This window comes from Lottia gigantea (assembly GCF_000327385.1).
Source record: "Lottia gigantea unplaced genomic scaffold LOTGIsca_1, whole genome shotgun sequence".
In the NCBI taxonomy this organism is placed as follows: Eukaryota; Metazoa; Mollusca; class Gastropoda; family Lottiidae; genus Lottia; species Lottia gigantea.
In genome coordinates this window covers 2,133,659-2,205,747 of record NW_008706746.1, presented here as the reverse complement: position 1 = coordinate 2,205,747, position 72,089 = coordinate 2,133,659, and the positions used below count along the sequence as shown (strand labels likewise).

At 33.7% G+C, this 72,089-nt stretch overlaps 3 protein-coding genes across 3 annotated transcripts; 2 read left to right on the top strand and 1 right to left on the bottom strand.

The window, feature by feature from the left end:
• Window positions 1-1,103: 1,103 nt before the first annotated feature.
• Window positions 1,104-5,299, top strand: LOTGIDRAFT_102290 (hypothetical protein; the record flags this gene model as incomplete). The annotated part of the gene is made up of 8 exons (XM_009045492.1): window positions 1,104-1,233; window positions 1,467-2,016; window positions 2,515-2,586; window positions 2,835-2,894; window positions 3,358-3,434; window positions 4,102-4,250; window positions 4,347-4,514; window positions 4,970-5,299. The coding sequence occupies 8 exons, from the start codon at window positions 1,104-1,106 to the stop codon at window positions 5,297-5,299; spliced, it is 1,536 nt and encodes a 511-aa protein (XP_009043740.1).
• Window positions 5,300-16,854: 11,555 nt separating this feature from the next.
• LOTGIDRAFT_91997 (hypothetical protein) lies at window positions 16,855-52,637 on the bottom strand (the record flags this gene model as incomplete). Its single annotated transcript, XM_009045491.1, has 6 exons — window positions 16,855-17,070; window positions 17,528-17,534; window positions 23,004-23,206; window positions 23,810-23,933; window positions 27,242-27,363; window positions 52,368-52,637. Coding segments are annotated over 6 exons (942 nt in total), but the record flags the coding sequence as incomplete, so codon positions are not given.
• Window positions 52,638-64,590: 11,953 nt separating this feature from the next.
• LOTGIDRAFT_152003 (hypothetical protein) lies at window positions 64,591-66,246 on the top strand (the record flags this gene model as incomplete). The annotated part of the gene is made up of 2 exons (XM_009045490.1): window positions 64,591-65,284; window positions 65,663-66,246. 2 exons carry the CDS (start codon window positions 64,591-64,593, stop codon window positions 66,244-66,246), a joined length of 1,278 nt encoding a protein of 425 aa, XP_009043738.1.
• Between the last annotated feature and the right edge of the window lie 5,843 nt (window positions 66,247-72,089).

The window sequence follows — 72,089 nt, the reverse complement described above, 5'->3', positions numbered from 1 at the left end:
TATTAGCACCTTTTACTCTGTAATTTCAATGCGGAAACGGATGTTTTATAAATATAAATAAATTTCATTATCGGTACCAGGGTTATATTATCAATAATTTTTACAATTGTAGGTGTTGTATATAAGACATTTTCCACGGATATCTCATTTAAAGTACGTGTAATAGACTGGTTAATTGTAAAAGTACCTTCAACTTCATTTTTGGACATCTTAAAGAAGCTCTCTATTATTTTTGTATTAGAATTGAAATAATTATTATTCTTGACTTTAAGAAATTTGAGTCAAAGTGATCCTATCATTTTGTAGGCATATATATGTACTTGAATTGGAAATGTGGTATAGTCCTAATTGCAATTAATTCCTGCAAACAAATAACAAAATAAATAATTTACATCTTAAAGATGGGTTCCCTTATTTCCATTTATGAAAATGAAAATGCTAATACTTATATGAATAGAAAGTAGATGTGTTCTAATGACTTGGAAAAATATCAGTTTGTCTCACATGTCCATAATTAATTTATAATTACCTAAATTAGAAAAAAAATTCCAAACAGAATTCCAATGAGTGACCGATCAAGAAAGGTCAAAAAGTCTTTTTTGGTTTACCCAGACTGTACATACATGGACATTTATGATTGGTTAAAACTCTTAATTATATGCAATACGAACTTAGTATGATTAAGAATACATAATAATTGATTAAAAACACCAATTAATCAAATAGTTCGCTTAATTTGACACTAAAATACAAAGAAATCCATCTTTAAATGATTGAAGACTTTATGGTGACTTATTTGTTGATCTTAGTCCTCCTTCCCTTTTTCCATTTCTTAGTACAATTTTATTACCTAAAATACAGCATTACAGATATAGAACATTGATTCAATGCAAATCCTTACCCACTATACAGAAAACCAAGCTTAAACTGGACCGAACTACTACACAAAGTACGAGTATGACAAGCATTTCTTCCCATTCTATGTCCTGTCGTTGGTAGTTTATGATTTATAGTTTTTTTTAATTTGAATAAGTAATAATATTCTATTGTTATTAATCCTTCCAGATCCAGTGCTGCCAATGCCGAAGTTTGATGAAAACGTTATGGAGGTCAGCAATAATAGTTCACTATCCTATGAACAGACTGGTGGGCTGGGACCATCCGGTCCTATTACATGGGATGATGCTACCTGGATTTTAACTAGTTCATTTATAATTTTTACTATGCAATCAGGTAGGTCAAAGAAATGTTTGTTTGATATGATACCGGTTAAAGGTTTAAACTTCTATTGAAGAATTGTTCCCTTCCATTATCTGTTGAAACATGAATTTTGAAGGTGTTAGATTTTCGTTTCAGTCAAGCTACTATTGACTTATCAAAAGGGTAATCTGATAAATGACGAAGGCTATTTTTAGAAGTCAACCACAAAAGCATAAAATATGATAATTTTATCGTAACCATTGCAGGCTTTGGATTGTTAGAAGCTGGTTCTGTTTCTGGTAAAAATGAAGTTAATATCATGATGAAGAATGTTGTTGACGTGGTGTTCGGTGGTGTTACATACTGGGCTTTTGGATATGGATTTAGTTTCGGACAAGATGAAGGTTCCAATCCATTCTGTGGATTTGGGAGTTTTTTTGTTGATACTCATGGTGACGACATGGGTCTTGTGTACTCAACGTTTGTATTTCAGTTATCATTTGCGACGACCGCAACAACAGTAGTGTCCGGTGCAATGGCTGAACGAACCAAACTTATGGCCTACATGATATTCTCGGTTTTTAACACTGTCGTTTATTGTTTTCCGGCTCATTGGGTTTGGGGTCACAATGGTTTTCTACGTGACCTCGGTGTCGTTGATTTTGCTGGTGCTGGAGTTGTCCATCTTGTCGGTGGAGCATCATCTCTCGTAGCAGCTGCGTTTCTCAAGCCTCGTATTGGAAGGTTTGACGAAGGCAAGACAGCACCACCTATGAACAATCCTGCCGGGGCTATCGTTGGAATGTTCATGTTGTGGTAGGTTTGTAATTATTTTTATCTCCAGCTTAAGACGTAAAACATAATACGTTATTTGGACCTGTGGGATCAAACCAGAAGGATAAAACACCTCTTGATGAATCTGTTTGTTTCAAAACTCATGTCATTACGTTTTAGTTGTCGTTCAGTTAATTCCTTGGAAGTTAAAATGACACTTGGGACTCACTACTAATGGATATATATTACCATGATAGAAAAGCCATAAAATGGAAATTATGAACCATTGTCACTCGAGATAGCTGGAGTTTAATCAGTAAAATTATTTTATTCAATTTATTGTTATTTACTAACGTGAGACATTTCTACACAACTGTACAAACAGAAATAAATAAATTTAAAGCAGAACCTAACAAAACACAAGAGTTAATATCCTATTTCCATCATCATCTAGTACTATCAGAGATTTAACACACATTAACTCATAAGTACATGTAACCAAAAACACTTAAAATATCTTATTAAATATCACTCTTGCAGGTGGGGATGGTTAGCTTTCAACTGTGGTAGTACATTTGGTATATCTGGTGGCAAATGGAAATTAGCAGCCAAGTAAGCCTTGAATTTGATACCTTGGTCTCAAATCGATAAAAAAATTGACTTTGCACAAGTATATAATCCAAAATAGTGTGTTGTTTACTGGATTGAATTGATTGCCTCTCTGATCGCTAGCAATTGTGTCTGATCAAAAGGGGCAACATCAAGTTACATTCAATCATATATAGTGTGCATTGTTATTTATATAGCTAGTGTAATTAAGAATTACGAAGTATTAGAATATGAAATATGTTTCTTTTCAGATCCGCAGTGACAACTCTGATATCGTCATTTTCTGGTGGAATAGTTGGCATAGGGTTAAGGTAGTTTATTTAGTTGCCTAAAACATCTAAAGTTTGGCGTAAGTCTACAAGCATTGGGAGCATCTCAACGCACACGAGTCGCGATAAACTGTTTTGAACATGTCCAAAATAAACGCCGTGACTCGGCGAATAGTGGCGCCCATTGCACGATATGTGATGTTAGACGACCTTTAAGTCAATTTTCCATTGCAGTAGCAACGCAGTAAGAACGCCTTTCTGGTGAGAACGGGTTGCCTCATTCGTGTATCCAAAATATTTATTAATGGTTGATAATGTTGTCATGGACATTGGCAGATATAATCTTTATGACTATGTTTCTATGTTATATTTTGAAGGAAAGTAATAGTCTGTATGTTTCTCCCATAAGACAATCAGACCATTACCACAATGTCATAATGCACACGATCTTCATGGTATTTGTAAAGACAACACTTCTTACATGATTGTTAATTTTTTTTTTAAGTTTTGTTGTATACAAAAAGAAATATGATGTTGCATACATGATAAATTCTGTCCTTGGGGCCTTGGTTAGCATCACAGGTAAAATATAATAGTTACATAAGCTCTTGGCTTTAATCTTTGATCATTATCATAATTCCCATGATGCGATGTTTTGAAGTAAATACATGATATTTATAGACATCAAGCTGAACTGTATGGCTTTTTGTGTCCATATACCATCGTAGAATGTGAACTGTTTCTTAAGGCAAATGTTCGATTTATACATAATTGATACAAGTTTCACTGTCAACTAATTCAAGCAAAACATGTCACTGTTCAATACATAGTTGAAAGAATAAGGTATTAAGTGTAACCTCAATGGCGGCGCAAGTGGGAGGGGCGAGGGAACCACCTTAGAAAAATGGTTTGTACCTCCTATAGTAACCCTACTTCATTAAAAATTTAAAAATGTGATTTTTTATACGTTTTTCCCAAAAAATATTTGCCAGAATGCACAAAATAAATTTTATTTTTCGAAATTGTTCTTGGAGGAGAACCCCCTCAGATGCTCGATGGGAAGGTTGCGACTATGCGACACCTAAGAGAATCAGCATTATTAACTTAACCTCCTAGTCTGCCACTGTTTAGCCTCGAGGTCCATTTGAGCTTCGTCCACCCACAATTATAATATCAGATCTTGATAAAATAAAATTGCAAAATGTTTATATATTCATGGTGTTGAACATTGATTATGCTTACGTTGTAGCTTGCTGTGCATTAGTCCGGCCATGGGAAGCCCTGGTAATCGGCATGGTTGGTGGTTTCTGTACAATATTTGTTATCAAAATAACAGAGATTGCTAAGATAGATGATCCAGTAGGCGCCATTGGTGTTCATGGCGGTGGTGGTTTGTGGGTAAGAAATTTTTTTTTCCATTGTACTTTTATTGTGTTGCGTTTGTTTTTGACGTGTGTCTCCGTCTGATTTAATATTGAGAGCTTTAATTTTCAGGGTCTCATAGCTGTAGGTATATTTGCCGCTGAAGATTCTCTGGAGCAGCTGACTTACGGAAGAGCAGGTTTAACCCATGGTGGAGGGTTTTATCTATTAGGTGTACAAACTTTATGTATCGTATGTGAAGTATTTTGGAGCGGCCTCGTCACGTTTATTATTTTATTTGTAAGTATCAAATCTCTACGAAATTAAACTACAAAAGTGGGATGTGGTATTAAAATACACCAAATGCACAAACATTTACATGGACTAAAATGTACAAAACGTACCAAATAACCCGCAAAAAGAATGATAAACAAATAATGATTTGAATAAAATAATAAATAGCTAAATGTGTGTACTCTCTGAAGAACGTTTTAGTGCATTGTCGGAAGAAAAAAGGCAATGCATGAGCTCTTTGCTTATAGCCAAAAATTCCCAAATGAACATTTGCTGGAAGCTAATAATGGCCAAAAGGCAAAGCAAGACTTTGCCACACAATTGAATGATCTTAATCTGTATTTGAAGCAACTATCTGTAATCTTAAAGTTTGAAAATAACGCCACAAAGGTAAAAAAGAAAATAACATTCTACATATCAACAAATTACTCTATTAATGTTACAATTTTTTCTGAATTCAGGCTATCGACAAAATAATAGGATTGCGAATGTCGGCTGAGGATGAACTACTTGGATCAGATCTTGTGGAACATAATGTTGGTGAATGGCCTAATACGAATAGTGATTCTAAGGAAGAAAATGAGCCAAAAGAAAAAATTGAAGATAGTGACAAACTTGAAAACCGTCGCCATTCGTTGTTAATTGGAGACTCCGGTTGGTCAAAGGCTACTAGATTGTATCGAGATAAGCGAAATAAAGTTCGAATATCATCAATTAAAGAACAACTTCAATCGAGTAGCACTTCGGAAACCTCTACTAACAGAACTTTACAAGTATCATTGCATTTGTAAACACGGCAACTAGCCAAAATGTTCAATCGGAATATGTTCAGGGAAAGGATATATGGATTTGTTCAATTTGTAACGTTTGAACGGTGTTGTAACTGTGTATATTTATTTTGTCTTCTGTGTAATTTTATAGGTCTATGTTCCTTCACACTCGTCTTGTGGCAAGGTTAGGCGTTACTAGAGTGAGCTGACAAATCAATGATCTTTTTGGGATGCACTTGATTTCGAAGGCGAGATGAACTCTTCGCCGTATGGAGACGAACATCACGGTCTATGTTATATAAGTTATTTGCGACCATTTAGAGATATTCCTTTCATATTTTAATGCCATGGAATTTGGAGCGCATTATGCATTCACAAATATCCGCCTATCGATCGATCTGTCTGTCTTCAATTAAATTTTTTATCTTCAATTTTTGTCTGGTCAACAAGGAACAATATTTGAGACAAATGAAACTTAGTAAAATTGTTCATTATCACCCAAGGATAAACTCTATTGAAATTTTATTTTAATTTTTTTTTTTTTTTGTTCAAATGAGTTATTTCCGTTGTTCTTTGAAAGTCCAAGTCCAAGTTTGAACATCGTAGAAGGTACAATATTATTGATGTAAAAATCGGCAATATTTCATATGAGTTATTGCCCTTGTTCTTTGAGGCTGTTCCATCTTAGCACTTTAAGCAACAGGCTGTGAGAGATTTAGACGAAACTAAGGATTTAGACATAAGGATTAGCCCAAAATATCAGAAAAAACAAGTTTTTAAGGAAATACATGACTTATTTCTGACAATTGTTGTAAATTCAACAAATGTTCCAGTGGGAGTATATTACTTTAGCTGGCAAGCTAATTTCCATGATGTTGTTTATATTGTGGCGCGTGACAATTTTCAATTAGTTAGAAATTGTTTTCAGCTTATTTCCTCTGTTATTGATTAAGGACTATTTCTCTGAGTACTGATTAACTGAGGTTGTTTTGCGGAATCATGAAAAAAAAAATTATAATGTGATCGTATATTGTCGTTCGTCCGTCGGTCCGTCCGCCCGTCCGTCCATCTGTCAACAATTGTTGAGGTCACTATAGAGGGCTGGTTTCTTGATGGAGCTTGGTCTGAGAGTTTGTAATCATTCTTGAAAACGCATTCAATTTTTTAATTGAAAAATTAAAATGGTTTGTGAGAGATTTTGATAAAATTTTTGTATCGATGATTTTTATTACATAAGGATGAACCCTATTGAAAATATATAATGTGAGTTTTTGCCCTTGTTCAATTTTTTTTTTAAAATGTGTTGTGGATACGATAGAGAGCTGGTTTTTTGATGGATTTCGATAAAATTTAGTGTCAATGCTCGTTATGACCTAAGGATGAACCCTATGGAAAATCGGACAAATCGAAAAATTTTGCCCTTGTCTCGAAAACTCGTTTAATTTTTAATTGAAAAAGTGTTGTGGTTTCTTGAGGAATTTTGATAAAATTTGTTGTCAGTGTTAGTTATCATATAGGGATGAATCCTATTGAAAATCAGTTATGAGTTATTCCCATTTTTCTTGAAAACTCATTCAATTTTAACTTGTGAAAGGTCTAGAAGGCACAGATTTAGACAAAATGTGGTGGAATTGTTAATTATTTCCAAGTGATGTACCCTTTACATATAAAAAAACAAGGTAAAAAGTATTATATACAATATATACTTTATCAGTTATTGCCCTTTTAAAGACACTTGCATCACCCGAAACTTATTGAAAAGCAGAAAATCGAAAAATACTTAATATGGGTTATTGCCCTTGCTCTTTTAACTCATAAAACTCGAGAAGACAAAATTCTGGACGGATTTAAAGGAAACTTGTTGAAAATCAAAACAAAAGTCTTTGTATAAAGCTTGTGCATACAAAAATGTCAGTCTCGAAATGTTTCATTTATTGATGGCTGGGCGTATTAAAATGGTGGGCGTATTACAATGGGCCATAGCGATTTTATTTAATGGCATGAAATAGCCAAGCTTTGCTTTTGATACGCGCATTCCTGTTAAATATGTATTATTGTGGGACTTTGCGGGTTATCATATTGCCAATTCTTTTTTTTTCGATTTGTCCACAGGGCATACTGCCGAGGCTTTATCTACTGCAGCAATATTTCTACATTTGTGGACCTTCTGCAGTAGCAACGTTGTTAATGAATATAAATTGGAACATTTTTGCACATTACCAAATTTGCAAAAAGTAGAAAATCGGCTTCAGAGGTTGCATTTTTGGGTCGATTTTCTTCAATTTTGGAATCTGCATGAAATTTCTGATATGTCGCAGACTTTTTTCTGCCGAATTCTGCAATTTTCGACCTAAAAAGTTTTCACTTTCTATTCGATTAATTTGAAATTTTAGGTGCAAAGATTGATTACTAAAGTAAACTAAATGGTACAGTCAAAATTTTTGCTTTACTTCCGGTTTAAACGTAAAATTGATTTTCACTTTCGGTGAAATTTATGTAGGTCAACAAAATTTTAAAATAAAATTCAGACCGGATGTGATTCTTTGGCCGCCATATTGATATGACACTTTTGTAAAACTCAAAATGGGGTCTGAAGGAAGAATTGAACGTGTATGATTTTGATGTGTATGTAATCTGTAAAAGCTTGCCAACAAAAATAAGGAAGCCGATTTTAGAATTTCGGCATAACTCGCCTAGGATACGTTTGTTCAAAAAGGGACTATGCACACAATTTCCTCGTCTATTTAGCCAGTTAGTGTCATAAGTTCATTTGTTTCAACTTTAGACGTTCTGGCACGTGACCTAATTAACCTAGAAGAACTTTAGACGTTCTGGCACGTGACCTAATTAACCTAGAAGGTTGATTTTTTCAGTGTCTCTTGCAATTTGCCACATTAGCAAAGTCCCACTATGTGCCACGTGTAGCTCTAATTTAGTCTTTGTCTCCAAATAACCTTGTGTTTTAATCTTGTAGCGACATCAATCAAATCCAAATCCAAATACACAGCTGATTATAGAAAACGAAAAAAAAAAACAAAAAACGTTTAACAAAAGAACAAAAAATATATTCAAACTTGTGTCCATTAAATCCGTTGATCGCATTTTTTCTATGCGGCGATAAGTATCTGATCTTGTAAGATATACGATAAACTTATTTATGATGATTATGGCTTTTTTTTTTTACACAAAATGCAAATTGAGCGGTCGTGAAAATTCTCTTAATGATGTAGCACAACCGCTCGATATATATTTTTGGGGAAGTAACACCTATCCTTTAACGTAATACATGTAAAAAATAAAAACCATTCTTTCGCATGTCCCATCAGAATGTTTTCAACGAGGTATTGAAGGTTGAAATGATGGTGTCGGTCGAAAGAAATTCTACTTACAACGATATATTGTGTTCTCTCCCCTCATGTATTAATGTCATACAGCCTTCCACTACATAATATTCCTAATGGACACTGGGTCTTGGATAGGCGCAAGACACGTTCTAGTGGGAGAAATATTTTCTCAAAAAAATCAAGACAGCTTCGCTTGAATGTGTAACCCTGACTGCAAAGAAACCATGGGTTGATCCCTGTTTTCAGTTAACAAATAAAAAGACCGATATGCAATAAAATGCACGTCCAATTTTGTAGAACATTATATATATGTCATTCCCTCTGACCTGTAGGACTGAAAATAATTATCAACAGGGTTTCGACATTATCTCTTACTACTGTAACTTAATGCAATGTGGACATGTTCCTTTTATGACTGGTAACTTGCGTCTTTCAGAGAGAAACGGAGAGAGATTGATAATCAATATTACTCTTATTTCACTTGATCGAGTGCATAATATTTGATCTTGAGTTTCGTTCAAATAAAAGAATAAAATTACACAGTAGTACATGTATCAGTGGATAAGCTTTAATTGAAGTAAATTGTATTTCAATTGAGAACAAAATACGACTTTAGGTTCTCCTTAAATTATGTGAATGGAAGATTACTTAATACCAAGTAAAGACGTGATTATAAAAAAGATAGCTTGTGGAGTAAGGTAACATACGCCCACTGGCAGCTGTCAGAAATTATAAAACAGTCTTTAGTGACTAAAGTACAAATTTTCTCATATTGAAGAAATTTTATTAGTTGAATTCAATTGCATATACTTCAAGGGCAATAACTCAAAAAACGTTCATCAAAAATACGTCCGACCTCATATTCACTTGGGCGTATAAAAAACGACCTGCTAGACTCTTTAAAGTCACATGGAATTTTAATGGGCGTCTGACAACTACAATAGTAATAGCTAACCTTTATAATTATCAGTTAGCTAAATTGTCGCCACAAATGTCTGTCAGTCAATATTAGGAAGCCTTGCTTTCAGTTCAATATCATTTCTACTGTCTTGGTTGGATGGCTGGTGATAATATTTAGCTATTGTTATATGTTGGCAGTTACCATATTGCGTTATCTTAACGAGTGTATTTGCTCATCATCTGTATGTCTGCAACTAACAGACAGTTTTAATTAGAGCAGATGAAAACAATACGATGTCTATAATAATTTAAAGAAATTTGGTCAAAATGCGTAAATGATCACGTACATATCCAAGATTCCAAAATAAGACACTTGCCTTATCAGAAAGAAAATTATTTGGTAAATATTAGAAATTGTGTAAGCTTTTCTAGGGTATCAGTTATATAATGCTTCAAACGTGTTATGACATAATGTTTGGCGGATGATACAAATGATAAAGCAGCTAAAACATTTATTTTTAGTTATATTTTATATCACATCTGACTTGTTAATTTTACTGCATGCCTGCATTCTTTTACCATAATTTAAAAATTGCCTTTTCCTTTTAGAAATTTAATAGCTTCAACACGTAAGAGTATTTACGATACTTTGAGACCATTACCAGAATTAATAATGCACTATGGCAACTATATGTATATAAAAAAAATTGGTACTACACTATCTGAAATTTTGTTCAATTATCAATTATTTTGTTTACTATTTAATTGCCGCCATATACCATTGTGATAGAAAGTGCTTGATGTCAACTCTGCAATTTCTTTAGACACTGCCATATAAAGAAAAGATATCTATAGAAATAGAAAAAGAAATTCCTACTTTGAGATAGTTTCGAACGAATTATACAATTTTCGCACATTTCTAGTACTTCTATAGACTAATTACATCTATTCTATGCTCAAACAATACAAAAAATGGCGAACTTGTCCCTTTAAATTTAAAATTGCCTCCTTAAATGACTCCACTGTAACAGTATGGAATATATCCCAATTAGATACTAACATTCAATTCTACTACACGATTCAAGACGGTTATGCCTGATGTTTTAGTTTATTTCAATATTATACCCGTAAGTGACGTCATCATATTGCTCTGTCGGGATTTCATATCTCATAATAATTCATGTCATATGAAATAAGGGATGCAAACTGTGGCTACAATGAACGTCAGTTCATCCATGATGATCAGTGAGCTTTCTGTCCCTTCATTAACCGAGTAAATCTTTCCCCTGTCAAGACTTCGTGGAGAAGCGCAATTATGTAGGTCTACGGACAGCAAATAAACTTTCCGATAACATCAGTGTCATATTTTTAACAACTTGATTTCTTCTGTTCAACCACTTGTCGTAAAAACATCTGCTAAAATTGGTATAGATTTAGAAAGCCCAGTCTCGAGGCACATTTATGCCATATGCCGGTTTTTCCATGGCTTTTCGTATGGCTGTAGTGGTGCAATTGTCTGAGCTAACCCTTGTTGGACTAGTAGGAACTTGTTCCATAATGCCTGCAAAGCATCAAAAGTAACAAAGATTTTTAATATTATCTATTCTTTCCTTAAATTGAAACATCACACACATAATATATATCGACAATTAATATGATTAAAACATTGTTAGAGGCTTAATAATGAAGAATGGTTCATCTAAAGTCTAATTAGGCATAATTCTATGTTTGATGCACAAATACATTGGGCCATTCGCGAATGCATCGACTATGATTCCATCTACATTTGTCATATCTGTGATTCCAATGACATCTTCTATGAAACGTTCTGTTTTTCATTGTGCTAGTAGCACGTTTAACATATTTCTTTATAGCTCCGATTTTGTTAGTATTTAATATGGTCTAAACCTTATAAGTTAGGGTTGAACGACAGACCTCTTAAACTTTCTTCAAATTAACCATATGACTGGGTTATTTCTGTTCAAAGGACTGATGATAACAGGATGCGACGAAACAATAAAACTGTAAAATACAACGACACCTGGCCCACTGTTCTTAAAGGTAATTAACAGGAAACGACAAAATCACACTTTTCACTTATTTCAGCAAATAACTCTTTGATTTTGAGTTATGCGCCATTTTAAACCTTTTTGTTAACGGCGAAAGCACATATATTTGCATGAACAAAAAAAATCTTATGCTTTGTATTATATCTAAAACATAACTTTATACATAAATCATTAAAATACCTCTGAAAAAAGTTTTTTGAAACAGTTCTTTGGGCGATGAATTTGTGAAATTTAATTTTTTCATCAAAAGACAATTTCTTTTCATACCCAAAACATATTGATGATTCCGGAACGTTTTTATGCGATTTCTGCATCTGTCAATTCTGAAAAACATTGCAACTAAATCTGGTCCAAATAATTGCTAGTCTTATCACAATTATGGCCAACAATTTGAAGATCTATCGATTTACTCGTCATATTTTATACAATTATCTTGGCAAAACATAGCAAAACACTTCTTTAAATGTTTAAAAGTGTTTACAAAGCTGGTTACAAAAGTAACATTTTATGTGTTTAAGAACGACGCGGCCTTTAAATTATGTTTGAGAAAGGTATGAACTTGATACTTAAATATATAATGTTGTGTATTATTAAAGACCAAATAAAAACTATTTTAATAATTGGTGTTTCTTATGAATTATCATGTATTCTTAATCATATCATTGTGTTCTTATTGCATATAATCAAGAGTTTTAAACAATCATAAATGTCCATGTTTCTACAGTCTAGATAAGTAAATAAAAGACTTTTTGACCTTTCTTGATCGGTCACTCATTGGAATTCTGTTGGTAATTCTCTTTTAATTTAGCTAATTAAGAATTAATGTGAGACAAACTGATATTTTTCCAAGTCATTAGAACACCTCTTTTCATATAAGTATTAGCATTTTCATAAATGAAAATAAGCAACCCATCTTTAAGTTATGAAGCAAATTCTTTTCAAATAGGGTCAACATGTATATTTGTTTTGAGATCATGGTGTTTTTGATAGCTCTTGTCTCACAATATTTGAGATTGTATTCAAGCAGACATGAGTAGTTTTAGTATTTTCGTCTGCATTTATAAAAGAAAATATTATCTCGGATATACTTGCCAAAATGATTAATTTCTTTAATTAGGAATGAAGGAATAATAAGAAATATAATAGAAATTGATAGATTACACCCAATTAATAGATTAAGATGTAATTTGTCTTCTTGGTTTTAATTGAACGAAATGAGATCAAAGAACTATTGAATTTATTTGTATGGCCAGATGCAGAATAGATTTGTCTATGTGACATGAAATACAAGTTTAACATGTAATTGTACATTTTTACGAAGATAAATTGATAAACTCCGTTGTCCCGTTATTCGTGAAGAACAAAATATTTAGGATGCAGTGATATCATGAGATTCTATAATATGGAAATCATATTTTTGAACATGTTTCACTTCTGAAGAAAAGTTATCTGTGCTAGGTAATTTGTAGCAAAATAATATTGTAAAACAATTTACTTTTATTTACTTCATACAAAATCCTCGTTTAAAGTTTTGACAATCCATAAAATATTCCTAGAGAATCCCTCACAACTCAATATGTTATCTCGCAAAATTTGCGATTTGTGCCCCTTTGTACTCCTATAAACCATCAAATTTGTTTATGGCAACGTAAGCTATCTTGATTTTGAACGTGTTAATGACAAACATAAAATAAATGTCTTAAGTCAACTTGTACATTAAAGATAGTTTGCGAGGCAAGGTAATATACGCCCACTGGCAGCTTTGATTTTGAATAAAAATGTTTAGCAGTACAATTACCAGTATGAAATATTCAACCTTCAGTCATACACTTCTTCTGAACTCTTTTTCTGAATAATATTAAGTATGAGTTATTGCCCTTGTTCTTGAAAACGTGTTCAATTTTTAGCTGGTGAAAACTCTAGAGGGCAAATATCAAACTTCAGCGCTGGACTGAATATAAAACCAAGTTTTGTCTAAATCCAGCAAGAATCATGCCTTCTAGAGTGTTTACGAGCTAAGAATTGAACGTGTTTAAGGGCAATAACTCATAATAAATATTTTTCAATTTTTCTGATATTCAATAGGGTTTATCCTTGGGTGATAACAAACACTCATGCCAAGTTTCGTACAAATCCGTCAAGAACTGTCACTTCTAGAGTGTTTACGAGCTAAAAATTGAACGCGTTTTCAAGAACAAGGGCAATAACTCATACTAAATATTTTTCGATTCCTCTGATTTTCAATGGGGTTCATCCTTGGGTGATTACGAACACTCATACCAAGTTTTGTCAAAATCTGTCAAGAATTGTGTCTTGTAAAGTGCTTACGAGCAATTGTGGACGGACGGGCGGTCGGACGGACATGGGTGACGGCAATATACGCCCCACCCCCATTTCATGTGGGCGTATAAAAAGTTGATTTCTTGATGAGAATTAAGTGCACAATAAATGAGATTATAAAGTCAAAGAGATTATAGTGTAATGGAATAGTTTTAAAAAAAATTAGAGAAGTAATTCTTTCGATTTAGTCCGAAGCTCTAACATTAACCTGAAATGATAAAATAATATCTTTTGTGACGGAATGGAATTGAAGTGATTAGTGAAGTTCTTACAACAAAAACATTTTCAGTGAATGATATTAATTTTAGCTATGTAATGATATATAAACAGTCATATTCATACCCCATACATATGAATTTCTTTTCATCTTGAAAACGTAATAAATATCAACATTATTTTTATACTATTAAATTGGGGTCGCATTTGCTATAGCCAGACAACGTTAAAAATAAAGGTGCCTTTCAGAATATATTCTGTAGATTCTCGGACAATAGTTTGTATAAAGGCGTGTTTCAATCTTAGATAATGATCGCAGATGCAATTACTTCAGCTTTTAGATTATGTATTTTTTGAGTAAAATTTGAATGAAAAATCTGTAATTCAGGAAATCGATAAAATGTCATCAAGTTACATCAAAGATCAAGTGTAGTTAAATAAAGATGGTTTATAAAATTCATGGTCGTAAATCAAAACTTTTTTGTCCTCTCGTACCTTTTGTAATGAGATTGCCACTGATGAATTGCTTTAACTTATATGCTTCATTCACTGTGCTAGACATATTCATAATGTTTAATAATAACGACAAGTTTAAAGTCACTATATTACGTAAGCCTTAAAGGTTATGCATGGTTCACCATTTTCATTTGGGATTGTAAATAGATTTCAGAAGTACTAGAATTCTACGAAAATAAGTACCACCAGATGTTTCGAAAAGAGTAAGCATCGCGCGACATCCGACATTATATAAGTCCACTTCAGATTTGTAATATTTGTCTCGAAGTTCGGTTAAACGACTATAAAATTTCCTTAATAAAGTTCAAAGTCTATGTGTCAAATAACCATGCGTAAGCAATTTCAAAGTCAAAACTCAACCTCTGACTAGGAAGTTTTCATAAATCGAAAGATCTAATACGAAACACGGTGTACCTCGTCAATGCAATTTTTCAGACACGGATAATTATGGATATGCATAGATAATAAATTGAGATGTAAACGCAATTACTGATTTCCTGAACTAAGGTACGATTTACCTTCGAAAATAAAATATAGAGTTTTTTTTTATTTTTGTGTCGGACCGCAGCTACAGACCTACCATTATTCCTGAAATACATTTCGTTTGTCACTTACAACCATTCACAGACATGTAGTTTATTGTCTTAGTACGTGTTCGAGTCTACTGAAATATTATTATAAGCTTCGTTAACATTTGAAATAACCACACGTCAATCCTTGAATTTGTCTTTTAAAAAAATCCACATAGTTTACATCAGCCAAAAGACAATCAAAGCCTCCTAATACTATTTTAAATTGATTTTGAAACTCTGTAAAAGTGACTGAACCAATAGTGTACAGAAACCAGATACACCTTTGACATAGTTATTTCGTGACGATTCTTCTAATGCTTGATCCAGCGACCTGGTAATGGCATAGAACAATTTGAATTGTGAACATTTACGAACTGGATCCTTATAAGAATGTGTGGGCAAAAAAATGATTAAAACAGGCCAACTTCAAACAACAACAAAGATTTGATACATTTATTTTCAGCCTTTCGAAGCAGGCCTTACAAAATATCACGCACTTACAGTGTAAACTCTATCCTCTTAACATACAGAATACAATAAGAATAAACTTTGTACAAAGTATGCATAACCTACACTTATGTAAGCATGTCATAAGCAAATTCAGTCTGATAAAAATACGGCTTTCTTTTCATATATATGTCATTTACACGGCAGTAATGATTGCTGCAATGAATCATCACCTACATGACAACAAGAACAACACGCAGCCAAAGTTTAAGACACTCTGGTCATTGAAACTTTAACCCCATTGTCCTCAAATCAATGAGCACAATATTTTGATAGCAGGATAGCTTTATTAAATCTCCATTTCACCCCACTCTTATGGACAGAGATCGCTCACTATGTGGTTTGTATATTCCTGCTGGATTAAATCACACACCACACCATATATTTTGGAAATATGTATATCAACGATAATTATTCTGTCAAGCTTAAAATTCTAAATTGGTTTACTTTGCTTTCAAGAAAGTTAAACAACAAATTTGATACCAAAGAAAGCACGCTTAACAAATAATAATAATAAAATAACATTCATGTGATTATGATTGCGCAACATCTTGTGTTGCTACACACAATTAGCCAATTTTTACGTATAACGTCTTAAATAACACAAATGTTTTAGTGCATCCACCATCACAAGGTTTACTTTCAATACGGAATGAATGTACTCTGTGACCACACTAACCATTGCACATAAAAATAACTTTCACATTACCGCAGATGAAGTCCATCATAACAATATGATAAGAGATAATTATTATACATAAACTGGGAACAAAATGATTTTGTGCAAACAAAAAGCGTTTAAAGCCAATCATGCACATGCACAACATCTTGTTGTCGTTTCAAGCAGATTTTCTTTCAAGTAGTCAGAGGTGTTCCTGTAAAGAGATATTCCATGTTTTCATAGCACAAGGTTAAATTTTTCCCAATTCCATATCATCTGGAGATGACTGCATTGTTGTCTCCGACATCATAGCTATATTAGTGTCTTTATCGCTGCTATGAATAGGTCGACCGTTTGTATGTATCATGGATGTTCGGGTCACAATGGATCTACTGAAAGTGTAAGCACGAACAAATGCACGACCTTTAACACAAGCACTGATGGCGAAAATGAAACTCTGACGGAAGTTGCGCGAAAGGAATGCGTATACAATTGGGTTAACACAACTGTTGAAATACGAAAGAAGATAGAAGGCCATACGCATTGGCCTGTGGTACCCAATATGTAGTTCAGGGAGGATACCAAAAGCCACCAATAGGTTGTTAAAGAGAATTGGTCCCCAACACACTGTAAATAGCAGAACAACGACCATCAGCATGATAACAACCTGAAATGAGAGGGATGTAGTTTCAGTTTGTTTTCTTAATAACATAGAGATACTTTGGCGAATCACATCAAATTTTATTGTTTCCACAACTGTTCTTATCGAACTATCGCGCAAATATATTTTTTCGTATTTGTTGTATCATCATGACAGTAACAATATAAAAGGTTCAGCCACAATTGAATCACATGTATTGAACCGAATCACAATGAGTACTATTATTGACGCTCACATTTAATATGGTTTCGAATTTGTTTGAGGATTTTATAAGCTTACCAAGCAAGGTAACATACGCCCACCTCAAACCTCAAACACAAACAAGGTCTAGTTGAGGTCTAAAACCGTTCACCCGATTATTACCAAATTCGAACTGACCGATATCGCACCAATATAAACATGCATACTAAATTTAACCAAGGTTGGATAGAAACTGTAGTCTCTATCGTGCCTACAATTTGACTCTTTTACTAAATAAAAGGCAATAAATCCAAAACCATTCATCCGATTATTACCAATTTTGAACTTGACTGACATCTCATATACCAAATGTCATCAAGATCAGATAAAAACTGTATCCTGTATCGTGCCTACAAGCCAATTTGTTACTAAGTCAAGGGCAATAACTGTAAAACCCTTCATCTGATTCCCCTTTTTGAACTTGACCGAGATCTTATCAATACACACATGCACACCAAGTTTCACGAAGATCGGATAAAAACAGTAGTGTATATCTTGCCTACAAATCACATTTGATGCGTATTTACTAAGTCAAGAGCAATAACACTGGAACCGTTCATCCGATTGTTATTCATTTCGAACTTGATCGAGATATCAATATATACATGCACACTAAGTTTCATCAAGATAAAAACTGCAGTCTCTCTACAAGCCAAATTTGACGCGTTTTTAATAAGTCAATGGCAATAACTCTGAAACTGTGCATCTGATTATTACGAACTTCGAACTTGACGAAATCTCATCAATATACATGCATACCAAGTTTCATTAAGATCGGTTATTAATTAGTCCGACGGCCAAGGGCGGTGGTAATATACAGAAGTTATAATTTCACTTAATATTCCGTTGTTTGAAGAGTGGTGTACACCGATCAACCTCTGTGGTTTTGGTATTTAAAGAAGACTAAGATGATATCCTGATAGGAGCAATATATAGCATTCTATATGCATGCACGCATTAAATTATCTTCACAGCAAGAAAGTGATGCGCTTAACTAGAATTTGGTTATGGTTTATCAACAATCGTAAAATTTCACTTTGTTAAAAAAAGGATTGTCATTATTGAGTTACTGCTAGCCTTCATAAATTCTTTTAATTGCATGTGACGCCCATCAATTACCAGCGATACATTTGATTTTTCTCTATATCAAGGGCTTGGTTTTGTCTTCAGTTTAATTGGCATTCTTAGCTCTTCAGATTTTCTAATCGACGACGATTATTTGACTCACAACTATTCGTATTACTAACGACAATGAATGTTTTTTTTTAATCTTATTAGTGGTATGAAATTCAATAGTGGGTTTCATAATTATATTTGTTTAAGTAGATCATTTTAAATGACATTATTCTGGTTCACTTTCAGATATAGATTTAATTTCGTCAATAATTTTATCTGAAACTTAATCTGTCGCAAAAACTTTATTTGTGCTTTATTAATAATATTATCAAGATAACTGTGAGCCTCGCATATGTCCTTTTACGTTGATTGACGTTCTAAATAACCTTCTGCCTTCACTTTTAAAATTAAATTATGAGGCTCTCGTCATGTTAAATTACGGGATAAGTGTCGAACGCCTACACGATCCGTTTGTTATTACTGTGATTTGGATGTTGAGAGTTTAAAGGAGAAACTTCTTACAGACATCAGCACATTGAAAGATGTCGTCCAGAGAAAAGTATAATAAATCTATATTGTTTTATAATTGGATCAGAAAGCAATCTTGAATATTCGTCACAACAACCTTTTGACCTATCCTGATGACCCCTGCTTTTACCAATCAAATTTGTGCTCTCACCACGGCTGATTGTGAAATATGAACTAGCCAATTCGATATGTAATTCTTTGATAAGCATAGTAATATTATTTACAAGGTAATTACACGGCGATAATTATGTGACATTGCTGTGTAACAGGCGTTATCAAAATGAAAAATTCAGCTTCCTGACTGAAACACTGAAAAGAAAATTTTCTTAGTAATGGCTAGCTGGAATTTGGGTAAAATCTGGAATTTCTCTCTTTAATTATAAGTCAAAGATCATGGCCGTTATGGCAACTGAAAAGAAGTCTGTTAAATTCAGAAGACCGTCCGTATATCGTTCTAATATTCTGATTTGAAACTGAACTGAAATGGGTTGATGAAGCAATTGGAGAGAAAATTTCCAGGATTTCGGAGTAAGGTAACTGCTGTTTTTTTTTTATTAAATGTTGTCATACCATTCTTGCTGGTTTACAAGTCTGTTAAAATCAATTATAACTAACCATTCATATCATCTCTGTTTTATTACACATTTATAATAATATGTACTATTTGTTAATAGTGGCCTAAAAATATATTTACATGTAAATAGAGGGTGTTCATTAAGTAATAATGATTCTTGAAAACTAAGAAATTAGGTGCCAAGGTATACATAAACGAAATAATTTTAATGTCTTATGTGGTAAGGATAATTTGATCCCCAAACTATTTCTATCGAGAGAAAGTCTTTACCATCCATGTCTTCATGTCTGACCGGGTTTGATCACTGAGTGTTCTTTTCCTGACAACCACATTTGTGAAGTCGGGCAGGACTGCACTACACGTGAAGGGTTCGGCTTTTTTTGCGTATTTGAGGTGGCTGTACAGACTTTCGGGATTCAGCACTTTGTCTTCTATGGGTTTACTATCGTTGTTTTCGGGATCAGCTTTTGACTCCTGTTTGATACGTTGTTTCAGGATTAAGGCCGCCTTCGTTATAGTGTCGAAAGAGTTCTTCACGTCGTCTAGTTGTCTTTCCAAATCAGAAACCTCTTGTGATAATGTTAATGCTGATGGGACCGTGTTGCGTCTGTTGAGCTTATTTTCTTTGATTTTATTATCCACATGTATTACTGTAAAGTGATAATTACCATTTCCATCCATATAATTATTGTCGTCGTTCATTTGCCATCGTTTGACTTGGGAAATCACTTTAAGGGACTCTGATAAATATGAGTCTGCGTGCGCCATTTGCCTTGTCAAATCATCCATATTATATTCTGCAACAGCTTTAGAATCTTTTTTCACAGGCTTCATACTTATCTTCGAATCTTTTGGTGAAGACATTATTGTAGTATCTTGTGTTGAAACGATACAGTGACACTGCTAAAAGAAAAAGAACAAACCTTTACAGAGGTATGATATATTTTATAAAAGACTATGAATGATCTTACAGACAGTGGCAATTGAACAGGGGCCTTATTCTCGTAAACCTCAAATGATTGGTCAATCACTAAAATTGATTTTAAAATTAACTTTTTAATTCAATCACATTACTGTATTTAAAAATTAAGGCCCCAGGTCTATATGAACTATACGAACTGGACGGTGGAAGTGACTAAAACACTGATTCCAAAGATATATTTAGTAGAACCTAAGATTCTGGCTTTATAGATAATAGAAGTATTATTCATATCGAATAACAAATAATAATTGTTCGGTTTTGAAAATTCAATGATTCCCAAGTTGGAGAAATAAGTTAAGCGTAGCCTTACCTTGCAAGATGCCAATAGTAAAAGAAATGTGCAAAATTTTCATTTCGCTCAGACCTATATTGCTATTTCGACTAGCAACCCATCCGTTGCTTCACAGTTTGTCAGCAAAGTTCACTAACTAATTGTTTCCACCATTTTTTAACACTTAGATTTACATTCATCCCATTTTTTTTATCACCGGAGAAGAAGCTTTTGTTTTAGAAAAAAATGCCTCTTTGGCTTGCAATGAAAACAATTTAAATATTCCTCTTTTCTGAATTCTGACAATTTTGGGATTTAAATCAATGGGCATTCTATGTAATTGTATTTTGAGGCATTTAACAACAGTAAGTTGTTGTCACACAATTTCAGCCATCATTCTTATTTGAATCTGAATATCAGAGTCAAAATAGTTAATCTTTGCATGTTTATGCTCTAATAACGATATAAACTGAAAACACATTGATCTTTCCAAATACAAACACAATCTTTAGCCACAGTCGGGACTAAAATTTCCGGGAGAAAAAAGTGTTTATATTTGATGTTTAAATTAAATACAGTTATATTTTTATCACACAAAGTCAAAATCAAATGAATGTGTTAAGACAAAAGTACTAAATTTAAGGTAAATTTTATAAGAAGAATATAATCAATACATTCTCAAATTTGCTTTTGGAACATAGATGTTCAACTGATACAGACACTAATACCTGGTTTATTCGCAAGTATGTAATATTGTAATACAGTTGGACGTATTGTCACCAATTTCATTTGCACACTTCTCAAGAACACGTTTCGTCGGAACGACCATTGAAGAGCACTGAAATGTTCCTTCGAACTTCCTTTGTACGTATAGCTGCTGGGAAGTCGTAAGTCAAATGCATACTGATTTGTTTTATGAATGTGCCATTTTCACATATTTGTTTCGAGTAATAAGGTATATATACCTGTTTACGAGTATTATCTGGGGGTTGTTTTGACTGCTGGCGTCTGGGCTTGCGACCGTTTAAAGGAACAGTTAAATCTGCACTCTCTTGTCTTGAAACTGACTGTGGTTGGGAACCAGGCGAGATAACTCTATAAAGGTAAATTAAAACAGAATATCGAAAACAGATATTGGTTTTATTTTAGATACACATTAGCTGGGTACAACTGTTTAATATTGCAGTTAATCAACAGTTGTGGTAACGATTGTCAAGGAATACCCAGCATCATCATAGGCCACAATAAAATAAGCTAATCGAACTTTCTTCCAAAATAATATTTGCATTGGATGTAACGTGAGAATCACCAGTGTCATTAGCGGAAGCTGGTTTAAATAAGATTTTAAATTTGATTTTAACATCTATGACTGAACATATATCAGCGAATGATGCTAGCTTATATCTGACACATGTTCTGTGTGGCATATATTATTTTCAAATGTGAAATACAGTTAACTTCCTTATAGAATGCTTCAGCACCGGAGAAGGACCTGGTAAAGGTAATTAAAAAAAATAGCACGTTCTGTAAATATAGATATATCAAATAAACAATATTACTGAGTGGGCATTCGGAAAGGGACACCGAGTAACATTCACATTTGAAATTAGAAATAAATGAAAAACGTTGAAGTTTGGAAATTTAAATTTGTACGTCAAGATTTTTGAATTATGTTATGAATTGTTACCTGCTATACGCTTAAGAGATTTTAGACCAATCATTAAGACTAAAGATAACACTTATCTTATCCACATCGATATATTAAAGATAATGCGAAATATGTCCTACCCCTCGGGCCAAAATTAATGCTTTTTGTATCCTTACCCTCAGACTAAAGACAATGCTTATTGTATCCTCCACCTCAGAATAAAGACAATGCTTATTGTATCCTCCGCCTCAGAATAAAGATAATGCTTATTGTATCCTCCACCTCAGACTAAAGATATTACTTATTGTATTCTTCCCCATATATGTCAAAGACGATGCTTATTGTATCCTCCCCCTCAGATTAAAGATAATGCTTATTGTATCCTCCCACGTATGTCAAAGACAATGTTTATAGTTTCCTACACTCTAATGTTTATGGTTATGCTTGTCGTATTTTACCCCGCTGATAAAGGGTGATGTTATGCGTATCCTACACCGCACGTTAAAACCAGGTCGTATAATACCCAATCCTCCCTTCCCCGAAACCTAATACCACTGCACATCCATGATAACCCACTTACCTTCCAGTTCTCATGCTAGCTCTAACTGCAGATAGTCTCCATATTTCTACACAAATAAACATATAAGTGACCGTCATTACACCAACAGGCAATAGAAATAAGATGAAAAACATATAAAATTCATAGGATATGGCATATACGTGACTGGACCATTCTAATAAGCACCAATATCCTTTTCTTACAACGCCAACCTCCTTGTGAATCTGAAATAAATTGTTATTATTTTTCAATTTTGTTTATATGTCTGTTAAATATATATATATATGTATTTATGTAATATTATAATATCTGCTTGTAGTAAATCACGACCATCAAGAAATTCTGACTAGAGTAATATTCATTCTAGTATTATAAGTATTCAACTCAGAATAGATGCATACATATATCTTGATTATATTAAATCCATAAGCCGTTGGGACCTAAAAGGAATACGTGCGCTCGTGTCGAAATTTAAACACAACATTGTATATACTGGCATTTACTCTTTAAATTACAAGACTAAGATGAAGAACTGTAATTTTAGGCCATTGTATTATGGTCATTGACATTAACGGAAATTATAGAAGAGCTATTTTACATTCTAAAAATTAAATGGATACCATATTCATTATTCAGAGCTGTGCTTTACATTAAAAAAGTACCAACCTGTATCTATCTGACATTCTCAGTCTTAAGCAATATGATCAATACACTCAGCCTTATGCAAACAAAAGTTAAGGGGAAAATGGAATAATTAATTTATAAAAGAAATAACCATAAATCAAATACTAAACCAGTTCGAGAGGTCAAGTATGGAGAACACTTACCCGTCCAAAAATAATTGGAATCGCCATCAGAAAGGACAGTGCCCACAAAATACACACGACAATTTGCGTGTTTCGCATCGTACACACTGATTTGGCTTGTAATGGATACTTGATGGCAATAAATCTGAAAGAAGGTTATGAATATGAAACATTGAGAAAAACTTGGAAAATTGATCACACAGGGTAATTTTACATGCACGGATTGTTTGCACCGCCATGACCCGAATTGTCTTTTTCTGCTAATAACGGTACAGATAGGATGGAAAACAGTGGGCGCTAGTTTTTTTATATGCCCACATGAAAATGTGGATGTATATTGACGTCGCCCCTGTCCGTCCGTCCGCCCGTCCACCTTTCTTGTATGCACGATAGAGGCTACAGTTTTTATTCGATCTTGATGAAACTTTATATGCAAATCTCGGTCAAGTTCGAAAACGGTAATAATCGGATGAACGGTGTCTGAATCATTGCCTTTAATTTAAAAAAAACGATATGCACGATAAAGACAACAGTTTTTATTTGATCTTGATGAAACTTGGTTTGCATGTATAAATTGATGAGATCTCGGCCTAGTTCGAAGATAGCTTGCGTTGCAAGGTAACATACGCCCACTGGCAGCTGGCAGAAATAATAAAACAGTCTTTAGTGACTAAAGTACGAATTTTCTCATATTGAAGAAATTATTCATGCTGAATAATTCCACAAAATTTTTTAAAATCAATATCAATAACCCAAATACAACAAACAATTAAATCACACAGCTCTAATCAAGGGCAAAAAACAACTTTTGACGCATGTTTACAAAGTCAAGGGCAATAACTCAAAAAAAGTTCATCAAACATATCTCGTGTTAGAACTTGTCCGAGATCTTATCAATTCCAATGATCACACCAAGTTTCATCAGAATCGGTTGAAAACTGTAGCTTCTATTGTGCTCACAAACAAATTTCAACGCGTTTTTCGTAAGTGAATGGCATTAACTCAAAAACATTTCATCAAAATTGCATCAAGTTAGAACTTGTCCGAGATCTCATCAATTCCAATGATCACACCAAGTTTCATCAGAATCGGTTGAAAACTGTAGCTTCAATCCTGCTCACGAACTATTTTTAACAAATTTCTACGCGTTTTAACAAAGTCAAGGGCAATAACTCAAAAGCCGTTCATCGAAAATGCGTCAAGTTCGAACTTGTCCGAGATCTTATCAATTCCAATGATCACACCAAGTTTCATCAGAATCGGTTGAAAACTGTAGCTTCAATCCTGCTCACGAACTATTTTTAACAAATTTCAAGGCGTTCTAAGTCAAGTGCAATATCTCCAAAACCGTTTATCGAAAATATGTCAAATTCGTACTTGACCGAGATCTTATCAATCTTAAGCATCACACCAAGTTTTATCAAAATCAGATAAAAACTGTTGTCTCTATAGTGCTCACAAGAAATGTTGACGGACGGACCGACGGACCGACGGACAGGGGCGACGACAATATACGACCACATATTCATGTGGGCGTATAAAAATAGTAATAATTGGATGAACGGTTTCGGAGTTGTTGCCCTTGACTTAGCAAAACGCGTCAAATTTGGCTTGTAGGCACAATAAAGGCTACAAGTTTTAACCGATCTTAATGAAACTCGGTATGTATGTATATTGATGTTCGAAATTGGTATTAATCTGAACGGTTTCAGAGTAAATGCCCTTGTGTGTACGTCGATGAGACCTTGTTCATGTTTGAATTTCGATGATAATTTGATGTAACTGATTTTGAGGTTTTGCCTTGAGTTTACATAATTTTAAGATTATTTCAATCTTTAGAAGATCATTATCAAGTCTCCAAAGACTTTGCTATCATTTCTGACAGCTGGTAGTGGGCGTATGTTACCTTGTCTGGCAAGCTATCTTTGTTTTTGATTGTTAAGAGTGTTAAACTATATCTTGTTTAATGCATGACCAATTATAAATGTAACTATATTTATCATTTTAATATTTCAATAATAAATGACGAATCGGTCGGCGAAAGATCAGAGAGACAGACAAGACACGTTCCATTTAACATACGAGCCAGACATTTTCTGATAACACAAGCAAAATACATGTTGGCTTTTACCAACTGTAATTGGATTAATTCCAATCAGAATTTCACATCGCCTCTTTCATTACTGTGACTAGACTTAGACTGGCCGAATTATCATCTCCCTCAGTAATGAACAGATCTGACTTTGACTGGAGGGTCTTTTATTGATGAATTAGTCCTGTGTTGTGTAGCCTCATAATAAGACGGGATGCCTATAAACAACGTCAACATCAAGCGAAATTTACTCTATACGATTGAAAGAAGATAGCTTGCCAGGCAAGGTAATATACGCCCACTGGCAGCTTTGATTTTGAACATAAATATTTAGCAGTACAGTAACAATCACCAGTATGAAATATTCAACCTTCAGTCATACACTTCTTATGAACTCTTTAGGGTGATACTGAATAATATTGAGTATGAGTTTTTGCCCCAGTTCTTGAAAACGTGTTGAATCTTTAGCTCGTGAAAACTCTAGAAGACAAATATTCAATCTTCAGCGCGGTAATGAATAATAAAACCAAGTTTTGTCAAAATGCAGCAAGAATCATGCCTTCTGGAGTTTTTATGAGCTACAAATTGAACGAGTTTTCAAGATCAAGGGCAATAACTTATACTAAATATTTTTTCGATTTTTCTGATTTTCAATAGGCTTCATCCATGGGTGATAACAAACACTCAAGCCAAATTTCGTTAAAATCTGTCAAGAATTGTGCCTTCTAGAGGGTTTACAAGCTAAAAATTGAACGCGTTTTCAAGAATAAGGGCAATAACTCATACTTAATATTTTTTAGATTCTTCTGATTTTCAATAGGGTTCATCCTTGGGTGATAACCAACACTCAAGCCAAATTTCGTTAAAATCCGTCAAGAATTGTTCCTCCTAGAGTGTTTACAAGCTAAAATTTGAATGCGTTTTGAAGAACAAGGGCAATAACTCATACTAAATATTTTTCAATTTTTCTGATTTTCAATAGGGTTTATACTTGGGCGATTACGAACACTGATACCAAGTTTCATCAAAATCCGTCATGAATTGCACCTTCTAGATTGTTTACCGACGGACCGACGGAAAGAGGTGACGGCAATATACGCCCCCCATTTCATGTGGGCGTATAAAATTCCGGTATTGAATGAATTCGATTTGGACGAGAAACAATAGAGATTTTACTACGGTAATTGGGGTGTCCTATATTGGGTATGAAACTTTGTGAAATCTCAGACCAGATCCAAGGTCCACTAGAGCTTTTCTCCTAGATCTGTCACTCCATCGTCCCTCATGTGACATATAGTACCAATTTGATACCCTTTTTATTGAAAGATTACGAAAATATTTTAGAAGAATTTGATACTTACTTTTCAATACTCATTGCTGTGAGAGTAGTCACTGAACATATCATAGAAATATTCTGCATGTAGTGGACAAATTTACATAGAAATGCACCAAAGTTCCAGGTAAAACTGAAAAATGCAGCAAACTGAAAAGACAAAAAATAGAAATGTATTATTATTCATACTTTACCTAACAGTTGGCTAAAATATCATCCAATCATGATGACGATTCAATTTTTTACATTATCATAATAGAAAAGTCATGATTTGGACCACGATCTTGACAATGAAAATAAACCATATTTGCTGATATTTATCGGTGTGAGACACATATCATGTCTGTAACCTATAGCGTGGTATGAGGATGACGTTGAGCATGATGACGAATTATCGAATGACATTAAGCAGTATGTCATCACGAATGCACATAATTCCAAAAGCATATGTTTATCTATATGTATATTGTAATATTTGTAATTCTTGAATAAATATTGTTTAAAAAAAAAAAAAAAATGCACATAATTACAGAACCAAAAATCTCTTCAAATCTTGCTCTAATGAACTTGTATATTTGTAAGATCATAAACTTCCGAAATGCACAATTTTAAATGAGTAAAGGAAATGAAACATGGCCTATCTGACAGATGTAATAACCTGTTTTAAACTGATCAAAGAAATTCATTATCATATTATTGCACATTATCTTAATATAATAGTAGACTCTGGTTCCTATCCAACATGATATAATGACGTTTTAAAACTGCAATGAATTCTACCTGCTCTTTATCTCATTTTATCAACTAATAATTTACTTAGTACAAGTGAAATATCAGGTACAAGTTACACCATGCCTCATTCCAAGCCGACGAAAATATAATGCACTAATGAAATGAATGGAGTTTTACGTCCTACTTTTCTGCACCGTGTGTGCTAATGAAGACTGGCAACGCCATGCAGAGCGAACTATCCCATTTACATTTGTGAAGGTCTTTCATGTGTATGTTTGAGTTACTGAGTTGGAAGATGACATATTGAACACAAATAGTTGCTCTTTTCGAAATGAGAGGTTTCCTTATGTTTTTAGTGTCAAATTAAGCAAATATTTTAATAATTGGTGTTTATAATGAATTATCTTGTAAATTTCCATGTATGTACAGTCTGGATAAACAAAAAAAGACTTTTTGATCTTTCTTGATCGGTCATTCATTGCAATGCTGCTGGTAATTCTCTTCTAGTTTAGCCTATTACAAATTAATTATGGACATGTGAGACAAACTGGTATTTTTCCAAGTCATTAGAACACCTTTACTTTCTATTCATATAAATATTAGCATTTTCATTTTCATAAATGATGAAAATAAGGGAACCATCTTTAAATTGCTACATCTCATTTGTTTCTGTAAGAGGTTGAAGTTATAATCTGAAAATTGAGTTTCTATTAAGGCTAAGTTTGGGTTACAGTAAATTACTATATCGGCTTTCTATCAATCAGCAATGGTTTTACTCTATGGTAAATTCTATCTATCTTGTTTTCAAATGTCAAGTCTTGAATGCCTTGTCATCTATATTCACGAATTCTAGAAGATTTTTGCATCAATGAAACACAATTTTTCTGATAAATTTCCATTCTTTTTTACTTTTCAGTGGCTCACAAAAAAATCTCAATCTTTTTTTTTAAAAATGTACTTTTATTTACGAACGCAAATACAGTGAGTTTAGGTATAATGTCGTCGCCTGCTTAATGCTGGCTTTACACTGTCCCAATGTAGACACCAGATGGTCATGCGAATAAGGAAAGTTGAATTTCGGGCGAAGATAGTCCAGAACTGGGACTGCAGCAAATCTAAACGATACCACAAGAAACGCACACGAAGATGGCTACGGACTACATAATGAGAAATTACATGAATTAGGTGGAGCTTTACGCCTTACCTGACTACGCCAGATGATGGCTTATGAAGGAGATGGATCCACGATGGATCCACGACAGTATTGCGAAGGCTTTTCGTAGTCGTGTAGTCTTCCGAAATCAATCGGGTAGCTTCTTGTTTTCTTCGTGAGTCGAAAAATGCCCGATGGCACATATGATGATACAAAGTAAAGCCGAAGATGACAAGATGATCACACTATGGCATTACGAAGAGCAAAATGGACATACGAATTCAACACGAACATGAACCTTCGCAACGCCCTTTGGCATGCCATATATTTGCCATCCAGTGGCGGCGCAACACTTTCGAGACTGGGGGTACAAATAGGGGGACAACAGCTGAGTCTGAATTCAAATTTTGACTACTCTGTGGTGGTGTCATAGTCGCAAACCTCTCAAGAAAACTGATTTTTCGCATTCTGACACATATTTTGAAAAAAAAAGATAGACATTTAGATTTCTTGAAAATTTTCTATGGGGGCAAATGCACCTCTGTACCCCCACTGTTGCCATCACTCACGAAATAGCTGACGAAGCCTGAAAAACTCAACCCGCAGTCATACGATGGATTAATATGTCCTTACGAATGACCTGATTTATATACGACAGGCCCGAATTTGAACATTTCTTTCATCGTGTGTGCATCTGGTGTCAACTTCGGAACAGTGCGACTCGGCCATATGTAACACATATAGTATCACTTTCATGGTGATCTTTTCGGAAATTGAAAGAATATGTTATCTATGGCCGCTTTTATTGGGATTATAATGCGATTTCTATTTACATCTACCTAAGCATCTTTAAAATGCACAATCTGAAGCAAACCGATTCTCACTCGTCGATTTGAACGCCAAGACAACAGTATCACTGACAGGGAACACTGGATTGAAATATCGGAAAGTATGTCGATCTATGACAGGACCAAGCTTTCCAAGGTTATAAAGCAAGCGTCTTTTTCGTCCGGCCACCGGACAAGGCAATATTATCTTTAATTTTCTGTCACCATCATGTATCGATATTTTCGAGAATTAGGCCTAAATTAGATTACAACATTAGTAAAATTCAGTGTGGTGATGCCATAAGCAGTACTGGTGTTTGCTTTTGAATAATTCATTGAAAACCAATATCAAAAGAACTTCGATACTTCAGAGATGATTCTGTAGATGGACTGCCAGGAGGGGATCATGAAAACTTATTAGGAACGCTAAATATTGATCTTGGCTTTATTCATTCCCTTTAAGTGAAAATTGAACAGCAGGCAGACAGAGGTAGAATCAGTTTGTTAAGCCTTTGTATCCAATAAATTTCAGTCATACGTGGTGATGATGAAATTAACCGACATAATGCTAAATCGTGTAACTAAATTAAATGTTTATCCAAGTCGGTTGTTAGTAGATTTCTGCCAGACAAAATCAAATATTCCTCGTTGTCGGTGTTTGTTTTATGTTGTTTTAAACACTTTAATGCCGAAACATTATCCTTTAAATCCTCTCAGATTGTCTACGTCAACTTTATTCAATCGAGTGAAAAATGACCAATAGTTGAAGTAAAACTAGGTGTCTGCTACTGCACGCTAATAGAAAATCAATATTGGACTATTGGAATATTAAATGTCACTTGGTTCAATTGGTTAAATTATTGATACCTTTTATGATGTTACTATATGTTGTCTTTAGACCAAAAGGACATTATGTCTTACATCACTAACTAGAACCTTTCAAACTACAAGTTTAGTAGTAGCTATATCCTGCACGAGGTAGAATAATGTTGAAATCATGATTTATCATATCCTGCAAGTTGAAAAATCCTGAAATCACAATTGATCTTTCATTTTCAAGTATTTCAAGTTAAATTACAGGAAGCGAAGATATTAAACGGAATGAGACCGGTTTCTCTTTTTGATCGAATCGCTTATATGGAAGGATATGTTCAACTTATTGTTTTTTCTTGTTCTTTTATTTCCATCGTACAAAAGGGACATATGCGCCATTTTGGTCATTGGTTTGGATTTGAGTCTTGAATATATGTAAATGTCTTCCTAAGTACTAGAAATGTACGAAAATTGCATAATTCGTTCAAAAATATCTCAAACTTGAAATTTGTTTCCCTACTGCTATAGATTTCTTTCTTATATATGGCAGTGTCTCAAGAAATGACGACAAGATAATTATGTAACACAAATCCCATGGCAGAGGATAACAGAATACTTCAATAGTCATTTACTTTTCTTTCTTTCAAAGACTTTACCGCATATATAGGTCTATTATTTTCTTCTTATTTACGATTTGAAAAATCACGAGCATATTACACTATTTCGATTTGGTGTCAAATTGCTATCTGAAGACGTAGAATTTGAGTACGTTAAGTAAACCTATAACCATATAGTAAACTTTCAAAATCGTAGTCATAACCTAAACGCGAACACCTGACGCTGATATATAATTTTCAGATTGCTACTTGAGATAATCATAATTAAAGTATTGCTTCCTTAAACTCTCATTAGTGAGTCGTTTGCCTATTCTACATTAGTTAGTTTTTCTCAATAAATGATGCTCTTTGTGTACACAAATGTACAATGTAATATTTATTTGTAATGATCAAGCAATAACCAATGCTCTTAAGTCTTTTCCCATCCATTAAAATGTATATTTGTGATATCAAATTGCAATGTGTTCGCTCACTTTTGAGGTATGCATTGCAACGCGGGCAATATTGACTTGCTCTTATATACATGAACATTTCGACAAATAATTCTTCATTAACAACAATGTCTAATGAATATTACCTTAAGATTCAATCATTGTATCTAAGCTTGATTAGTCTCAAGGATAAACTACAATTTTGAACCAGGAGAAAATTTGGTTACGAAATGATAATGTTATTATTATGAGATTAACTTTACTCTCTAAAGTAGTTTTCGTATTTGGTCGGTGAAATCACATTTGATATTATAAATTTCATGTGTAATTCATTAATTATGTAAGTTGTATACTTCAGTACCAAATTTCGAGAAGGGAGAATGGCTAAAATTCCCTAGGAGTAAATAGAAAGTAAGAATATCAGTTAAATTATTTGAGCTTTTGAATAATATTATCTGACTAGTTTATTCCCCAATGTAACTTTTTCCTGTTAAGACTGTCGACTTCAGTTACATTAATTGTCGCAGTAAGGAGGGAATATTATCGTTTTTTTTTTTTGCATTTAAGTGAAGTTGGTTGTAAATACCAAAAATAGTAAGAAAAATCCATACCAAAAAGTTCTAAGAAATGAAAAACATATCAAGAACAGTGTTCTGGACATCAGAAAATTAATGATCACCATGTCACCTTGCCTTAGATGCATAATTGATGAAGAACCATCTTGATCCGTGATTGCTACTGATGTGTTAGTTAAAACATTTAAGGACCTGATGGTAATTCTTCTATCGTGCTTAAGTACCCGGGTAATTTTATTTTCGTTTTCTTATTTAAATTTTGACTTTTGTCTCATGAACATAAATGTGTTTATTAAACAAGGGTGCAACTAGTTTTTCCAATAGTCGGTTGTGTAAGCTTAAGTTTCATTCTTCATAGCTCGTTCACTGAATATCATTCCTCTGTAATCATTGAAACGGTACAAATTTTATTTCCAAAAGATGTTTATTGAATTTTCTAAATGTAAATTTTTTTTATAGTTGGTTCGAGAAGAGGGAATGTTCTTTCAATTTAGATAGTTCGCACATTATAAAATAATGTTATCAGATAGAGACTGGTAAATTAAATTTTACCATTGAGAGTACTCATTTTACATTATCAAACACTCCTACAGTCATTCTAATAATTAACTCAACAGTCTATAATATTGACACACCAGTTCTCCTTTCAAATTTTTTAAGTTTCACGCTATAAATTCAGACATTTTATAACTGTTGCTTTCTTTTTTCGTACTTAAGTCTTATACCGATTATTTTCATGTGAATTAGAATATCTGTTTCAAAACAGTAATGGGCTTCATATATAAAAATAAACATGTATATCATTACCCTAGAATTCTTGTTGATATGATTTGTTTGTTCAGATAATACAAAAGATATTAGTCAAAACGATACTAGTAAAAAGATATTAATGACGCCAAATTTTATTTCTACCTATTCATTTGTGAACAAAAAAGTTCTCAGATCCACATTGAAGCCTTGATGCTAAATGCAATATAAAAATACATAAACAAACATAGAGTTATACAATCTAATAAAAAAGAAAACCCCAAAATTGAGCAAAGATCAAGGTCCGGATACAGAATCATTTGCGTAATGCGACAGTCAGATATTTACTTCAGATCTTACTAAAACCACCTGGTCGTACATGAAATATTGTTAACAAATAAACTGAAGCGCAAAAGAAACTTTACCAATATAAAAGTGAATTTTAATCAATATACATAGCAAGTTAGAAACGTTTTATCCATCCAAATTACATTTTCCAAACGCAACATTAACGTTTGTAGGAAGTATACCCTTGTGGTGGGAAAATCTCATAAAAGTGGAAATCACGTTGAATACACAAAATCCATGTGCACCAAGGGTATAAAACGGACTGAATGACATGTCGGGTTTACACAAAATACACAAGACGAATGCCATGACTGACACAGTAACAACGTGAACAAGCTCTGGGGATGATACGGATGGTAACCACCCACGCCCACATTGCAAGAACCATTGGTTATCGTTAATGGCGACTTAACAGCCCTGATTTACATAGATGACATTCTTCGTCCGACAGTCTTACCATTTCTCCTACAACAGTTATATGGTAACATTTATCCGCTTGACAATGCCAGACCCCATACAGGCAGACTTGTATGTTCCCCGACATGTCCCCTATAGAACAAATCTAAGGTATTATGGATCGTCGTGTTCGTCAGCGACAGCGTCCTCCAGTCAATCATTCAGGAGGAATTGCGACCTATCACCCGTGACTTAATTAGACGATTAACTTGTGCGTCGGAGAGAAATTGTTCGCGTCACATTATCCCGTCGTTGGAAACGGCAGCCACGTGATTGATTAAAACAGAGGTCAAGCAAAGTTTAATGGGATGAAGGACAGAGTTAGAGTTTACTGTAGTGGTTACGTACAAAGCTAATTTTAATTCGACTGCTCCCATGCTCTTTACATCAATGCCACACAGTAAAGTGATGTCCCAAACATGCCTTTCTTGTTTTGGAGTCAAGTGATGTTTTGTGTTTTGCCCTTTCAGTGCGAAGTTCAACTGCCAAAGTATCATAATACTGATCTGCTGGTACCACAACGGTGCCAGAACGGACGACAACACTTCGATCAAAGCCACTGCTGCTGGGTTTGAGGCCAGATGGCAGCAGAATATTCCTTGAATATGTGACATGGGTGTTTGTTATATACATTACGACTCGGCGTTGATCTCATTTTGATCTATTATGGGATCGGTACATCAACGGGGTAGACGGAATCCCAGCCTTACCCTTTGAATACATATCCATCTCCAAGCAAACAGCAGAAGACCGACATCCGAATAGGGTATATTCAAGGGATGCCATGGGGTGTAGATATACTTATCTCGATCAGATCGTTCTGGTCATTGTACTAGCCCACGAGCGACAGTAACAACTGTATGAACTCTGAGTTCGTGATAGTCAGGATTTGCCCATTTAATAACATTTTTCACAGTCTCGACTGCTGCTTTATTCAATAAGCGTGGCAATCTTCAAATTGGTTCTCCGTCTCCTGACTTGTGGCTTCGGGGCATCACTCTCCTGTGTGGCTTTGATGTCAAGAATAATATATATTAGGTTAAGCACCTATATTTGACTGATATTTTGAAATTCAACATGGTGGCAGTTTGAACCATTTATTGATTCCTTCCTCCAAAATGTACAAGAACGGGTTTATAGCTGACCTAAACCTATTGACTCTTTAAGATCCTATATACCTTTATAAAGCTGATATAATCACTGATATTGTATAATGTTTACTTCTAGTAAATAGTCATTTGTAAATGTGTTTTTTTTCTATCTTTCATGATCCAAATATTTAAATCAAACTTATGCTTTTTAAAATTTTTAAATTTTGTTTTTTGTTCTTTAGTAACTGTGTAGGCCTATGTTTTTGCGAAATTTTTAAAATCTAGAGTTTTCAAGATATTCAAAAATCTATTCCTGATCCATGTTTAAGCAACCCAAAGAAAGAAATTCAAACCGGAAACGTTTGTTAGCCACAATTTTGATATGACTTACTTTTGTAAAAATGGGGCTTAAGTCTAATTTGCGTGATTTTTGTGTCTCTGGACACTACAGTCAATTTCGCAAACCATATTTCTGTGAATGTTTGAAATTCCATTTCCTTTTAATTTATTTTTCAGTAACTGTAACAAATTTTTGCTTGGTATTATTCATTCAATTTTGATATTTTAAATTCAAAGTTACACAGTCGACTGAATTATTGTAATTAACAATAGTTTCATACTGCAGATTGTTAACATTATGTAAAGAAGAATTTTTAAAAAAAAACGGACCACGAAATTTGGACACCTCTGTCCTGCTAAGCAAATTTTCAGTATATAAGCAAAAGTACATACGATTGCATGTTTTTGGTTTTTTACATGGAAGGGAATTTTAAATATATCAGTTGTGAAGAAATCTACATACTACTATTGTCCACCGAATCAATTTTGTTTGAGGATATCAGAAACCTTAGCCAGTACATTTTACACTAATTGTAGGGCAAATTCAAGGCAATATTTATTCATCTAGAGCCAAACCGAATTGGAGTACTACTTATATTCATATTATTTCAGTCACATTCCTCTCACAAAAGTGGCTTTATTATATCGATTGGTATTTTTGGAAGATTATTACATGAATTCCACTCTAAACAAGACATACATTGAATAAAAAAAAGTTCAAAAAATTTCCGAAAATCCGAAATATTCTGAAGGTCTTAAAACGTCTCATTTCATCTGTAGAATATTCTTTTCGAGATGAAAACGTCATCAATTCAATGATGACGTCATGACTTCAGACCATTGAGTGATTCCGTAACGAAAGTTACATTATTGTTCTCATATCTAGAGCCCAGTTCAATTATAATTGTACTGTTTTCAAAGGATTAAAGTATCGACCTATATATCATGACAAAACTAGAACCAGATGAAAATGATAAATATTTCAGCAGGAAATGGTGTGACGGAATCCCAAATTTTGTGACCGAATCACATTCATTATTTTAATTGAAGAAATTACATCTGTAATAATTAATACAATGCCACGAGGACACCAATATCAACTACAGCAAGTGATCAACAATAAATATTTCATATTTTTTGCAGTGTTAAGAGTAACCTATTTAAAATGACTAAAACTGGAGCCCAGAGAAAAAGATTAGGAAGAAAAAGAATCAAGTCTAACAACGATAAATTCGACACTTATTTAGCACAAGATAGAAATAGAAAAGAAGGAAAAACAACTTTTTACCAAATCAGAGCTGAACTTACGTTATATAACTCTGTATAGTTTATTAACTTACCTTATATAACTCTGAATATTAAATATTTCATGTTATGACACAATGATTTAAACAGTGGTTACTGTTTAAATGTAGAATGACGCATTTTCTCCCTACCGTAAATGACAGAGGAGGTTAATCATTCATTATGTCTTTCGAAATGCTGCTCTAATTCTAAATCTATTTTAATCATAAATTTTTTTGTTTTGTTATTTCCTAAAAAGATAGCAAAGACCATTCTTTCACTGATAAAACAATTTGAAAGTGTCTCCCCCAACTCCCCGTAGAACCCCATTAGTACGTTGTACAACGAACACTTGTTTACAGGAATTCGAAAAAAGTAAAAAAAAGTGGCAGAATGCTGTGACTATTATTCATATAAATCACGCTTGGGATGGTTTACATACATATCAAAAAACAGCAGAATGGTTTTACTACTCTAAGTTATATAAAGTACATTTAGCTGTTAGTGATCTTAACACCGATTTTATATATTCATTTGACTAATATGAAACCCTATGAGAACCAAATGGAAGTGTTTTTGTTAAATGCAGCATAAACACCTATACAGCTCGGCCTTTAGTGTGAAAAAGAGATTAACGGATTTCTATCTACCGTTTTACACGATTTTCTTTTCTCTTAAATGTCACTTAGTATTCAAATTAAAGCAGCGAGAGTTGAAGATTCTGTAGGCATGAATTGATCAGGTTGTATCTCGTGATGTTGACCATTATACAGTGGCGGAGCCAGGTTTACGTCCGAGCGGAAAATAATCCCATCTGCCCCCCTTTCTATAAGAGCCTCTCCAATCTTCATCATTAACAATGGATTACCTGGCTGTAAAACTACGACGGTATCTTGGCCGTAATCGATCTCCAGAGCTCTCAGTTCTGGGGCGATTCACAGCATGTCAAAATTTAATAAATAAAAAAGTATATCAATAGATAGAAACTGCCAATATTCAAGTGTCGGTAGGCCTACACTTAGTTTAAATAAATTTGGCAATTAATCAGAATTTCACAGAGATACCGACAGTTTTTTGCATTTGTTGATCCAGTTGCTATCAAGATTCTGACTGTCAGAAGCTTGACATGATCCCCTCGTCTACCTCGATGATTCAAATCTGTCTCCCAGAACAGTTCTTACCAATGTTGTGAGAAATCACACTTAATTGCTTTTAATAAGTGTCATCTGAACAATAGTATAGTGAAATGTTTCAATGTTTCTTTCAGATATGGTGCCATTTTTCTTTCAGATATCGTGCCATTTTTCTTTCTGTTTCATTGAAAGTTATTCATAATAATATATAATCTACTCTGCATTGTCCAATGTATGGAATTTCGATACAAATCCCTGACAATAACTAAGTCCTTTGTTCTTATTCGACAAATATTTTCTATCAAGTACGACTAATTGGTGCCTTTTCGCCTCCTACCTTAAAAATGTCATTGTTGATTCTCTTGAAGGATGGATGTAATCAATCCTTTACTTCAACACAGACAATAAATAAGCTAAACGTCTGCGTCCTATTGTTATCTAAGGAAATATGTCGCTAACTAAGCAAGTTTCAATATAATAGATTTCCTTACGCCTTTTGATTTCTAGACTCAACTTTTGTATGAGAACAAACCATTCTGATTACATCCGTAAACAAGACAATTGCTATCAATATCGTATAAAATAAAGCTTAATAACTAGGAAAATTGTATCATCTTCTACAAAACTATGTGCCATCGGCTGTCCTTGATATCTAAGAATATGTAGAAGACATATTTCTTTAATAATTTGGCGTTTCTTTTGCTTAAAACCGTACGTTAGTTTTCCAACACCCTCCAAAAAAACATATCAAACTTTAATGTTTTTTTTGACATAGTTTTAAAGTTAAAAATTAAATTAATGTCATCCTGAATTATATAATTGTGAAAGTGTTTCAAGATTTACAAACGCTTTGAAAGGAATACTCACCAGACTTGTGTCATCATTAAAATGGAGTCATTGCCTTTCTTTCGTATAACTTAAAACTCAAAGTGCATGCCAGCTTCTTTAAAGATTGAGATATGATATTTCCTCAAAGTGATCGATAAATACGGTGGTGTATATCATCAGAATTATTTGTAAGCCCAGTAATTATGGTCAGTAATCAATGACCTAAAGAAACACTGACCACTGTCCAGCCATTGGCATTGTTCTCTATCTTCATGTAATCTCTTTTCAGTTGTGTTCCATCTATTCTTGTAGAACTTAGCCTAGGGGGTCGAACCACCATTAATTGATATGATTGATTTAAAAATGCTATAATTTAGTAGATTAGGCCATTATTATGGAGGATTCCATTACTTTTTACTATACTTTACTGGCTATGGTTACGGTAGCCTATGGCAGTTTATCTGATGAACCTATTCTCTCACAAGAGTTAAAACATTTGAAATAAGGCTAGGTAAATCGGAGACAAATTATTTGTACAATTTTATAAGTTAAATGGAAAATATTCAATTACCAAATCTGCAATTGTGACTAATACAGTAGACACTTTCCCTTCCACAAATTGATTCTAAGTAGCTTTAACAATTATGGGCAACACCTCTTAAACATACAATGCGAAACAAAAGAATACTAAACAAGAAAAACATTATCATCTTAATAACACCACATTATAAATCTGTTGATTTTGAATCGCAACAATCACCTTCCTCTAAATTAAGCAAGAAAACGGAAAAATGCAAGAATAGCCGGAAAGAAAAAACAGTATAAAAGTGTTATTTGTGGTTGATTGGGAGTAATTAGGCTTTGGAAATATCGACATTATATAATATACTGTAGTATTAGTGGTAATTTACACTCAAATTATGCTTGTTAGAGGCTGTCTAATCTCTGTTCATGTCTCGATAAGGATGTACTTAAATAGAAAGATCGTTCAAAAATTGATACTGTTGAGGATTAGTTGCTCGTGTAAATGCTATTTGTTCAGACGTTCAATTAAAGATCACATGCAGCTGAATGCTCCAGAAAAATGAAATAAGCAAATGAGAATCCTTCTTTCTTGGGGCATATGTACTAACTTGAATAACATTGTGACGGACCTGTCAAGTAAGAATTGAGGACTTAAGATCTTGTAGGTGTAGGCGAAATTTACATAATTGCTGTTTACATAAACATCCAAAATCATAACCAGACAATTATTAATTTAATTTTCTAGTCCCATTCTTTTGAAATCATAAACTGTTTGAAAAGCACGTCATGTCTAGATGGTTCTTTATATAACCCAATTCTATTCGACAGTCAATATACTCATGGAAATTATTTCTAAAATATTAATATATCTTAGAATGTAGGGCTTACTTTAGATACAACCTCACTAACTAAAACATTATAGCAGTCTCTTGAGATTATTTAGTCTTTGTCAGCAAGGTGATAAGTTCCACGAACCTGTATAAACCTCAGACCAGAAACTGTTCTGTAGTGACAGGCTTCGTTATCGGTAGTTGCTTCTTAAATCAATTTCGACCGAATAGATTTTGTCATGGTTGATATCTTGGTACATAAAAAGTTTGTAAATCCACTATCTATCTCCGTCACAGACCCATTCATTTTATTACCTAGTAATATCATGAAATTATTTGTTTATGGTTATAATTGAAGTCTGTTCCCACGTCTCTCATCTATCATTTCCGTATGGTTTTAGACGTATTTGGTCCATGATTTGGTGATTCTTGTTATACAACTGCTAAATTATCTTTTATAGTCATGTCTGGTTTGAATAGTAAGGGGGTCTTATGTTTCTTGAAATTGGCTTGATGGAAAGTAACCATGCCATACCCTTTAATGAAGAATATATCGCGGCCTTAGTATTTTTGGTTTTACGTCCTTATAAGTTAAAAATCTGAGGTGCCACGTCCGGAAATCTTAGGTACTATCGCAGTCTATGTATTCCACCGCGGCTTCGTGCAGTTTGATTGAACATGTGTTGGTACTGCGGTGCCACGTCCGGAAATCTTAGGTACTATCGCAGTCTATGTATTCCACCGCGGCTTCGTGCAGTTTGATTGAACATGTGTTGGTACTGCGACTGCTAGGGCAGACAAATAGTGTTTTCGGGTAGTGTTCTATAATTATTCGGGCAATCTTCGGGCAAACCACCCTGACACAACCTCCCACCCATACCCTCCGACTCGGCCTTCGACTTGTTTACAGCAATCCTCTATTTCACCGTGAATTTATTTTTTAATATTGTATCAATGACATCACGCACAATTCGTATTGCTTTTTCGGATATAGTTAGTTAGTTGTACCTTTACAATCTTTGAACTAAGATCAACTATTAACTTTTAAAAATATTAAAATTACACTGTTTAAATTACTCTTTATAAGATTACCTCGGGATGTTAATCAGAAAAGATAAGAAATATAATAACATAATTGACGTAAGACACATATACATCATATTTGTTAAAAAACATATATTTGAAAAGAAAGGTAAGCATTAATATCCCTAAAGAGGTAATTTGCAGAAAAAGTAAACTAATGATTGATAAACACCAGTTTTAAATTTGTCATCTTAAACATTAATTCGATTTACCAACAAAAGTACGAAGACAATAGTATTTCACAGTTTTTTTTATATATACTGATAAGGCATATTCTTATTGTATGATCTATTTCATATTGGTAATGTTACCGCTGTCATTTTCGGAAAGTTACAATGCGCACTGAGATTTGCCAATTATCAGAAATTGTGAAAAATGGGAATTTTTTTTCCACCACACGACACCACCTGTAACAATTTCTAGATTGACGACATAGCATAAGCAAAATCAGATCCAATGCCACCATTTCGAAGATTTTTGTACGAACGTCTGGGAAATAGAAAGCGAACGGTATGCAACAAAAATGGTTTATTAATTATTATAAAAAAAATTTATATGCGGGAAGGTGCTAACCGCTATGTATGATTTTTTACACATGGCCGTGTAACACTAATGGCATAATTGTTCAATGTTATATCAATACTCATCTATAGGTTCTGTTATAAATTATTACTTCATAGGTCCGACTTTAAATTCCAAATAGACACTTATGAATAAAATATAGGTTATATATAAACATAGTTAAAATCTCGCTAATGGAATATTGCAATATTGAATAAGTGAAAATGGATTTACAATGATGTTGGATTATTTATACGTAACATAATAACTTGATGATCAAATGATCAAATCGTGTTTTCAATCGTTCGTGTACACTGTAGTTCAGATAGTTCCTTGAATAGAGATCCAAATGGAGATAAATAGATGTAGTATAAGGTAAATAGGTAAATGCCATGCAATGACAACGATAAAAGTAGTATTGGTTTGCTGGTTAATCGTGTTTTCTTATATACAATACCTATCATCAGAGAAACTCGTTAGTGACAGATGAAACCTTGATTATCGAGTCGAGAACTACATCCTATATTTAACTCTCATGGATGCTTAGCCCTTCCGATTAGTTACTTGGAATACATCTTCACATTAACGAACGGCCTGTTCAAAATCTCACGTTGATCTCATTTAAACGCTAACTTGTATTTCATCAGTCTCTATAACACAGGCACCATAACACTACAGCAAGGTAAATGTCAGATGATAAGTGCAAATATCAACTGGGGAATCTTCAATATTAATATTGGGTTATATTTCTAATGTTTGATATGTTATCCATCAAATCTGTACGTGTACACATCATTCTGTATGTCCTTGACATATTCTCTGTCTTTTTTATAAGTCTATGTGAAAATATCACATATGAGAATGATAGGCAGTGATGCCAATCAGTATTAGTGTTCACAGCTCAAAGTCGAAATTCGAGCTTTCTAAAAGTGTCCAGAATTATACGTATTTGAAAGTTAAAAAAAGCAAGTCTTCTTTTCTTGAGACACTGTCTAGTTTTAAATATATTCAAGGTCCAATTCCCCTTCCCTTTAATGTAGTACCGTATACAATCATGATATATTTACTTCGCTGTCTTGGTCAACGAGAGGTCACCCTTTTCAAGATTTAAGTCTATCCTTGGCTTTATGTTTCTCAAACATTTACAAACCGCTATGATTCGGACATTTAAATTTTGAAAGGTAACCCAAACTATAAAACTTATTGATTCATAAAACCAAATTCATATTTTAGGTTTTTATTTGATTCTTTTTGTGTCTTCGTTATGCACAATTAACTTACTTTACTATAAAAGTTTTAGGACTTCTCACTGAAATTGACGCACTTGAACTAAAGAGAAGCCTTATGAGACATCTCTATAGTTGTGATATGTGATCTGAGGGTCTGGGATGTCTGACACGGGGCAGTGACATCGATTATTCCTGGCTCGAGACATATTCCTTTGAGACATATCTACGTATGAACTATAAGCAATCTAAACATCTTTTCATGTTACGTTTATAACTTTTTGTATCAGCACGAAAGATTACTTTTTGAACAAAGTTATCTTCAGTGGTCCTTTAAGACAAAGACAATGATCTTATATTAACGCCACTATTACTGGAAGGTAGCCAAAGTGTCTCAAATCCTCAAAGCAGTTTATAACCTGTATTTGAAAAAAAGAAATCATTTGTATGGTATTGAATACATATTTTTATAGTATAAAATAACATCAATTTGCAAATCATTATCATAAGGACTTGAAACAGGTTGAAGAAAAGCAGCCACGACAACATCAGAAACATTTTGACCGCTTTAAGTGTAACATTTCATCATTTGTCTTACACTAAAATATATGATATTATTACCTGTTAATTTGGCGTCAATGCAGATTTAGATTTTACACGAATTTTGAAATGTTAAACCATTTTCGTACAAGACCAAATTCAAATCTAGTGAAACAATTGTTCTTACTGGTCTCAGATAGCAAAGGTAACCTAGATTATCACCTGTGAACAATTGACTGTCTGGAAAAAGATCAGAGGTTACAGGTGTTCCGGAAATTATCACTCTCTCTTTCATTCTACACCAACAATAACAGTAATTTCCGGATCATTCGAAGATTTTAAGAGCAAATGAAGTTCGAGATAGTTAGGGTATCTATGGTTACCATAGTTGCGGTGACTGAGGGGCTCTTTTGCAGAGGCAGGGTCTTATACAGTGGCGGAACCAGTGAGGTTACAGGGGGTGTTTTTCCCCTCTAGAAAAAGGGTTTATACCCCAACTTCATTTTTAACAAATTTAAAAATATCATTTTATACGTGTTTTCCCCAAAATATGTGTCACAATGCTCCTAATCAACTATATTTTTCAAAAATCTTCTTGAGGGATAACCTTCTCAGATGCTCCAAGGGGGATTTGCGCTCATGCACTTCCACAGAGCTGCTGCATTTTAAATTTGACCTCTACAGTTGTTTCCCCATTAAGTCGATCTGTCCTCTATTTATAACCCCAGGCTGGCGCCGCAACTGTTACATATTCGGTAAAATGATACTATTTAAAAAGGCAAGAGGCTTTCTTTCGTGAGCCACATGTAGACAATGAAAAGTCGGTGCATCCATACGTTATACATACCCTATTGCATCATAGTAAGTGCACATATGCCCTGGTTGTTTTGTTGTTTTTTTTTCAAACTAACGTCGGGTATCACTAGTAGTAAAATTTTCGCGATACAAGAAAGATCACAAAAGTAGGAAAAGACACTTTTAATTATAATCAATAAAACAATTTAAATTTAAATACAATAATATAAACTTTAGATACAATAATTGATATGATAATATAAACTTTAGATACAATAATTGATATGATAATATAAACTTTAGATACAATAATGAATATGATAATATAAACTTTAGATACAATATTTAATATGATAATATAAACTTTAGATACAATAATTGACATGATAATATAAACTTTAGATACAATAATTAACATGATAATATAAACTTTAGATACAATAATTGACATGATAATATAAACTTTAGATACAATATTTAATATGATGATATAAACTTTAGATACAATACTTAAAATGATAATATAAACTTTAGATACAATAATTAACATGATAATATAAACTTTAGATACAATATTTAATATGATAATATAAACTTTAGATACAATAATTGACACTTCAAATACTACTAGAACTGTGACCAGCTCCGAGCGTGGCACGAGAACTTATCACATGGTTTTTGGACTTTTTGAAACTTCTAGCTAGATAGCTTTTAACCCCGGTGCTTTTAAGCCTATCATTTACATGGCACTCCTTAACTTAACTTATGCTTATCAACACATTGTATATCTACATTGTATCTTCAATATTTCGAAAAATAATTGAAAGAAATTGTGCTTGATCTATGATACTTGACCCATGAGTATAAAGTCAAGTAAGAACGTGAACAGATTTGATAATACCTTATCTGCAATTTGCATCATCTGCGAACGTTTGTATTGGATCACCTCGCTGGTTCCACTACGGATTAAATCTCACGGATTACCCCGGTAAACCACTTCCGGTTGCGCAAAAATTATAGTTTTACTTTGAAATTTCCTTCAAGTTTAGATAGCGATCACAACAGAAATGCTACATCATTTTCAGTTTTTTCTACAGACAATAACTAGAATTAGAACAAAAATAATAGATTGCGTATCAAACCGATTTATACGGAAGCGTAATTGTGCCACACATATTTTTTTTTTCCAAATCCGACTTAGTAAGTCGAAAATCCGAATTATTAACTCGAAAATGGGTCACAAACATTTTTTTTTCAAATCCGTCTTAGTAACTCAAAAATACGACTTACTGATTCACTCTCCTCATCTTACTAATTCACTCTCCTCATCTTCCTGATTCACTCTCCTCATCTTCCTGATTCACTCTCCTTGTCTTACTAATTCACTCTCCTCATCTTCCTGATTCACTCTCCTCATCTTCCTGATTCAGATTCACTCTCCTCATCTTCCTGATTCACTCTCCTTGTCTTACTAATTCACCCTCCTCATCTTCCTGATTCACTCTCCTCATCTTCCTGATTCACTCTCCTCATCTTCCTGATTCACTCTCCTCATCATTCTTATTCACTCTCCTCATCTCTATGATTCACTCTCATCATCTTACTAATTCACTCTCCTCATCTTCCTGATTCACTCTCCTCATCTTATTGATTCACACTCCTCATCTTACTAATTCACTCTCCTCATCTTCCTGATTCACTCTCCTCATCTTATTGATTCACTTTCATCATCTCCCTGATTCACTCTCTCATATAAAAGGAATTTCAATAGTTTGAATTCGATGATATATATATTTACTGTCAGTTATTTATGCCGAGAAATTCCACCAAATTTTTAAAAATCAATATCAATAAAACAAATACATCAAATTATCTTATCAATATACATGATCACACCATGTTTCATTAAAATCAATTGAAAACTGTAAGGTGTCAACAAACTAATTTTTCATGCGTTTTCTCTAAGTCAAGGGCAATAACTCAAAGACCGTTCATCAAAATATTATCAAATTCGAAGTTGTCCAAGATCTCATCAATATAAATGATCACACCAAATTTCATTCCAATCATCTGAAAACTGTAGTCTCTATAGTGTTCAGAAACAAATTTTGACGCGTTTTTCCTAAGTCAAGGGCAATAATTCAAAACCCGTTCATCGAAAGATCGTCAAATTCGAACTTGACCAAGACCTCATCAATATAAATGATCACACCAATTCCATTAAAATCAGTTGAAAACTGTAGTCTCTATTGTATTCACAAGAAATGTTGACGGGCCGACAGACTAACGGACCAACGGACCACATTTCCATGTGGGCGTATTAAAAAAACATTTCTTATGGCTTAAGAATCTAGACAAAGAGTAAAGTCCATTACAACGATATTATCAAGAAAGTACAGCAAAATCTCACACATCACACTAAACAATCTTCGCCCTGTTGTTAAAAATGATCTGGTAGACTGTTATTATTGCTATGAAATGACGAAAGTCGTGTTTCAAATAGCTATTTTCACAGCGCTAACCACATGGTCTTGGTCTCATAAACTCCGTTCTATATCCAACTGAGTGACTGAGAATACGAATTTCCAGACTGTTAAATAAAAGATGTCAAACAACCGTTATGATTCTAAAAAGATTTTCTGATCTCTGTATATTATGTAAGAGATATATATTCAAACTGGCGAAACGAAATGAATTTTGCTTTATTTACGTGCTAATCTTGAAGACAAGTTGTTTTTATCTAAAACTAAGGAACTCGGAAAACGGTAGTAATCTCAAACGAATAACTATGATGATTGAACTACCAGTACCAGATGCACAGCATCACATGACAATTTGGACATACTTCCATTAAACACAATGGCATGTAGTAGAGCTCGGGGTATGTCGGTTGAGCTGTCTTCGGTGTATCAAGAAGAAAGGCCAATACACTCTCTCTCCACAATTGGAAAATTGAAAATACCATGACTCTGAGTGGAATGTTTCATTATTATAATATTGTCTACGGATTTATCCTTTATGACGTGAATCAAAAGCAATTTGTCTTTCTTTTAATGTTCATTAAACTAAATTCGTTTTGATTCATATGTGAATCACCAGAGCGCATTTTATTCCATTTGAAATAAAAGATTGGTAAATAATTAATGACCCAGGGAACCTGAAAAAGGGAAGTGCAAATTTTATTTAAATAAAACATTCATTAAAGATATTGTGAGGTGCGTAAACAGTCGATAACAGAGGCGCAAAAACAAGACAGTCTTTGCTTAAAGATGGGTTTTCCTATTTTTTAGTGTCAAATTAAGCAAACTATTCGATTAATCAGTGTTTTTAATTAATTATCATGTATTCTTAATCATATCATTATGTTCTTATTGCATATAATAAAGAGAAATTAACCAATCATAAATGTTCATGTATGTACAGTCTGGATGAACAAAAAAGACTTTTTGGCCTTTCTTGATCGGTTATTCATTGTAATTCTGCTGGTAATTATCTTCTAATTTAGCTAATAATGAATTAATTATGGACATGTAAGACAAACTGCTATTTTTTCCAAGTCATTGGAACACATCTACGTTCTATTCATATAAATATTAGCATTTTCATTTTCATAATGAAAATAAGGGAACCATCTTAAAAGACTCCAAGGACCTACTTCGCTAAAGTTTTATGCTACGAATCGATGTGTTTCTCTAGTCTACATTATAGTGATAAAAAGTTATATGCAAACTACTTTTACATTTGGGCACAAGAGATGAAGTGGTTTATTAATACATTACTTAATTATTAACTAATCAATAAATACATTAAAGATAGCTTGCCAGGCAAGGTAACATACGCCCACTGGCAGCTGTCAGAAATGATTAAACAGTCTTTAGTGACTACAAGGTTGCACAATATAGCTAATAGAGTGAAACGCCAAGTCAGACACGATATTTCGGTGAAATATTATCCGATCATCGCGAAAATCGATAGGGATCATCTTCATAATGACATTGACATACAAAATAAAAATCAAAAGAATCTGTAAACAATTGTAGCCTGTAGAGTGAGCACGAGTTGCACAATATAGCTAATAGAGTAAAACGTCAGGTCAGACACGATATTTCGGTGAAAAATTATCCGATCATCATGAAAATCGATAGATCATCATGAAAATCAATAGGGATCATCTTCATAACGACATAGACATACAAAATAAAAATCAAAAGAATCTGTAAAAAATTGTAGCCTGTAGAGTGAGCACGAGTTGCACAATATAGCTAATAGAGTTAAACGTCAAGTCAGACACGATATTTTGGTGAAAAATTATCCGATCATCACGAAAATCAATAGGGATCATCTTCATAATGACATTGACACACAAAATAAAAATCAAAAGAATCTGTAAAAAATTGTAGCCTGTAGAGTGAGCACGAGCTGCTCAATATAGCTAATAGAGAAAAACGTCAAGTCAGACACGATATTTCGGTGAAAAATTATCCGATCATCACGAAAATCAATAGGGATCATCTTCATAACAACATTGACATACAAAATAAAAATCAAAAGAATCCATAAAGAACTGTAGCCTGTAGAGTCAAATGTGAACGGACGGACGGACCGACGGACCGACGGGGTGATTACAATATACGCCCATCTTACGTGTGGGCGTATAAAAAGTACAATATTCTACAGAAAACAATTATTGTTAATGTTAAAACCTTTGGAAAGAGAATTACAATGTTTAACATAACCATATATTTGCTTTAGTTGAAATATTTCTAAATAAAATAATATATATCACACTTGTAATACATGTTGATAATTTCAGGTTGATAAGTTTATCATCTGCATGAGACAAGCGAACCGTCTTTTCTGTTTAGGTCGGGCAGGTATCTTCTGACGTTCGGCTTATAGTCTCCTGGCTCTATTTCTATGCTTATTGATTGTCAGTATGTTGGTATTGTCAAAGTTGATTTCATGTCATTTGTTTCATACCAAATATCCCCACTTGTATATTTTCATTTGGTAATGCAGCATTCTGGATTATGACTATCATTTTAAAATATTTTACCACACAGAAGATGATATATATAACGATTTGAAAGAAACATATATATTAGATATATACCCAAAGGAATCATTAAACCCGACTCACGATTACATTTTTTGAAAATATATCTGCTTAGTTTCTGTTAGAAAAAGTAAACAATGCAAAAAAATCATGAACTTGATTTTTATGAGATACAATAGCGATTATTATACGGCATCTAACTTATCTCCATCTTCATTAGCCTGAATGGTGCAGAAAAGTAGAACGTAGAACTCCATTCATTTCATTTCCACTTCAGCACTAAATCCATTAAAAAATTTTCAAAGTTTGTTATGATGTTAAATCAAAAACACAATTGAAAATCCTTTACGAAACTTTCCAAAGTAATGTTTCACATTTTTCGCCGTTTGAATTTTCACAAGTAACTCGCGTGTAACAATTCCAAGTTGGAGGATACATAATGTTTAACTTTCACAACTAATATTTTTTTAAAAGGTAAGATGAATAATTAAGATGTCATGGGCCACATGGATTCATAGCGATCTTACTCCACCAAATAAAATACCCTTTGTACTGGTAAAATCGATCCCGGTAAAAGAATCCTGCGCTTAAACTTTTATCAAATCTATTTCAATCCAATATTTTTCTGAATGACAGCAATATTTATCGATTATTAGGTATATGAAGTAAGCATTTCTTATGTAAAGACTGTTCACAGGCTATTCGAAGCAATTCTGGTCGAAAGTTCAAGATGGAATTGACTGGAAAGGTTTATAAATGAATAAAGTTTTTTTAAGTAAAGATTTTCTGATATTGGACAAGTTAATGGAAACAGGAAACACACTATCATTAAACTGATACAAAAGGTGCAGTTTCTGAGGGTTGTCAAAACCCAATCCCCCCACCGTCTTTAATATTATTCCAGTTGTAAGATTTAATACTTTATTAGGAATTAGGAACAGAATTAGATTGACATGACCCATAAGTGACGTTTCATATAATTAAGTGACACGTCTAAAAGCTCTGAGAACGATTTCTACATTAATGATAGATGGCAATTATACCAAATCAAGATATGATTGACCACCCTTGATATTGTGGTGATATGATTTTCTTTATATAAGATCTTGATAAGAGTTGGATTTGGTAGAAAGTATCATATCGTTTTATTCATTGGTATTCAAGCATATTTTCGGGTAGCGGGGAAAGCGAAAGAGATAAATGACACCTAAAAGATGATTGACTAGCTGTTTCCACGTTAGAAAAAAGCGGCGTTCTGCTTTTACAATAAACCGAGGACTGGATAATTTTCAAATGTACAATACATGTACATATACGCCAATAATGCGTATCTGTAGAAGACAATTGATCTGGGGCGGATGGTCTCACCTTCCAGTATAACCGTGACCATAGACCTATAAAAATGTAGACATGTTGTTCGTCAACGTAGAAATCTGGGTTTACCAAGCTAGAATATTTCCTAAATTGTTCGTATCTTCAAGGGTATCATAATTAACGTCGAATGCACACCTTTTACGTCAGAAATCTCATAAATCGCATATTCTTGTCAATAAATATTCCAATTTTGAGAACAACTTGAAATTGATCAATTAGACATTACAGATATATCATACAAGAATTACTCTGCAATTAGACATATCAATATGTTTAAATGGAAGTTTAAGAGGTTTCCTCTAAACTATGACGATAATTACTAAGAACAGTAATTTCTTATTTACGGAAATAACTGTTCAAACATCTATTTATGTTCTAGTTAATTATATTATTGCCATTTTGGAAAATAAGTTAATGACATCGTAATGGCTGGAATTGGAAAATCTCCAGGACAAAATTTTGCTGCCAACCTAGTGTCAAGATCTGGGGTTAGATTCTGGCAAAATTCGGGACAGCGCTATCGATATGTGATTTTCCGATAACGGATGTGCTAGTAAGAGGGTTAGTAAAAAAGGTTCTGCTGTTTGCATCATTCCAATTTCCCGTCAGGTTCGTCTACAGAAAGGCGTTGTAATATAACAGAATAGTGCCCCCTATAAAACCGGATAAGTAAAAGGTCTAAAACCACAGTGTCTCCAATTTTCTATCATAGCACATCCCCAAACTATGTGCAAGAATTTATCCGAGCTAAAATTTTAATTGAAAATCATGTGCTTACTCAGGAAAATCGAATGCTCTTTTAAAAGTAAGATTCATTCAAATACCTAAACTAAATCATCATTTAACGTGAAATGTAGTTTACATGAAGTTTCCTTAATCACTGTTTTCGTTATTCATTAAATTCGAAGGACAAGCATATAATTTAATTGATAGGCTCGTTTCCCCATAAACCGGTAGCAATCCAATTAATTTTTATGTTCGTCATGGTTCTATTGGTTCTACAGTGTCATGATTTCGAGTGATCATCTCAATAAGGTCTTACTTCTCGATTCAATTACAACAGTGCACAGTATATGACGCATATCCCCTTTTGACCCATTGCTATAGTGAATGGTGGTAACATTTAGTAGAAGTTACACCTCATGCACACATTGCCTCTATTCTATTTACAGGACTTGTTAATCTGATAGGACAATACATAGCAAATACAGACTGACTTTTAAATGTACACCTTTCATCGCAGTAATAGTAAAGAGTAGTAAAGAATTTATTTGTATTTCTTCCGAAAAATAAAATGTGACGGCTGCTGATATTGATAGAAATCTATACGAATAACAAAAACAAATGTTACTAATATCGTACAAATAGCATGATAGAAGGAGGTTCTGCAAGTCTTTATTGCAGTGTATAGAAACTTGGCAATCCAACAAGTTGATAAAAGAGAGTCTCAGATAAGCCTATCATTGCACTTTCCCTCTCTAAAGGCAAGTATCTGAAACTATATTAATATGAAAATTTGAAATGTACTTCACTTGAATATAATGCGGTTTATAACTACTGTCTGTGTTATTTGCGTTATGAAACCCTTACAATATCAGGGTAAAAGAATTTAAATAAGATAAAGAGCTTATTGATTGTAAAGACGATCCGACAAGGAATAGCAATATGAAATTAACTTCCATGTTTAACTAGTTGTTACTTAACAATAAAAAATCGTTAACGCTTATAATTGACACTGCCAATTGATAAGTAAGTAAATATGGTTTGTTGACTATAGTAATTTAACTTACCTTTATCGGAACACAAATCAACACTACTAACAAATCAGCACAAGACAAACTTAACAAAAACACATTGGTCGTACTTCTCATACGTTTGTAGTAGGAAATTGAAAATATCACTAACGAGTTACCAACGACTCCGAGTGTCAATGTTAAAAAGTATGTAATGCTGGTAGGAATAAGTTCATCTAGAGGTATATTGTTAATGGAATCCTCATAGTCATATTCGTAATAATACTCATAATCGTCCGTAACGTTTGAAACATTTGACATGTTCGAGTGATCTAATGTTTCCATTTTATCAATTCTAAAGTTCTCTCCACAAAAAGTTCAATATTGTAAGTTGGTTCTGTTGAAGTTTATACAAATTAACTAAACATTTAGAAGAATTCCAGCAGAAAATAAATATACTTCAAACGTTTCCGCTGATCTAGTTTTAAAGATATTAGCTTTAACGGTACCGCATATTCCGTAAAGTGCCAATAGAAATAAATAAACTTCCGACCTTTCTGGTGATCTAACTTTAAATAGAGTTCAAAATCTATTTACATCATATTAGACAACATCATATAGGATAATGATGCCAAAAACTAGACGCTGAAAATTCAATCAACCAAAAGCTCTTGATCGACTCAAACAAACGTTTGTTTAACTGTAAATGTAAGTCTAATGAAAATCAACTGGCAAGGCACGATTATATTAATAAAAATCTTCGATCAGCGACGCTTTGAACTGTAACGATGAAAAAAGCTTCACGTAGAATATTATGCAATTAACAAAGCCGTTTCACATCATAAAGAAATTTCAACACTATGAAAATACGGTCTGAAACAATTGCATTCATTATGTGTTAACAATCCCAACTGTTATATGAAAGATATAGATTCCACATTTAACTTTGATATTAAAGAGTCTGAACCTTTCGTTAAGATAAGAAAAATACTAAACAGTGAAGTTATTGGGTAATTTTGACCTCTGACTTGGAATCAGTATAGGTCATCACCATTGTAAACATTACCAAGCCTCTGTCTGATAAACTAACTCTCGTGCTTAAGACAGCCTTACATTTTACGCTTCTCGAATTTCTATCACGCGTTTTTCCTTCTTAACGATTTGACGCCGTGGACGTGGAATAATTGGCAAAGCCGATATATACTAAGATTACCTCTCACAGAAACGCCTTTCAAAGAAAAACATTGTAAATGCAATCATTAAAAAACAGACATATTTTTATAAGAAAATCTGCAGAAGAGATTAAAGTTCGTTTTTAGTCTTATCGTGTAATATTGAAATGACCCCACGCCATCGTTTGTAAATCAGAAAACAGAATTCTTTCTGTCACAAGGAAATTGAGAATCTGTGAGAAATCAAAAGAAAATGAAGTTTTGAAGAGAAAACGGATTGAAATAAAATCTATATGTGTCGGCTCTGAGTGATTAAAATAAATGTTTATTATGTAAGCGATAATTTTGTTATTGTCTGATAAAACTCTGATGCAATCATAATGCCAATTTCTATAATAACTAGGTTCATTATAATCGACTTATTGATGTTTAAACAAAGACTTTAAAGAAAATATGCACGTTTCTTAGTTTTCTTCGATTTCAAATCAGAAAAAAAGAGGTCGTAATAATCTTCGGGTGATGTAGAAACAAAACAAAAGGGTAATTCCAATCATATTTACTTGTGTTTATTATTCAGTCAATGCAACAATTTTGTGTATCATTTTTAAAGATTGATTCGACTCACTGCTGTAAATGCGAAATTTCTCACGGAAAACTATCAGAGGGACTACCTTCAACGTTATGTATCGTGGGCTTTCAGAAAGGAAAATGGGAGCCTTGCTGTCTCAGTGCGTCAAAACGCTTGCTCGCTAACCTGAATGTCCAGGGTTCAATCCCGACATAGGTTGAGACAATACCTTTGGATATTTTTACCTGGTTTCTCCCTCAAAGTGATGAAGGTAAGAGGGCCTGACATGGAAAAAATAACCAGTCGTTCGAATTGGACAATAAACCTGGGCCCCATATGCTACTGGCTGTGCACGTTAAAGTTCCCTCGATAGTTGGAAAAAGAGCAGGCTTATGCTGCTGTCCTTGCAAAATTTCCACTCATTGCCCGTCTTCACAAGGCACGATATACACAGATAGATTTAAGTTTGATGGCTTTGTTTTGATGTTGGTATTGATGTAAACCATCAACATGAAGCCTATTAAATTTGATAAATGTACTATTGTAGCAATCATAAATTATATATAGTAACTACTCTTCCGCTACGTTTAGGTCTATTCGAGTATGAATGCAAGGATTGTGCTGGCTTTTACCGTGCTATACACGATATAATACATTATACTGTTTATTACATATCATAGTTACCAAATATATTGGTTATTGGTCATTAGTTGTTAACATTACCAGAAACAGTTTGACACTCATCTTGTCACCAAATGATTTACAGAGAAACAGAGAACACTGCAGCACGTCAACTTACGATTAGCTTGAAGAACTATATTTAAAACAGCAGTTGAATCTGCACAGCGTTAATTGCGACACAAAACCTCTCTTTGAACAACACTTAATAAAAACTCCTTATGACACAATTTCGAATGCCATAATGCAACCATAAGCAAAGTCGAATGTACCTGGCCAAGGAGGGTGAACTGATGAAAAGGTGATCAAAGGACACATGGAAATTGATTGTAGCCCGGAGAGCGCACTTGCGGATCACCTATATAATTATTATAATTCATAATTCTCATAATTCTTCACCTTACACCGTACACCGACACAGAGTAATAGGGGTGTCCGTATTTGTGATAAAAAATGTTTCTAAAAAAGCTTTCACCATAAGTCGAAAACTTTTTCATGGAATGAAACCAAATAGTAAATTTGTAAATTATTAAAAGCAATAATAAAGTTGATATAGATTCATTGTTAAAATCAAGTGTTGTTGAAAGGTTAAGAGAAGATGAGACCTGGAAAGCATTATATATTAATTAATTACATTCAAATCTAATAAGATGGTAATTTCATATTAAGTTTAAGTTATTTAGTTAAAGGACCGATATGTAGGAACTTGATAGTAGGCAATGGTAAATCTTATCTTCAGTAAATCGACATATTGATAGCATCATCGACGATAACGAAAGTATAAAAGTATGTGTATTCACATAATTACTCTTCAAAGTATCAAGACAAAACATAATTTCACATAAAAACGATATCTACTCTGCACGATATTGGTCTGAGTATTGGTAACTTACTAAAACATGTTAAGAATGTTCCCTTTGAACACTAACCGTCTTCAAATCAGAGCATATAAATTAGACGTGATTTTATCGTAAGTAGGGTAATACGATTTTTAATTTAGGTTTTGGAGAGTGAAGTATATATGGGTCAAATATGTGTGCTAGTAACATTTCCTGAGATATAAAAATAGTGCTATAATGGACTACATTGATAATTCGAATTTCTCAGTATGTTTTCTACTGTCTCATATCAAACAATTTCCCCATAATTTTTTTTTTTATAGCGCGAGCACATTTGTTGTAACCTATTACCCATCTTAATCTCAAACACCTGAAAAGAAACTGATTTGTATGGTGTATATTCGGTGGTCAATGCCCGCCTGAATTTATTAACCGTTCAATTGCAATTCTGTTTTAAAGTTGCTTGAATCACTTGATAGATTATAACCTAATGTAGACGGTGAAATATATCATATATGATTATATAATTTGTATATGTGAATCTTCTGTGAACGGTTCAATACATTAAATATGCTGCTCTTATATATGGTTTGACTTGCTCCCGCATGTTCACAAATATCTCTATTTGAAGTAAAAGAGATGACGAATTTATTGTGTGCATTAGAAAAACATTAATTATTGTGATAAACAAAATAGACAGTTTTTCTGACCTCAAAGAAATCACTTCTTACCATTGGGCTTTTAACTGTTATCTATTAAACACTATCAACTGTGTTTAATCAGAAACTAATAAAGGAAGAAGGAGGCTGTAACCTACCTTGGTCTATGACACCCTGTTTATTACATTTGTACTCTCCAAATGTCAATTAATTCAATAGTGATCGACTCTCCGTGCGTAGGTGATGTCAGTATAGATTTAATTTTGTCCAACAGGGATACCCTGCGGACAACCGTTATTCTATCGCTGATTATATTGTTCTGAAACTATTGACTTAATGGAGTACTCGCCTTGTCTTTTCCGATTTACATCTCCAGTAAGCTGGTTTTATGTCGACAGAAATTCACAGTTTCCATAAGTTGCTCGTATTTGTCATCCCAGAACTAAATGGATGTACCTTAGCGGTCAATTTATCGATATGAGGGTACAAAACTGAGTAATCAGCACACTTTCAGGTATTAACCCTACATTAATTACCGATGAATATTTTTTTGAATAATTACTTTTTTCGTAACAATCTGGTTTAAGGTCAAATAGTTTTTGTTGGAAGTGATGAGCCGCTCTCGTTGCAGTTCTAAGTTATTCATATTTACAATGCGTCTTTTATTGCAATTTGCATAGGCCTACTACTAGAATATTGTTTGTGCTTGGTGTGATTGTTTGCGATTTTTAGTCGGACTCTTTTTCTCCTTATGCCGACTACGAGCAGATATATAGTCGACCTTGGCCTACCTTTTCTAAACATCTAATGTACAATCATAGGATAGATATGTCCTCAAATTGGAAGCTAATTATCGGTTGGAAATGGCTACGTTGTTCAAAATTAATAGCAAGGATCGGTATCTTCCCAATAACAACGCTGTCGGAATTTTACATTTCCTTTGTTTTCCTATGGCAGTATTATTAGTTCATGTAACCACTTAAGATACATATTCAAATAAATATGTGAAGTTATATCACAGTTTTTCCCCAACGGCTAAAATATTTTCTTGCATATTAAAGTTTCACTTGTAAATTTACGTGAATGTAGAAACTTTATTACAAAAAGCAATTGTTTGTAACAGTCAAGTGGGTGAATCTGTGGTATTACAAGATAAGAAAAAAATACTTCACTAAAATAGTAAGAATAATATTTATCTAAGATTGAAATTTCTAAAACACGAAATTGAAGGATATTCGGATTTAAAATTTCACTTTTTTCGGAACTCTTTATGCATTTGAAGTGCATTAAATTTTGCAGAACATTCCTAATTGTCATTTGATAGTCAAAGAAGGATAACAGGTCTGGTCTTTTATTTAAAATTTTACTTTAATTATTAAAAGAAACAAAAGCTGGTAAGTAATTCGCTTTTTTTACGTAACATGACATATGGGGCGTATACTTTCGTCAGTATGTCCGTCGGTCCACATTTGCTCTAGAAAGCACAATTCTTGACTTTTTGACGAAACTTTGTTTGATCGTTTGTAATTTCCCAAGGATAAACCCTACATATTGCCGTTGTTCTTTAAAACGCGTTTTAATCACACAAGGATGAATCCTGTTGAAAATCAGAAAAATCGAAAAATATTTTATATGAGTAATTGCCGTTGTTCTTGAAAAGGCGTTCAATTTTTAGTTCGTTATCACTCTAGAATTATTTGAAGACCATCATCCGAAAATACTACATGTCTGCCCGCCTTTAGACATAGAGGCTCGTGCAAGTTATTATTTTGTTTAAAAAGGAGGTGATGCAATAACAACAAAATGGACTGTAGCTTACCTGGGCTCCACCTACTTTCCTCTATGATTCTATTTGGCTTGTACATAAGTTTTTTTTAGAAAATTATTTAATTAAACCATCTAAGGAAAAAATGCAATTTATGTTACAATTCGCTTTATTTTATTTTCATTTTTTTGTTACATTTGTATCATTAGGGTAAAGGAAGTGTTATTTATGTCATTTATTCCTGTGATAACTGCATGTATCAATATTGGTGGCCGATGATCCAAGAGCATCATCGGTTTGTGTTGATATAAGTTTGTGACGATTTGATTATTTGTGTAAACTAAAGAAAGTTTTGGTACATTCAAGGAATCAAAAATGGGTTTTACTTTTGAATTCCTTACAAAAATATCGACATGATGTAAGAATATAAATTTTGTGAATTTCTCTGATCTTTTTAAATTCACTGACAATTTATATATTATATTTATAAGAAATGGAAATGAGAACATTAGAGCTGTCAAATTTGTCCGCTTTTCAATATTGAGATGGGTTTTATTCTGTAAAGAGAGTAATAGAGTGATCAGTGAGAGAATAATTGACGTGACATTGGCACAAAAATAGTTTAGAAAAGGCTACAGTTTCTGAATTAGATAAAATACGCAAATCGGTGATTTGTTGCAGTATGAACATAATTCTGTGAGTATGTAACATTGCAGTGCTAAGCATTTTGATAACACAGATTAGTTAAAATAAAAATCGATCGTCGCTTGTACAATTTATCCAAAAGAATATCAAACACACAATATTATGCACTTGAAAAGTTATTCCTATTGCTCAATACCAATGGTATGATTTGGTTATACCATGAGTTCAATACGACCTGCCTTTTAATACAATCATCAATACGGTCTCGTGTTTTGTTTTCTTATATCGTGTATCCGCGGGCAAAAAGTGGAAGAAAGGAAACTAAAAGAGAAAACAGACGTTTGATAATATAATGGCAGACAATTCAACTATCTTTTCAAGTCATTAGTGTAAAAGACTTATCTATGAACACGAACATGCAGTATCTGATTCTCTTACAGGAAATAGATCCTCCAAAAGAAAGTTTCTTGATCACTTCATAAGTCAGATCTTACTGATCCAATTGTCTGCAAGGTTTATTATAAAATAATTTGAGAAAAATAGGAAAGAGGGTAAAGAAATGTATGGGTAGGCCTATCTTGAAATGTAAGATAGAAAGTGGCATTTTTATACACCTTCATAAAATGTGGCGCATGTATTGTCGTCAATCACGTCAGTTAATCTATTGATCTATAACACTCTTGAAGGCATTATTGATGGATTTGGACGAAACTTGGTGAAATAGTTTATCACCGAAGGATTAACTCTGTCGAAAATAAGAAAAAAAAATTATTGTCCTTCTTTTCAAAACACTTTAAATTTTTTAGATCGTAAACACTCCACAACACATATTTCTTATTAGATTTGGACAAAACTTTGTAAGGTGTTCATTATAATCCAAGGACGAACTCTAACGAGTTATTGCTCTTGTTCTTCGAAACATGTTCCAACACCCTAAAAGAAAGCACAATTCTAGATCGATTTAGTTAATTTTGTCATTATCACCCAAAGAAGATGGACCTTATCGAAATAATATAAAGGCTGATTTCATGGTTGACAAAGTTTAACATTATTTAACCATCATATTTCTTGGAATATTTATGACAATATTTACACGTGCAACATGCTCTGATTCTTACAAAATAGTTATATTAAAATAACTTATAGTTAAATTAAACTGTAAGCCATGTGTGCAACAAACTACCGAACTTCTGAAGGTTTCCAATAATTTACTGATGGAATAAGTAGTGCTTGTGTCGGGTATATGTCAGTCGAGTGCATACAATTCTATAGTATATAGGCTGTATATAACAGAGATATGAGAAATACATGTCATTATGTTTGACTCGGATAATGCAAAATAAACTATTATTTAAATTGGATAATGGGATACATAACACATAGTTTCACTTGAATTGTTTGTTATACATAATATATATTTGAAGATACATGCCATTAAATTTGATTTTGATAGTGGAAGATACAAGTCATGTAGTTTGACTAGGAAAGTGTAAAAGGTATATATTGTTTGACTGTATAAAACATAGCATATAGATGGGATGAGATTCCATCTCTTTTATATTACGTTATGCAAAAATATATCTAGCTATATATTATAGAGTCACTCCAGGGAGCAAGATCTAAACATTTGTGAATTCGTCTAGTGTGGTACACATCATATCACAAAATAGAAATACATACAAATAACTGGAAGCAATCTAATTTTAAGTAAAAAATTACAGTTATATGATATACTTGATCTAGCAAAAACATCACAGCGAGGTTCCTTCTTATCTTTTTATATTACATTTCAATTACATCTATTACAAAATTTCAAATTCTGCATCAGTAGAAAATCGCTACCGCCAAGTTCATTCTCATTTAAAGGGGACAATGTTGTAAAGGTTTGCGTCTGTGAATTTCTGTGTTTAAGCGTCTAAGCATTGTTAATAAAAAAAAGAATTGCCTCTGAGCGATATTATTGCCCTACTCGACCTCCTTATTAAAATTCCATTGTTGTTAAAACATCGTGGTCGTGGTGGTAGAAATGCGATAACACCACCAATCTGCACCACGAGGGATATGATAAATGAATCATGATGGATGAATCTTCATAATGAAATATAAATTGTGCATCACTTTGCTCATTTGTCGAGCACTCTGTCAAACTTTTAACTACCCTGTTAGATCAATAATAAGTTTATCTTATATTACCCATTAGTTTAATGACTTTATAAGTTTATATGAATTATTCTCAAGTGACCATCTTGAAAACTAATCAAGTAATTAAGTCCATGATCATAATCAGATAATTAATATCTCGTAGACGAGATGGTTGTGATACTATAACAAAATTTCAGTCGTCTCTACGGGAAAGAAACGCTATTCTATATCTGATTTTAATCTTCTATATTTAAAGTTTGATTTTCTTCTTGAATTATTTCTTTCTATCAATTTTACAAAACAATGCCTTAACTCAATGATGACAAGTCCAGGTTGTCTGTGTTGGTGAAATAAGTGGTGTGTATTTAATGATAACAATTTAATGCACGATTGAATAATTAGCTTTGCCTAATCATCCATATGGAACCGATAATGTAGTCTTTGTAATGTTTAAGATTTTAACGTGGGCGAGTACTTCTGATTAAAAGTTCTTCGGGCGGCATTTTCGGTGGTTGATTTAGGCCTTGAATATAGAAGTACTACAACTTAGTTGACTAGAATCATGTTAAACGTATGCTCCTGTGTTCTTAACACCATTTTTGAACACAATCATGTACATGGCCTTGACAAGCGCGGTATTGTCACGAGGTCTCTAGACTACCGCTTTAAGAATATTCATTATTCCTTTGAAGATATGAGTATCTTTGTTAGGGAAAGGAAATTCACGTAATACAGGAAATTCAATCACCATTCAAACTCTTTTGACGGCAGAATACTTAAAGATTTATAGACTCTAAGAGAAGTTCCAATACAAAAGCTATATCTATGCTGTTAAAAATAAAATTGATGATGCCTCGTCTACTTCACGAAATGATTGATAAACACCACATTATAAATCAAATATGATAAAATAATTTTCTGATAAGTGCGTTTTTCAGTAATTTCAATTTTAATATCAAAGGAATATCCTAAATTCAACTTTGGTTCGCACATGCATTTGGATTAGCGTAATCGCTAGATTATTATCTGATCTGGTTTTGTGCAAAATTTGCCTTTATTGTCATCATAATTGTATGAAATATGACCAGAAACAGTCACCTCTTCGGCTCTGTAAGTGATAATTTTACTTTTCGGAAATCACATGTGTATTTACAATCGAGTGGAAAACCAGGAAAAGATTGAAGTGTCCCTTTTGTGTCAAACTTCCAATTTCCACAACCACAAATAATTTTCATAAATATTTTCATTCGTAATTGCCTTGATGCTGTGTTTCTTGATACATTTAATTTATTTTCAAGGTTATTATTTGGACTTTTATTCTGTATTATCGGTAGAGTTTAAATGATCATTATTTTGCTATTAAAAGAACAGAGCTCGGCAAAGGGAAATGAGTAAGTTGTTTCCTCTGTCGCATCAGTGGTCAAATACATGGACCCGACCGGAGGGAAATCGGCTTATCAATGTAAAAACGATATATTTACTGTAAGAAAGTCGATTATCTGATTGAAATGAAAGATATTGATATAAGAGTTTACTTTCATATCAGCAAACAACATAATTTCTTCATTGCTTATCATAGTGAAGGCAAACACCGTAATTCGACATTATGAATAACATGGAAAGCAAACATTTTCTGGTGGTTTAATAATACTTCAGTAAATAGTATTGTATTTGTGGGAGTATCATTTGAAATCTAATCCCACACACCAAAAGCTTCCATTATATACGAATTCTACGTCTGTCTTGGGTATTAAAAATCACTCTTTTGCCTAAAGACTAGAGAATGACAGTTTAAGTCCGTAATAATATGGCATCGTTATATATAATGATTCTGTACAATCTCGAGATGTTTATACAGGAACAAAACACATTTGTGCCAAAAAGAATACATAAAAATTGTAATATGTTTACCGAGTACAGACAATCCAATTTTAAGGTGTACCAAAGTAGGAATAATGATTAATGTTTCAACTAGATTGTATGATTTACTATAATTTACTGTATGATATCATGATAGAAGAGAATTTGTAATACAGCTATGATAAATGGATGTTTTGTGAGCTATCAATATGTATATCATACAAACTTTATACCAAGGTCAAACATATAAATATGATAGAAACAGGATGAAGTACGGTAGAAATATTGTATGACGAAAGTGCCTATTATTTCGACTGTTCGTATGTTGACAAAGATATTGGTAAACGTAAAGTAAATTAGTGACATTTCACAGATTTGAAATACAAATTGTAGATAAGAATATTTTCATTATCACTCTCTCAGAACACAACATAGTCGCACTTCTGTCCTGTGTTCGGTGAAATTTACAAAACGTCGCGGTGTTTTCTTTCTGTCATATCATTACATTCAGAAGCAAGCACGAAAAAGATAATAGGCCTACTAATATTGAGCGGGTCAACCGAATCTATAATGGGCTTTAGACAATATCTGTTTCTTTAAATATTTAAAATATTACTTCACCGCTTCATAGTAACTTTTATAGACTGAAGTAAACTGAACACAAGTTAAAAACACATCCTTTTGAAAAAATGTTTATCTTATAAGACCTGTGTGTGTTATAGATGTGTTAGTTTGTACGGATATTGACTAATATAGATGTATCTCTGTCAAGCGCCATTCAATAAACACATAAGAGCATTAATAACCGCGTAAACTGAGTTTAATAATCTTAATCTTTTTAATCTTTAAACATGGAGGTTTTGTATACTGGTGGCGGTATAACGTCACTTTGATAAAGCCACGTCATTTGCGTGTTCGCCATCTTGAACTTGGCTTGGCTTTAACCATAGAGTTATGACCTTCTCTAATTAACTCTTACGACATACTATAGCCACAGTCGGTTTTGTCATCACAGACACCTATAACTTATCAACCTTCTCGTCTTAATGACATGTTACCAATTTTAAAGGTGGTCTGGCTGTCAGTCTAAATAATAAAAATTTCCCTACTATTTTACTATTCCGTTTACTTATTGACAAGATTTGTCAATTAGCAGAATTTGTAACTGAAAGTGTCACTACTATTCAATACAAATGTCTGATACTGATTCAGCCGTGATTTCGCAAGTCTCAAATTAAAGATCTCCATCGTCTCTGATAGGCTATACAAATCAAAGTCATTTGAGGGTAGCCCCAGTTGCAGTTTTAGGAAACAACCTATTCCAGTGAGGCACGGGTCATTCTTTCACTTTTTTTTTTTAAAACAATATTTCTTTATTGTGAATTTAGTGGTAGGCCTACAATGTACAAAATATATCTATGCGATACAGAAAGAAGCATAGTGCGTATTTGAATCTGCCTCGCTGAGTAATATACATACATACACAAATATATTTCATAAGGTACATAAGTTAATACATGTAAATCAAAGTCCTTCTATATTATCCTGATGAAATGGAGATTGTGATAACAGATTAAAGAGAGTGATAAGAGAAATAGTTATAGACAAAGATAAGTATGTGGTACCATGGTATGGTATTATCCTTTATGATTATATAATCTGGCAACACTGCATCTGATATTTAAAATGTATGCTGGCAAGAGGGGCTGCGGGAGTTATGGACCTTGGCTTGGAGTGGAAAGGATTGTTATTTGAAATCATTCATAAGTCTATGAATCTATACATTAATCTAATTTAAACATGAATAAAACATTTGTATTCAAATCAGCTTATTATAATGGCGACGAGGACTAAAGGCTCAAGCAGTGAATTTTCGTTTATTCAAAGAAAAACATTCAAGTAAACAAACATTTTTTGTGACCACCTTCACTATTTTACAGTTTTTGAACAAAATGGCAGATCACAACGAATCTCAACTTAATTCAACGCCTTATTTTGATCCAGAAAAACACCCGAAAGACACTCTAAAGGCTTTCACGCAATTTGTCATATGCTTTGAACTACGTTATGATGCCCAATATCCGGATCCACCAAAAGTTTCCCTGGATGCTGCATTAGAACGATGGAAGATACAAAACACTACCGCAGAAGATAGAGATCCCAAACCTAATATTCTCCAATATGACACTGTTAGAAATGCATGGCGTAGCCGAGATCGTGTGGCTAAGCTTCTCGGTATGTTTACTTCCAACAGATTCTACGCTGATTGGCTGATAACTGAACCTGACGAACAGATCCGTAAAGATATCGACTGGGACGACTTTCTAACCAAAATGCGACGATTTTATAAAGGATCTGATAATGAGACTGTCCAAAATTTCCATTTTAGAGATATTTCACAAGAACCTGATGAAACATTCCCAGGCTTTTGTAACAAAGTTAAGAGAGAAGCTAAACATTGTGCTTTCAAATGTGACAGTCCTACATTTACAGCGGAGTCTACAGCCATCAGAGATCAGATAATTATTGGAACATCTAACAACAATATCAGGGAAGAAGCTCTTCTTAGAGATTGGAATCTAACATATTTATGCCAAAAAGGAATGGCAATGGAGAGTGCTGCTAGAGGTGGTATCGAAATTGCAGGTGAAACTTTAAATAGAGTTGGTCAATATTCTTACAATTCACTTCTGAAATCGAAGCAGTCCGAAAAAGCTAAGCTGCTTTTATTGTGGAAACAACTTTTCGACCTCTATCGATCAACATCGATCTAGATGTCCAGCTCGCAATGTAACATGCAAGAAATGTTCAAAAATTTGACATTTTTCTTCTGTCTGTAAAAGTGGCAAACCTTTGAAGTCCATTGATATATCGGAGCAAAATAATGAACAAGCAGAGGATATTTTCAATATCAATTTATTTATGTACAAACAAATAAAGTTCAACCCATATTACTTTCATCTATCAAAAATAATTTTAGGGTCCAGGTTATCATAAACAATCAACTGGACCATGTTGTGGCAGACACTGGTGCATGTGTAAGTGTGTGTGGAACATCACAAGCTAAACGATGGAATCTTCTCGATAAATTGGTATCCTCCAAAGTACGCATAAAACCTTATATGAGTAACCCTATCTCTGTGCATGGAACTGCTATTTGTTCCGTCACTTTTGGATCTATTTCTGTACCTGTTGAGTGGCAGGTTATTTCTGGTTTCTGTGAACCAATTTTATCTGGCGACAAAGCTTTACAACTTGGAATCATCAATTTCAGTCCAAAAGCAGAAATATTTTTTCCTATACATAGCATAGATAAAACAACTGATGACGTCTCAAAAATTTCATTACAAAAGATACTTACCCACTATCCAGAAAATTTCACTGGGTTGGGAAAATTACGACACCACCAGGTAAAGCTGCATTTTGATGTTAACGTCAAACCTGTAAATGTACCGCCAAGACCTGTAGCCTATCACCTAAAAGAATGTGTTCACTGTGCTATCGATGAAATGATCAAACAAGATGTTATAGAAGAACATCCCTCAAACCAACCTGCCCCGTGGATTTCTTGTGCTGTAATTACACCAAAACCATCTGGTGAAATTTAGATGCACGCAACGTCAATAAAGCTATTCAGTCTACAAACCTACCTATACCAAGACAAGAAGATATCAAAGCACAGTTATCAGGTCCGACCATTTTCTCCAAAATGGACTTTAAATCCGCGTTTTGGCAATTGGAACTCCATCCTGATTCACGTTTTCTAACTGTATTCCATGCTAACGACAAACTTTATCGTTACAAACGCCTTACCATGGGAATAAAACCAGCCCAAGGTGAACTAAATGTAGCCCTAAAGCCTATATTTGCCCATATTCCTCAAGCTCATCTTATTCACGACGATCTTACTGTTGCGGCTAAAAATCGCAAGGAGCATGACGAGGCTCTTGAACTTATGCAGGCCATCTCAAGGTCAGGTCTAACTTTGAATCCGCCCAAATGCACGATTGGAAAAAAGGAAATCGACTTCTGGGGTATGATAATTGTTGCCGATGGCGTGCGACCAGACCCTTCTAAAGTGTCAGCTTTGGAACATTTGAAAGCACCCACAAACAAAGAGCAGTTAGTTAGTTTTTTTATGTATGATGCAATCAAACTTCATTTCTAATTTTGCCTGTCGATCAGCTCCTTTGCGTGAACTAAAGAAAGGCCGTGTTCGATTTGTGTGGAAAAGTGAGCACGAGAGGTGTTTTAGGAATCCATTAAGTGCTTTTCGCAAAGATGTTCTTTTACGTTATTTTGATCTTAACAAACCTATATATGTATTTACCGACGCACATATAACCGACCTGGGCGCTATGTTAGCTCAGGGTGACAGCTTGGGCACTGCTAAACCAGTAGCATTTGCATCACGCACTACGAATTCTGCTGAAACTCGATATCCTCAGTTAGATTTGGAGGCTCTTGGTCTCGATTTTGGACTCCGTCGATTTAGAAATTATTTGGTTGGAGCACCCACAACCATACATATTGTTACTGATCATAAGCCATTGTGCTCTGTCTTTAATGGAAATCGACAAGGGTCGATTCGCACCGAACGCATAAAACTACGTCACCAAGATATACGATTCCGAGTGCTTTACCAAAAAGGCAAGGATAATCAAACTGACTTCTTGTCTAGAAACGCCACACCTTTCAAAGTCCTTCCAGACGATGAAAAACATGAAGTTAATGATTTAAATAATTTACTGTACACGCTTCACGCTACTCCTATCATTGACTTTATTTCCCTGGGCAAAATATCAACTGCTACATCATTGGATGTCACATTACAGGCGCTACAAAGGCTAGTGCGTGCTGGACAAACATGGATACCAAAGGATGCAAGCGAGAAACTTTTGAAATATAAATCGATTCTACATGAACTCACAATATCAAATAACAACATTCTTCTCAAGGGTGAACGTATGATTCTTCCAGAATCTTTACAAGAATTGGCCATACAATTAGCTCACCGTGGTAGTCATCCTGGGCAGATTGGCATCGAGCGTCGTCTACGGTCTCATTTTTTCTTTCATGATATGAAGGAGAAAGTCCAGAATTACGTTAGTACTTGTAAAGATTGTTTGATATTTACAAACAAGAAAACGAGTGAACCCATTAAAGCACATCATGTTCCCTCAAAATGCTGGGAAACTGTATCTGTTGATTTATTTGGTCCAATGCCATCATCACATCATGTCGTGGTCATTCAAGATATTGCGTCACGATTTCCAGTAGCAATTTCCAAGCAATGTGTTACCAGCATTGGCTGACATATACGATTCCTTTGGGAATCCAGAATTTCAACTATCCGATAATGGACCTCCTTTTAATTCAAGGGATATGTCTGATTTTGCGACGAAAAGGAACATTACTCTTCAAAAGATTCCACCACTACATCCAGCTGCAAATCCGGTTGAAACATTTATGAAACCCCTTGGAAAAACCATGAAACTTAGTAACTATAACAATCAATCAGAACGGACAGCTTTATCACAACTCATTTCTAACTATCGTGATACCCCTCATTCAGCTACTGGAATAGCACCATCTTCTATGTTATTTCGCGATGGTCATCAATCTGTGTTTCCTCGCATGGCAGTTTCATCTCAGGTCAAGGAAGCTAGAAATCGTGACGGACTTATCAAGCATAGGCGAGCCGAGAAAATCAATGACTCTAAATATCGCTACCAAAGTTTATTTAAAATTGGGGATCGAGCATTATTACGAAACTACAACAAAACATCAAAGTTTCATCCAACCTTTCTACCTGACTCAGGCTAAGTCACACATGTTGATGACACTGGCTCATTCATCCTGCTGGAAAGACAGAAAGATGGTAGAATGTTCACCCGACACCCAGATGATATAACGAAATGCGTCATCGATGAAGAAGTTGTTCCACAATCACAACCACTTACAGAGCAAGAGGTTATCAAACGTTGACATGAGTTATGTGAGACTCAAGCCAACCACGGATTGAATGATGACGATTCTGGAGACCCATTATTGGAATACCAACAACAAGATGATGGTAATGTTGCATCACCTGAACCTCGTAACCGTAGACGAAATCCAAGATATTTTAATGATGACTTTGTAAACTAAATTAATTTTACAAGTGTTCTTTTTTTTTTTTTATAGCGTTAGAACTTTTTTTTCTTTTTTTTCTTATAAGGAAGGGGATATGGTATTATCCTTTATGATTATATAATCTGGCAACACTGCATCTAACATTTAAAATGTATGCTGGCAAGAGGGGCTGCGGGAGTTATGGACCATTGCTTGGAGTGGAAAGGATTGTTATTTGAAATCATTCATAAGTCTATGAATCTATACATTAATCTAATTTAAACATGAATAAAACATTTGTATTCAAATCAGCTTATTATACATGGGTCGTCTAATAGACATGAGCAGTCTTAGAAAATAGCAAAATAATCAAGTGAACAAAGAGACGCATCGTATGCCGTTTTTGTGGTATCAAACTAGTGTTTGTATAGTATCAAACTTGTATTTATTGGTATCAAACTGGTAGTAGTAATGTATCAAACTGGGTGGTAAGTATCGAACTAGTAGTGGTATGTATCAAACTAGTAGTAGTAAGTATCAAGCTAGTAGTTGTATGGTGTCAGACTAGTAGTGGTGAGTATCAAGCTAGTAGTTGTATGGTGTCAGACTAGTAGTGGTAAGTATCAAACTAGTAGTGGTAAGTATCACGCTAGTAGTTGTATGGTGTCAGACTAGTAGTGGTAAGTATCAAACTGGTAGTAGTAAGTATCAAGCTAGTAGTTGTATGGTGTCAGACTAGTAGTGGTGAGTATTAAGCTAGTAGTTGTATGGTGTCAGACTAGTGGTGGTAAGTATCAAACTAGTAGTGGTAAGTATCAAGCTAGTAGTTGTATGGTGTCAGACTAGTAGTGGTAAGTATCAAACTAGTAGTGGTGAGTATCAGGCTAGTAGTTGTATGATGTCAGACTATAGTGAACATCAAGCTAGTAGCTGTATGGTGTCAGACTAGTAGTGGTAAGTATCAAACTAGTAGTAGTGAGTATCAAACTAGTAGTAGTAAGTATCAAGCTAGTAGTGATAAGTATCAAACTAGTATTATTAAGTATCAAACTTTGTAAAATGATAATTGGCTATTGTCCATACTAGTTTAGGCCAACCTACAAAAGCCCGTAGTCGTAAAAAATTAAATGAATGGAGTTTTACACCCTACTCTTTTTCGTCCTCTGCACAGAATTGATTTGCATGGAATATTCAAAGTAGGCTAAGAAGAATGTGTCTGCAAATGAATTTATCAATGAATACGTAAATATCATATTTATGAAAATCAACAAAAATCAGGACTTACTAAGATTTTAAGTTCTAGACCACCCTCACTGTGCACCTTTATTTTCAATAATTGTTTTTATTTCAAGATATTTTAAATCTTTAAAGATAAAGGTTGTAAAATGGAATTTATTCCTCTTATCTAAATACAACAAATTATAAAAGTTAACCAAACATAAATAATTCAAGCTATTAAAACTACTTTAGTGCACTGTTTCAGTAATATTATCCACACTAAGGTTCAGCTTTGGGTATTATTCCATTGATGTTTGGTGTGTTTAGTGATCTTCTGAGAATATGCAATTTGCATACTTGGTGCAATTCTGAGATACTCCCATTTTGTGATATTATTAGAAAGATAGGTTTTTTGTATAGCCTACCATTCAGCTCTAAGTTAAAGCGATTTCTAGGTGTCAAGTGGTCCAAACACAGTATTAAATTCTAAAATAAGAGGGTTAGCTTTTGAAGAGTGCTTAAATCAAATTGCTTCAAATATAGAGCAGCATACTGTCACGAAACCTCATTTTAACCCCTCTGGTGACGTCACCCATTGCTCTAACGGGATTTTTTGTTTTATCTCACAACATCTCTTTTATTTAAAATCCCTGCTTACATCCCGGTCTAACTATCTAAAACTTTTTAACTCCAGAATGCCTTATTAAATATAAAGTCTAACACACTGGTCGCCGACTGAATTGACCACGTTTGTAGAGACGATATTCGCCCTTTAATAGAAAATTCCACTTCTTCGAGAATGTTTAAAATTCATAAACATTATAGAGCACGTTTATTAACTCCAGTGAACACTGTTAGGTGCAATTTGTGTTCAAGCAATGCGTTTTATTTTGCATTTATGTAAGGATGGGTATCCTGGGGCCCTATACGTTCGCCCATTTCGAAAAGGGATAGGCCTAAATAATGTTGAATTTCGTTGTGTCTTCCTGAGCGAGACTCTTTCTTTACTTCCGGCATTGACTTGTCACGTGATAGTAATATTGCTACCTAAATATAGTCCCCAGCTTTGTAGCTTTTACTGGATAATTATGCCACTCTCTTATGCATTTAATGCTATTTTAAATTTTACCAATATTTTATTATGAGTTTGAGTTCATATCATACGATTTTTTTTTAATAGATTTGATTACAATATTGACTTTAGGTCTAGTATCAAATGCCATTCTTTACCGTGATACGTTTAAACGGACTCGCCTATCTTTCACGGTGAGCAGGTTACTATCTTCCCTTATTTCCCCCGACCAACTCACTCACCTTCCCTTCTTGAGGTCATTGTCGACGTTAAATGTCTTACATATAGTAAGTCTAACTCACTGGTCGAGTCTTGAAGGCACCCCTTATTTAAATTTGATTTATTATTATCGACACGAAAAACCGAGTAAATAAGTTTTTGTCTGTTTATAAGTCAGACGAAACACTTTGGTTTTTATGACATTTAAAACCCTAAAAAAACGCTATAAAATGCCTGTAGATACGAGCTTTTAAATATCATAAAGCCTTCTGTCGTGTTTGTACATAACCTACAATATTCAGGGATTCCGCATATTCTTACTCACTTGGGATAATAAACTAGTTATTTTGGTAATTTCACTCATATACGTTATACCATAGTAATATTATTAACTCAATTGTATGATGTACATTCTGTTATTTTAATCGTGTTAGTTAAGGTCTAGTAATAGACTACTTTTTTGCTATAAAAGACATTAAAATTATTTTTAACTGATGTACAGTAGTTGATCTATCGTTACCCTGTTGTATAGGTTATATTTCACCATGATTCAAAATATAGGTCGCGACAAATCATCATATTTTTCATCTATTCTTGGGCATAACATATACTTAATCATACTACATGCAAATATCTGGATTCAGCATAGGCTAATGTTTTTTAACAAATAGCAATTTCGCTATTGTGTCGTATGCAAATAGTAAAGAGGTAGGTTCTGTTAAAAATTACCTAGAACTCGATATCTCATATTCATTTTGCATATATATCCATTTTAGTACATTATATATTCCAAGAAAGCAGCAAAAAGAAATATATATACACAAATCA